This window comes from Astatotilapia calliptera, chromosome 4 (assembly GCF_900246225.1).
Source record: "Astatotilapia calliptera chromosome 4, fAstCal1.2, whole genome shotgun sequence".
Taxonomy (NCBI): domain Eukaryota; kingdom Metazoa; phylum Chordata; class Actinopteri; order Cichliformes; family Cichlidae; genus Astatotilapia; species Astatotilapia calliptera.
The window spans coordinates 19,121,247-19,189,520 of NC_039305.1; the positions used below are offsets into that span (position 1 = coordinate 19,121,247).

Sequence of the window (68,274 nt, forward strand, 5' to 3'; positions counted from 1 at the left end):
AGACGACCATGGATACACACACAACAAACGTGGAGGACGCAACAACTGGCAGGGAAAAACACAGGGCTTAAATACATACTGAGGTGATTAGGGAATGTGAAACAGGAAACAGGAGGAGAGCACAGCTGGGACTCATCAGACATGACAAGACAAGGGGAGGCAAAACTCAACACATTGACATAGTACACAGACTTTCAAAGTAAAACAGGAAACTGAACAGATGAGGACTAAACTAGGGGATACAGTGACAGAAATCAAACCCAAGAGAATCAAAACACATCATGAAAACAAAGATAACTAATACAAACAGAAAAACACTGAGTCCACAGACTCAGGACCGTGACATATATATAGAAGTAAAATACATCTGAATTAGTGTTGACCCCTCCCAGAAAAGATTCACTTGGAATGAACTTGTCAGATGTTTTTGCCTCTCATGTGTTTAGCCTGAATACTCCTTGAATATTTTTTGCTGTAAAGGAATTTTTAGTGTGAGTCAAATAAGTAATGCTCCTTGTCAGTGACAATGTGAACCAACAAAGAGTGGCTAATAAAGCTGGTTATCTTCAAACTCCCTCAGATATATTAACTTGACTAGAGTAAAGATTTAGTTTCATGATTTACTGAGTTCAAAATATTTTTCTTATTTACTATGAAGTGTTAACAACCAGACTTTGTAAGTGAAGCTTCAAGTTCAAATTTTATTCGCCACATGCAGTGGCAGGTTGCCCTGCAGTGGAATGAACCCGCCCCCCGACCTTACACACACAACACAGACATCACATGGGGATACAACTCAGAGAACGGTTGCATTACAGAAAAAAACACTGAAATGTACACCACAATGGGAAAGTACAAGAGGAAAAAAAGAGACCTCTACTCATGCTGGGCTCCTATGGGAGGGTAAGTAAACAGTCTACCAGCCAACCCAGGTGGCCTTGCATAGAGTGGGAAGAACAGTCTAAACACAGAATTATTATTATTATTAGGCAACAAGTGCAACTTAGAGATGTCACTGACATACAGGATGAAACTGATTACATGTCAGATGATATAAATCAGGGAGTTTTTGTTCGGCTCCAGCCTTGAGCCCACAGCTGGCGCCGAAGGGATAGCCGCAATAAAATGGTGTTTTTTCTTTTGTGCGAACAACTCATGAGAATTTCAAAGCTGCTCTTGAACATGGCGACACCGACACTGGTCTCTCAATCTCCCGTTGGAGAGCCGCGAGCTTCTCCATGATGTTATCAAACTTGCGCTCCGTGCGCCGATTCTGAGAACTCACGACTGCAGTGAGCTGCTCCAAGATGTGATCCAACTTTCGCTCAGAGATGTTATTCTGAGTGAACTTCTCCTTGATGTAATCCAACATACGCTCTGAGTATTCACAGCAGCTGCAAGCTTCTCCAAGATCTTAACCATGCTGCACTCAGTGAGCCCATTCTGAGAAGTTGCACCTCGTCCCACTGTTTCAATCCCAGCGGGCAGCCTTGGGGGGGTTTGAACAGCCGGTTCCACTTTCTTAATTCTCCGATAAGCCAAGGCCAAGCCAGCTCCAATCAGCAAGAACCCTATTATCATGGTTCTGAATAGGTAGATATCTTCAGCGTCCTCAATCGGCAGTCCCGCCAGGCACACGACCCTCCATGTCTGGTGTCAATAGTATTCAGAGACCAGTTGATCAAATCCATAATTCTCTTTTAGGTTTTAGAGAACAGACTGTGAGAGAGTGTACACGAGACAGGACAAGGACACAAGAGGCTAAGCAGGGAAGATAAGGGGAAGGAGGAGAGGAGAAAAAGTGCGACTGCCTTCGCCAAGAGCCAAAGAGAGAGTAGGGATTCTTATTTTAATAACTAAACATGTTCACTAAAATAAACACAGCTATAAAATGTTATACAAGATAAGTCAAATTTGTAATGTTGTAATAAGAAATAGAGGAAATATTTTTTGTATCACTCCTCTGGAACTCAACTCACTGTGTCTCTCCTGGCACAGTAATAAACTGCTGAGTCCTCGGTCTTCAGATTGTTCATCTGTAAGGCAAGGCAAGTTTATTTATATAGCACAATTCAACAACAAGGTGATTCAAGCTGCTTTACAGAGACATTAAAAACAAAAACAAATAAAAAGCATGATTAGAATTGATTAAAAAAAACAGTAGATAAAATCAGTAGTTAAAATTTAAGTTTTGAAATTTAAGCTTAAAAGTGTGGATTTGGTATTTTATTCAAATGCAGCTGAGAATAGGTGAGTCTTCAACCTGGATTTAAATAAACTGAGTGTTTCATCTGAGGCTTTCTGTGAGTTTGTTCCAGATATATGGAGCATAAAAGCTGAATGCAGCTTCTCCGTGTCTGGTTCTGACTCTGGGAACTGATAAAAAAACGGATCCAGATGACCTGAGGGATCTGGAAGGTTCATACTGGGTCAGGAGGTCACTGATGTATTTTGGTCCAGAGGTGGGACCAAGTCATTGTTTTGCAAGTCTCAAGTAAGTCTCAAGTCTTTATCCTCAAGTCTCAAGTCAAGTCTCAAGTAATGTCAGGCAAGTCAGAGTCGAGTCTCAAGTCACTGGTGTAAAAGTCCGAGTCAAGTCACAAGTCTGAAACTTTGAATTTCAAGTCCTTTCGAGTCTTTAAAAAAAAAAAAAGAAAAAATAATGTTGCAGTTATGCTAAATGTAAATATTAGACCATGTAATTTTAAAATCTGTGTTTTTCTCAACACATGACAAAATAGTGAACTTAGAAAATATACACAAATTGTGAAATTGCACCTCTTTAAAATGCAGCTCAATTAAACCTAGCTCCAAGAATAATTTTCACCGACAGTTCTGAGATAAGCTGCATGTTATTCTTGGATGCGGTTGTAGGACCGGCTTTAAAATCGCATGACAAAAATATCATACACATTAAAAAAAACTGTATCACCAACGTAGCCTGGACAACATTTGCTAGTTAGATGAAGTCAGCTATCTCATCGTAGCATATTTATATGCATATTTATAATCATACGGTTCTTGGAGTGAGTGCATACACTCATGAAGTTTAGTAACTTCAGGTCACTGCAACAAGCCCAGGTACAGTTTACCGACGGATGGGTGCAGGACCTTGAAACGCACCGTGTAGAACGAAAGACCATCGTACGTATCATAAGTTTACCAGTCTCACAAATCGTCGTCATAAATACACATTCGTTAACCGTTTATTAATAGGACCTTTGAGCTCAATGGTAATTAATTAGCAGTGGAAATCATTTCTGGTAGCATCACAGAAATGTAGCAGTGACAATAATACTGTATGCTGTAATCGCACTGGGCAATTAGTGATACAAAACAACAGTTTTATCCTGTGAATAAAAGTATATGTTTTTGTCAATGTACCATAATAACAGAGGAGAAACGCAATATTGTGTCAGGACAATTCACTATTTATGCACAATAAACAAAGGAGCATAGCGCAACAATTTCTGTTCAGCGCCAGACTTGCTTGTAACCTATATCAACAATTATGTTATGATAAAATACGTAATAACTACAACAGAAGACTGACCTTTGTGTAAATGCTTGGAGCAGACTAACCTGTGAGCTGGAGTGTTCTGGGACGTTATAATTGGTCTTTGAATGGCTGCAATCCAGTCGCCTCTTTGTTACTTCGGAAACATGGCTCGAACAATTTCTCTTCAACGACGTAATCCGATAACAACCGATCTCTTTACCCGTCGGCTTCCCGTGGCTGTCATGCGACCGGCTATTGCAGTTAATAATACAACAGCTTCTTGACATTTTTGTGTTTCTTTTTATCGCTGTATAACTGATTTTAATTGAAAGCCTGCGTGCGCTAGTACCGCTTGACCGCTTGCCACGAGTTCCCAGAATCCTTTGTGGTTCTACCCGTGAATGACGTCACATTTTCAATCTCTATATAATATGCATGTTAAATTTTATATTTGGGGTAAAATATCAAGTCTTTTCAAGTAAACCGGTTCAAGTCCAATTCAAGTCCCAAGTCATTGGTGTAAAAGTCCAAGTCAAGTCACAAGTCTTAGAACATTTTTTCAAGTCAAGTCTAAAGTCATAAAATTAATGACTCGAGTCTGACTCGAGTCCAAGTCATGTGACTCGAGTCCACACCTCTGTTTTGGTCCTAAACCATTCAGAGCTTTATAGACCAGCATCAGAACTTTAAAGTCTATCCTCTGACGGACATGCAGCCAGTGTAAAGACCTTAGAGCTGGACTGATGTGGATGTAGCAGTAAAGTCTATCTGTAGATAGACTTTACTGCTGGAGTCATCTCTGAAGATGGTGAATCTACCCTGGACTGACTGGGAGTAATACAGGGTGGGCTATTTATATGGATACACCGTAATAACATGGGAATGTTTGGTGATATTAAAGTCCTGTTTGTGGCACATTAGTATATGTGAGGGGGCAAACTCCTCAAGATGGGTGGTGACCATGGTGGCCATTTAGAAGTCGGCCATCTTGGATAGAACTTTTGTTTTTTCAATAGGAAGAGGGCCATGTGACACATCAAACTTATTGATAATGTCACAAGAAAAACAATGGTGTGCATGGTTTCAACATAACTTTATTCTTTCATGGGTTATTTACAAGATGACAGCCTCCTGAGTGGGTTTTTTTTTCATACCTTTGTGCTACTGAAAGCTAAAACTTCGTGACACCAAAAGTCAAAAATGCTTCAGTATTCAAATAGTGTTTTCAGTCACAGAAATACCAGGAAATACTGCACCACAGAAAGCAATAACTCAGGAAATGAAACACATGTGACTGAGTGCAAAAACATAAAAATAAAAATACTGCTTATGGTTCTGGCTCATTTAAAAAAAATGATATGAAACTGCTCTGCCTTTTTCTTTCAAGCTTATGATTTTATGTTTAAAAAAATACTAACTGACTTATTCTTTCAAGATTGCTTAATACTCTAATTTGCTCTTTGGATTTTGCAGAACTGAAACTGTTAAATTTGTTAATCTCACTTTTCTCCACTGCACCTGCAAAAACAGCTGCTATCTGCTGTCAACTCTGGAGGTGGAGCTGTTGAAGTGAATGACTGCTACTGAGAGTAATCTGCATGCCAAATATCCTTGGGCAAGATACTAACCCCAAATTGCCCTCCGATGCGTTCATCTGAGTGTGAATGTGTGTGTCAATGTTTATCAGTTGCACTTGAGTTTAGTAGTGCTTGTATGAGTGGATGAATGTGGCATGTTGTATAGATAGTATGTATAAGAATCAGTCATTTTACCATTCAGTCCATAGTGGCAATAAAGCCGCAAAAGAGACGGTGAGCAATTCAGACAGTCTCAAATGCCAACGAAAAAAAAGTCTGTTGCACATGTATTTATTATGGTTCATATTTGTTTTTTAAATCATTGTTATTTTGATGCGATAAAGATTTTTTTTCTATTAAAAAAAGAAAAAAAACCCCAGCATATTATACATTTCATTCTACTCTCCATTCTAATATAGGCTATTGCATCTTTGTAAATGTCACAGTCATTGTGGTTTAATAAACACCGGCTTTCTGAGCTACACTCACTGTTCTCTAAAGGGAGAAACTTGATATTGACTGCCCTCTAGTGGTTTTTTTTTGTTGTTTGATTGTTTGGTTGTTGTTGTTTTTTTCTCATACTGTACAAAAGATGTGTGTTTTTGTTTCCTTTTTCTTTTTGCCTCATCTTTCTGAGATTAAATATTGCCAGTTTCAATAAAACCCACATAATCAGCATTGATTTTGATGGGATTTGTATAGCTATTAAATTAGCTCCAGTCAATGTGGCTCTCAAATAAAATCCAAAGTACAAGTACAAGTACTACTACTGCTAATAATAATAATAATGAATAATATTGTATCATGATAACAAATAAACAGAATTGTAATCAGAAAATTTTATTGAATTGAATTGAATTTAGTACTACTCCCTAAGGAAATTATGTCAGATAGCAAAACGTATCCATTGTTGTTCAGACTAACAGTTTAATGACCGTCTGAGTTCTGTGCCATTATGCTTCTTAGAGGTGCGTCACTCTGGGATGTGTGTGAAAGTTTCAGTGAGAAGAATTCCATAAACCCTCTCTTTCAACATTAATACAGATGCAATGATAAGTCTGATGAGTGTGTTGCAGTTTTGTTTCTTTTCATTCGGGTGGAAAAGTTGTTACAGCTGGACCTGGAAAATCCATTTAAATAGCTTGAATGTCTAATGAGGCCTGAAATCTGAACAGATATGAAAAGTTTATTATTAACTGATCACCATGTTATATGAAGGATGGATACTGCTCATAATGAAATCATCTTCTTGATGGCATTGAAGGAGACAAGAATGAAGAGCACAGCTGAAAGAACTGAAAACTTTCCAGAACTTCTCAGACAAGTCCAAAAGAGACACCTCAGTAGTATTAGTAACAATAACATTATTTTTAGCAATATCCTCATTGCATTAAAATTAAGATGCAAAATAAATAAACTGTAATTAGAATTATGCAAAGATGTCCAAGCAGGTTCAGTCACTGTGGCTCAAGCACAGTAATGATCCAGTAGTCACTAAATGTGAATCCAGAGGCTGTACAAATCAGTCTGTGGGATTCTTCAGGCCTTTTAACTGCTGGTTCAGAATTAGTGAGGGTCCAACCATCAACACATATCAGACAAATTAAGAAAAAAAAAGCCAACAAAGAAAATGGAAATAACACAGTTAAAAAATAAGTTTTAAAGTTTTTCAAGACAAAATGTGGTGGGTTAGAAACGTAATTCCTTTCTGAGTAAAACCTTTTGTTCTTTATATCTAATAAAATAACTTCATTGTTGTTTTGACTGTGTTGCTGCAGGGAAAATGCAGTGGGAATCTGTGGCAAGAGTTTGGCCTTGGATGATTGTGAGTTGATCTATTGGTAATGCCTTTGGGCTCAAATGTGGGAATACGCACCCCTCTTCCCTCAGTCAATCTGTACAGACAAGTGAAGGTGAGAGCTGTGTTTCAGTGTCTTCATTCATCTTTCCTCAATATTTCCCCTGTTTAAGGGCACAACAAAACCACTAAATACTAGTGAAAACCTTCATCTGCCCAGCAGGGAGTGAAACATAGGAGTTATACAGTCCATCATATCAAAATGTGAAAACTGATCTGTCATTCTTTCTACAGTCAAATACATAGATGTGAAAGACAACTGAGTTTTGCATTAACTCCTAGTTTTACTAGTTGAAAATCACACTGTGATTAATAACATTCTCAGTTCTGTCACCTACGAGAAAACACAGCGCAGAAATTAAATCATTAAAAAGGTAAATGATAAAAGATTTGAAAGTTACTTTATTAGTTTTGGAGTTCTCTTAAAATTGAAGATGTACTTAACTGTACCTAACGTTTTTGCAATCACAGCTAAATTCACAGTCTGCTCATCTAGCTGTTATCTAAAGGGTGAGACTTCACACTGACTGTCCTCCAGCATTCCAAAAAGAATGACAATATTAGTTTTCAGTCTAAATCCTAAAGCATATTTTTGTTTATGGTAGTGAAACGTCAACAGTGATTTTAGAGTTCAAACAGTTTTACAACTCTGACTTGTGTGATTTGAGCAAGAGTCAGCTCTGTTAGGGTATGAGCAGGCTGGGTTATGTGTTATTGTTTTGTGTTTTGTTCCATAAGCAGGCGTTACCAGGTTGGAGCTGCCTCAGATGAGGACCTCTCCCAACTGTTCTAGATTGCCTTCATCAGGTCAGCGTTTCTCAAGAGGCAAATTCCACCACATTGTACTACTACCTCTGTGGTAACACTTGTCTCCTCAATCCGTTATGCACCGTCTTTATTCCAAGCCTCCTGTTAACCTATCTGTGTGTGATCTCCAGCGCCTGTTTTCCATCCTTTCACTGCCTCAGCTGTTTGGGTGATGTGCTGCGCTCGAGCCCTCAGATTAACCAGCTTCCTCCACTGTCATCCTGCCTGCCAGGCAGTTCTCCTGCTCAGTCGCTAGCCCCCCTCCCAGTCCCCATTTCAGATTTTCCCAGAGAAGTCTGTTTGTTTAAATACACTGCAACTGTATATAAAGACAGCATTCACTTCAAACTCGTGTTTGTGAATCCACACCCTGGGTCCAACCTTTGGCTTAACCTGATTAGAGCTGACAGAGTAATTGGTGTAATCACTGTCACATGTAACAACAAGCAGCATTCTTCCATCCAAGATTTACTGAATGTGAATCCATTGGCTGTGATTGTCAGTAGAATAGCAGCATTATAGTTCAGTCTTTTTTCAGGATAAAAGGAAAGAAATATATAAATATAAAAGGAAAGAAAACTAATTTGCTTGAAGTTGGAAACTATATGAAGACAAAAACAAGTTAAAAGCAACATTCCTGTGTTGTAGCACATATGGTTAGAATTAAGTTAAAAAATAAACAGTCCTGATATTGGCTGCAAAAGAGTAGTCATTATACAGATTCACAATTACAACATGTGTGTGGTGGTGTGTTGCATGTTGCTGATTATTTGTGCAGGTCTGTCAGTGGTTTGTATCACTGTAAGGTAACGTGCACAGTAATAAACAGCTGTGTCCTCAGGCTGCAGATTCTGTCCTGTTATTGTCACTGTTTGAGCAGAAGTGTCTCTGCTGATGCTGAACTTATTTTTTAAAGCATCATTTTGGTAAGTGCCTCCACTATACCATATGAAAAAAATCCAATCCAGTAGTTTTCCTTCACGTTGTCTGATCCAACCTGTTCCATAACCACTATCAGTCAGAGAATAACCAGAGACCTGGCAGGTGATAGTTAAAGATTGTCCAGGCTGTACAACCAGTGAGCTTGGCTGGATGTGATCAATGCTGTACACACCTGTGGAAACAGATATAACAATTAAATTATTAATTTAATCATCTAGTATTTCTGTTGTATTTAGTAGTGTGAATTGACCAAAGCTTCTTACATGAACCAGCAGCCAGCAGCAGTATCAAAGCAACAGAGAACATGGTTGATGATGAAGTTGAACTAAACTGATGCGAGCTCCTCTGCCCTCTCACTGATGCAGCAACACACCTCAAAGTTATAAGCAAGTGCTTTAAATTCATTTGAATAAACAGACTGTCCATTTACGCAAAGCTTCAGTGACTGATGACAAATATGAGATATTTGTCTTATTATGTCTTTTATAATGCATTTCATTTTGACTTGATCTCTAAACAGTATTTTTTAAATTAGTTTTCAGACTGTTCATCTGCAGATATGACTGTCGTCTGCTGTTGTGCAAATGTGCATAGTGTGTGTTAGCTAACCAGTACCAGAACCAATAACCTAGTAAAAAATACAAACACTAAAAATGCTCCCGGCAGCAAGAATGAGCATTATGTTAAGAAACTGAGGATATACTGTCCATTTACACTAGCTGTCTCTTATGCAGTAAGTGGTTTTTCATTATTTGGCTAGCTGCACTGAAACTGGAAAATCCACTGCTTACCTGTAATGTTTGGGTTCGTAAAACACTTTATAAATAAACTGTCTAGAGGAGAGTTCATTTGAATCAGATGACAGTTGATTCACCAGAGCTGGAGTCAGAAACTCATTCCTCCTCTGATCTGAGTGTGCACTGGATGTGAGTCCAAGTCCATTTTCCTCATTTTTTTAAGGACACAACTCACACAGGTTTTCAGCTAAAAGGTCGCTGGTAATCATGTTGTTGGTTCAACAGTTATTTTATGTGTCAAACTGTCATCAGTGGCATTCATCATAGAGTCAACAAATTAAATTTGCAGAAATGATGTTTTGACAATAAACTGCCCAATGGCACCATTTAAAGTTGTTTGTTTCTAACTTCCTGTTTTTGTATAGACACAACAAGGGTTTCCTTGTTGTCAGGAACAAGGACTGGACTCAAAATGAATGAAAACACAACCAGAGTCCAAAGAAAAACTTCCTGAAAACCAAATATAAAGAATTAAGAGGTGACTCAAGACTTTAAGACAGTATTGTAAATGTGAAATTGGAACTATAGTGCACACTGTACATAAATGTAAATAAAACGTTTTTTATCGTGAAATAAACATTTTTTATTGGTTTATTGTATCAGACACATAGTAAGCTGGCAGTGATAAAAACAGAAATCCAAAGATCATTTTTTTTCATTCTCATCTGGAAATCAAATTCCCTCACTTGAAATGACAATGGAGAGACTTGCTGCGCTGTCCGAATGGTTCATTATTGTCACTTGGTGACGTCATTCCAGGTTTTTCTTTTTAACATTTCTGTGTGTTTGAGAAAAAAAAGAGAACAGAGAATTTCCCATAAGCAGAAAAGTAGAGTATGTCTCATAAGCATTACATATTATGTCTGAAACCTGATATTATTTATTTACTTGTTTTTTTTAGATTGATTGGAACTCAGTGATGAAAAAATGCATGGAAGCCTTGTTTTTTATTAATTGTTTTTTTTCTGGGGGTGTGTTTGTGTGCGCTCATGCACTTTTTTCACTTTGTATCCTGTTAAAAAAAATATTTTGTTGTTCTGTTTCTTTTCATCAGGGCAACACACTGTTTCAGCTTGGACATTCATTAAATCAGCTGGAATCACCTGAAAAGACCTAAGAAAGATCTCCAGAAAAACTGGCTGTGACCATTTTAGCTGACCTCCATGTTTTATTAACTTTGATAATGGAATCACCTTATAGATGTCACTGAAGAAGGCACCAATGGAAAGTTTAGCAGAGTGAAATAAAATGAACTACAGACACTTTTCTTACAGTAATACTATTAATAGAACTATTGTTAGTAAAATTTTCATTATACTGCCGTTATCATTGAAGATAAATGTATCATAGTGAGGAGTGTAGGATTTTGTACAGCTGCTCAAACAACTTCAGTCACTGTGGATCCGAGCACAGTAATAAACAGAAGAGTCTTCAGTCTTCAGACTGTTCATCTGCAGATACACCTGCTGTTTGCTGTTGTCCTTGGAAATGGTAAAACGGCCTTGAACTGACTGAGAATAGGAAGTGCTGCCATCAAGCCAGTATATGTAAGCAATCCACTCCAGTCCTTTTCCAGGAGCCTGTCTGACCCAGACCAGGCTGCGGTCTCCAAAGTTATATCCAGATGCTGTACAGGTCAGTCTGTGGGATTCTCCTGGTCTTTTAATTGCTGGCTCAGATTGTGTCAGAGTCTGACCAACAACACCTGTCAACAGAAATAAAAAAGGACATCATAACAAAATAAAGTATCATCGTAAATTAAAGAAACAGAAGAACATCAGTGAAGAGTTTCACCTGTCCAGCAGACAGTTAAAAGTAGCAGTGCTGTCCAATAGTCCATCTTGTTTAACTACAACTGCCCACTGTCATGCTCTAAGCAGTCAGATAAGTATAAACGAAAAACATTAAAATATTTGCATTGACTCCTCCTTAAAACTAGGAAGAAGTGTTAAATCATAAATAATGTTGTTTTTTTTACATTAACTAACCATCATGTTTTCACTGATTCCTTCACAGAAACACATTTAGAAAGTTTAGAGGAAAAAAAAGTAAATTGTCAGCTGTATTCAGAAATAAGTTATTTGCAAATGGATTTTTGCATCAAACGATGTTGCATACTTTGATTGTCCTGATTGTACTGAGTACACACCGTGGTTAGTTTGAATTTCTCTTATTTATTTATTTATTTGTTTATTTATTTATTTGTTACTTATAATAAACAGTTTCTTTTAACTGGAATTTGTGTGCATTTTTTTGTTTTATTATGGTCATGTGGCCCAGTTTGTGACACGTGTTATTACTGATTTACTGACTGTGAATCCTGAAGCTATACAGTTCAGTCAGTGGCATTCTTTGGCTCATATTGTTCAGCACACAAAACTGAATAAAAGTTCTGATAAATGATATAGAAAAATATATAGTTGTGGTTCAATATGAAGATTTTTATTTCCTCAGGCATATTAATAGAATTTCCTTTAGCCAACTTCTGCACAGTAATACACAGTAGTTTATTTTACAAAGCTAACCACATAGAATAGAATAGAATAGAATTCAACTTTATTGTCATTGCACATGCACAGGTACAGGGCAACGTACCTTCACATATGAAGAAGCTATTTCTTATATAGCACTTTTTTACTTCATATGGCATTTCTCATTTACCCAAGCATGTTTTCTACATATAAGTGCTTTCTATTGAACATTCACAAACATTTATACTCCAATGAAAGGACTGGAATCAGCAAACTATCTGCTCTCTCTCCTGAGCTAAAGCTACCCTTTGCCATACGGTAAGCTCTCTGTCTCACACTGGTATTATTTCTATTCACAATTACAGCACAAGCATGGTTGCTGCTGAGTATTTGTGCAGGTCTGCCAGTGGTTTGCATTACATTGTGGTAACATATACAGTAATAAACAGCTGTGTCCTCAGGCTGCAGATTCTGTCCTGTTATTGTCAGTGTTTGAGCAGAAGTGTCTCTGCTGATGCTGAACTTGTTCTTTAAAGCATCATCTTGGTAAGTGCCTCCACTATACCATATGTAGAAAATCCATTCCAGTGGTTTTTCTTCACCTTGTCTGATCCAACCTGTTCCATAGCCACCATCAGTCAAAGAATAACCAGAGACTCGACAGGTGATAGTTAAAGCTTGTCCAGGCTGTACAACCAGTGAGCTGGGCTGGATATGATCAATGCTGTCCACGCCTGTGGAAACAGAAATCAGTGTTATCTATATGATTTATTTAATTATTTAGGATTTCTGTTGTATTCAGTAGTGTGAATTGACCAAAACGTCTCACGTGATGCAGAAGCCAGCAGCAGTTTCAGAACTACAGAGAACAGGGTTGATGATGAAGTTGAATTGAACCAATGTGAGCTCTTCTGTCCTCTTATACATCACAATTATGAGGAAATGCATTATGTCAGTTTGAATAAAGGGACTGTACGTCTGCAATTTAACAATTTAATAATGAAATCTACAAACTGAATACAAATTGGAAATATGTGAAATTTCTCTTTTTTGTATTCATAATATTCTCTGGTTTAAAACATTTATTCTTTTTTTCCCATAAACTCCTTAACTCCTATAAGCAAATTCATTTTGAAAAATCAATAAAGTTAAGAAGGAAATGGAAGAACATGTGGCTCCTATGAAGCAAAGCATGAATAAATAAGAACTATCTCAAGACCTTTGCAGAGCACTGTACTATACGGTCTACTGTACTGTACATAGATTACTGAAAATGTAATAATACTAAAATCCTGAGAAAATACCTTTAAACAGCTGGAATATCTGATGAGGCCTGAAATGATCTCCACACATATGAACAACTGCTTATTAACTCACCACCATCCAATCACCACACTGTCTGAACTGTGGGTACCTCTGATAATGAGATCGTTTACATGATGCCACTGGAGGAGACCATGTCTGAAAGTACTGTAAAGAAGCAATATGAACTTCTTGGTAGCATTAGTAAAATCCTCAATATTCTACAATTGCCATGCAAAATAAATTAGGCAGAATAATGACTGCATGATTTTGTACAGCTGCTCAAACAACTTCAGTCACTGTGACTCTCGAGCACAATAATAAACAGCAGAATCTTCAGTCCTCAGACTGTTCATCTGCAGATACAGCTGCTGTTTGCTGTTGTCTCTGGAGATGGTGAATCGTCCTTGGACTGACTGAGAGTAGTGGATGTTAGCACTGTTATAATGGCTTGCAACCCACTCCAGTCCTTTTCCAGGAGCCTGTCTGACCCAGGCCATCCAGTAGTCACTGAATGTGAATCCAGAGGCTGTACAGGTCAGTGTGTGGGATTCTCCAGGCCTTTTAACCACTGGTTCAGACTCAGTCAGAGTCTGACCATCAACACCTGTCAGTTGAATGAAAAAGAAAAATAATATAGTTACAACACAAGTTGTTATTTTTCAAGGCAAAACAACTAATTACGAGTGAAAATCTTCACCTGAAAGCAGTCCTGTCTTGTAGTCCATCATATCAAACTGTGACTCTACTGATGTGTCGTTCTCGCTACTGTGAGATAAGTAGAAGTAAAAAGCATCTGAGTTTGCATTAACTCCTCCTCACTGAATAGACTGAGCAGAAATTAACGTAGTCAACACTTTTAAGTGTTAAAATCACACTGAGCTCAATAACATCCTCAGTTCTGTCACCTATGAGAAAACAGCATAAAAATAAAAAAATAAAAAAGGTACATGAGATAACATTTGAATGCTTTTAAGTCAGACTTCCCTTAAACAGATCAGACATTGTTTGTGTTAACAAGTGTATTAACTAAAAATATCCTCAAGTGGCTCCCAAGCACAAAAGTAATTGTAATAAATAAAATAATTTCACACCGGTCATTTAAATCTGCTTTGGACTGACTGAGAGTAGTATTTGCTGCTACAGCTGTAACTGTCAAACCAGACAATCACATCTACTCATTTTCTGACAGCCTGTCTGATCCAGCTGATGAATGAGAATCTCAGAGCTCTGGTCTGTTTTATTCTTCAGGCCTTTTAACCAGTGGTTCCACCAGAAACTGGCCATCAACATCTGTCAAGTCGGTAACTTTTAAAAACTGTGTTTTTTTTTTCAGTTAATGAAAAAATAAATAAATAAACTCAATAATATTTTTCAGATATCACCAATAGTAATAGTATCAACTGTTGTTCAGACTAACAGTTTTAATGACAATCTCTAACTTCTATTATGTTACAGGTCTCCACTGGAGGGGCTTTTTTAAGAAGCACAGGGATCTGACTGTATCGTCACTGTTCACACAACCTAAAGCTGCTTTGTTAGTTTTACAGTATAATTTTAAATTGCACAATTGTTGAGGACATAAATGCAACAATAACATGATGTAACTATTTAATTTATAAATATTAAAGTAATTAATAAATGAATACATGCAGATCTATCTACAGATAAAGGACATAATATTCTCTTGCTGTCTTGACCTTTGACCTCGAGCTCCAGGGATGTACAGGACTGCTAATCTTTGTACAGGACAGTAGTTGAGAGTGAATAAGAAGACACCCAAAGAAGTTTCTCTTTGCTGCTGGAAACCAAATTCATTGCCCCCAAATGACAACCAACAGGAAGACACTCGATAATCTCGCCGTCCTAAAGGCTGATCTTGACACTGGACGCCCTCTAGTGTTCCAAAAAGAATGACAACATTAGTTTTCAGTCCACATCTAAACCATATGGCTACATCAGTTAGTGATACCAAAACAGTGATTTTAGGAACCAAATAGATTGACAAGCTCTGACTTGTGTCATGTTTGTGAGCAAGGGTTAGCGCTGAGAGAGTGTAATGAATGTAATCATGTGACAGCAGTAAGTGACTCCAGCTCTTTTTCAGGCACCTGACCCCAACCGTCCAGGATTTACTTGTGAATCCATTGGCTGTTATCTTTGATTAGGACAAAATCATCATATTTCAGTCTTTTTTCAGGAGTCTATCAGGCCCAGAAAATCCAGAGCTGACTGAGGGAATACAGAAGCAGTACAGCTTAATCTGTGGCCTTTTACAGGCTCTGACTCAGGGTCTGACTCTCAATATGAAAATGACAGTCCTGATCTACGCTGCAAAAATAGCCAACACTCTCCATAATATAAATATTTATTTGTTTACCATGAAGATGATTATTTCTCTTTCTATTCAGTGTGTGTGGTTCAGCAGGAAGACTTCTATTTCCTCAAGTTCATTAACAGAACTTCTTTTAGGCTAACCTTTACACAGTAATACATAGTTGTTAATTAAATATATTTAAATATGCTACAAGCATGTGCAAGTGTTTGATTGCCTGCTGCTGAATAGTGAGTATTTGTGCAGGTCTGTCAGTGTCCATTCCATGAATTTTTCCTTCACGTTGTCTGATCCAAGCTGCTGCATAGCCGCTATCAGTCAGAGAATAACCAGAGACGTGACAGGTGATGGTTTAAGGCTGTCCAGGCTGCACAACCAGTGAGTTTGGCTGAATGAGATCAATACTGTGGAAACACCTGTGGAAACACACCCGTGGAAACACACCTGTGGAAACAGAAATCAATATTACTTAACCCTCAGGGTCTGTTAAAAATCACCACCCTTTCAGCTTGTTAGTGGCCACAAGTGGCCACCTACAGATTAGGTCTGTAATTTTTTATTATTTTTGTTTTTTTGCCATTTTTTTTGCATAAAGCTTTTAAGTAACTTCAGTTCTTTCCATAAATATAAAATAATTATTACTTTTTTATTTTTTAACCCTTTAAACACCAGTTTGTTTGTCCACTGCACCAGCTGGACGACAACCTCAAATCTCGCAATTTTATATAATTGCATTGCTACTGAAATTTCTTGTATTATTAATAGTAGAGTCTGGGGCATGTAATTGATTCACATCAACATTGATTATAATGCATTGTTATTTTAGTGCAGAGAGAGCAAAAACATAAAAAAAACCTTTCAGACTGTTAGTGGCCAAAAGTGGCCACCCCTTGTTTACATTTACAAAATGCTATAAAATTATTATATATTAAGAAAAATGTCCAGTTTTTTTTACATGATTTTTTAGACTAGCATCAGGGCTGTTCATCAAAATCAAAATTTCATTAAAATTCTGAAATTTAACCCTTTAAATACCAGTTTGAACACATAATCATAACAACTCATAAATACAGAAAATCATAAAATCCCAGTTTTTTTTCTAAATAATACATGCCATCTGATTTATTTGCTAACCATGATGAAGGTTAGATGCATAGCAATAATTAACACCATCAATGACATTTATGCAACATTGTTTTTTTCTGCAGTGGCAGAAAAACATAAAAAACCCCTTTCAGACTGTTCGTGGCCAAAAGTGGCCACCCCTTGTTTACATTTACAAAATGCTATAAAATTATTATATATTAAGAAAAATGTCCAGTTTTTTTTACATGATTTTTTAGATTAGCATCAGGGCTGTTCATCAAAATCAAAATTTCATTAAAATTCTGAAATTTAACCCTTTAAATACCAGTTAGAGCACATAATCATAACAACTCATAAATAGAGAAAATCATAAAATCCCAGTTTTTTTTCTAAATAATACATGCCATCTGATTTATTTGCTAACCATAATGAAGGTTAGATGCATAGCAATAATTAACACCATCAATGACATTTATGCAACATTGTTTTTTTCTGCAGTGGCAGACAAACATAAAAAACCCCTTTCAGACTGTTCGTGGCCAAAAGTGGCCACCCCTTGTTTACATTTACAAAATGCTATAAATGTCCAGTTTTTTTTTACATGATTTTTTAGATTAGCATCAGGGTTGTTCATGAAAATCAAAATTTCAATCAAATTCATAATTTTAACCCTTTAAATGATCAATTTAAACTTTCCCATGTCTGTTGTCTTCAGTTGTGTTAATAACCCAAAGGTTCTCACATGATGCAGCAGCCAGCAGCAGTATCAGAGGTACAGAGAACATGGTTGATGATGAAGCTGAACTCATCTCTTCTGTCCTCTCACTTTTGCAGCCACAAACTTCACAGTTATGAGGAAGTGCATTATGTCCATTTGAATAAAAGGACTGTGCATTTGCACCTACTCCTTTTTGGTGTGACTCTTTTTCTCTGATTTGAAAGGGGTTATATTTTGTTTGCTTTTTTTTTTTCAATTTTACTTGATTGTAGTTTTTGCTGCAAATCAGTCCACTCAGTACTCAGAGGTTAAATAATAAATGTCAGTCTAGTGGCTGACAACAGGTGACTGGAGTGTTTATGCAGTTCTGTCACTTTAATCAATTGCTGACTTTGCCTTTATGTGTGTGTCTGGTATGAAATTCTTTTGTCTTTGTCTGTTTAACAAACAAAAACGATGATGATTCACAACTAATAATGCCTTTGATGATTCTCTAAAAACTAAAAACATTTCTGTTCCCATGACTAAAGGCACAAAAAGATTGGTTTTGTTTTTTTTACTTAGTCCCAACGTCTTTCGGGTTTTATTTCATATTTTCTGTTATTATGTCACCAAAATATGCACACGACTGCGGTGACATAACCGTGACGGCCGCTCTTTATTGATCTGTCAGTTATGAGTAGGTGTAAGTGTGTGTAGATAGACTGCATTTTTACATGACTCATTTCATGAGTTTAATTTTTTTTTTATATCTTTAAAGTTCACACCAAGGCTACCAAATTAATTTCAGATGTGTGGGATGAAAAAGCAAAAGTAAATGAGAAATAGTTTTGCTGATGGGGATGGACCTGGAGTTGAACTGCCAACCTGACTGCTCACAACCATCTTTATAGCCTCTGTAGCCTGTAGCTCCATGCAAAATGTACTTAAGTTTAACAGTAAGCAAATGAACTGGTATAAATGTAAGTCAGGACCACCTTATGAACTGTTAAACAACTTTAAACTAGCTTTGAAATAAAAATTTCAACCAGCATGTGGTGAGCACACATCCAAGCTTTTGACTTTGACATACTTTGTGCTGCTGGATGTGTAAAGTGTGGAGGAAATGGCTTTGAGAGGAAAACTTTCATCCTCCCAATCCAGAGTGTCCTCTGGCTCATTTCATAAACCCATGTGTTACATGGCACTGCCTCTGCAGGACGTTGGTTTTTTTATTTATTTTTAATCAGACTGGGCCAGTCTGATCTCATTCTAATTTCCTGTAAGCAAAAGCATTTTGAAAATTTTCCAAAGATTTAAATTATTAATTATTATTACTTATTGTGGACATTGACTAAAAAGGCTAAGCACAGATAATTTTATTAATTCTGTGCTGATGGTTTTGGCTCCTTTAGTATTTGCAGTTTTAGATTTTGTCATTTTAAACTCTAACAATAAAGAAGTGTAAGAAATAAACAATCAGTTAAATTACATATAACAAATAGCCTTGCTATTGCCCACTTCTCACCCTCTGGGGGATAGGCTCTAGGACCCCGGCTACACCGAAATGGACACAAGTAAGAAAATGGATGGATAGATGGGTGGAATAAAAAATAACATTTTAATTCAGCTAAATAATTTGAATTACTGAAAGTTACTGAAAGAACAGTGACAATTAAAACTGTTGGCCGAACTATTCTCATCTCCTGAGTAATTAGGCCTGAAATGATCATCAAAATAAATAAACAACTGCTTTATTAACTGTGAGTATAATGAGGTGACCTTCTTGGTGCCACTACTTCCACTCAGGCATGAATTTACAGAGAATTATTAAAAATATTCTGTAAAATGTGACATCCAAAGACACCAATTATGCAAAACACATGCAACAATCAGGAGCACAGTGTAGGATTTTGTACAGCTGCTGAAACATTTTGAGTCACTGTGACTCTCGAGCACAATAATAAACAGCAGAATCTTCAGTGCTCAGACTGTTCATCTGCAGATACAGCTGCTGTCTGCTGTTGTCTCTGGAGATGGTAAAATGACCTTGGACTGACTGAGAGTAGAAAGTTCTACTGCCATCAGTGTAAATGTGAGCAATCCACTCCAGTCCTTTTCCAGGAGCCTGTCTGACCCAGCTCATACCGTAGCTGCTGAATGTGAATCCAGAGCCGGTACAGGTCAGTCTGTGGGATTCTCCTGGCCTTTTAACCACAGGTTCAGATTGTGTCAGAGTCTGACCATCAACACCTGTCAATAAGAATAAAATGAATGAAGAAAAAAATGAATTATTTAGAAAGTAAAATAACATAAAAAAACATGAAATTAGTTTTAGTGGAAAGTTTTACCTGCAAAGTAGACAGTTAAAAGTAGCAGTGCTGTCCTACAGTCCATTTTGTTTCACTTTGCCTGTCTGTCCACTATTCTGTGCGTACTTACAGCAGACAGATAAGTAGGTGGAGGACGAGGAAGACGTCTGAATATTTGCATTGACTCCACCTCAAAAGAAGGAGAAAGCTGATATATTATCAAAGAGCTTTTAGTCACACAAATAAAAATTTCAGTTCTTTTAATTTGAAACCACAAAGGCATATTTACAAAATTTACTGACTGCTAGTGAATAAATTTTGTCAGTTGTATCTTGTAGTCAGGAACCTTTTGCCCTACAGTGTTTACAGGTACATTTTTTTGTTTAATTTTAACATCTAGCTCATTTTAAAGGAAAAGGTCTCGTAATTTGATTGGATTTTCTACCCACTGTCCCTTAAAGATTTACTGATAAATTTTATCAAACTATCTATACTATCTAAATTTATACATGTATTTCCAATGATAACAGTGTTGTCATTGAAAATAAATATAGGTGATTCATTTGCGATTATATTTCTCTATATTTATAATACCCGTGTCCTTTCTCATAGATTAGTTTATTTTGGTACATTTTTTTCTGACCAGTGGTAAGTGATGAATTATATATAATATTATCATATAAAATATAATTTAGCTTGGTGCTAATTTGAATAGATTTACTTTGATTAATTCAATTTAAATGTACAGTTAGTTTGTGTAGTCTTTGTAGATAGTCTGGACTGATGATTGAGTAGATTTAAAAATTTCTCTCTCTGTTTTTCTCCTTCTTTCCTGGTAAAATAGTTTTAATGATTGAGCAAATGTCAGGTAAACACTGTCTTCCACTCATGGTTGCTATTTGAACAAAGTCAGTGGAATAAAATAAACGTTAAATTTTATCTAAACAAGGACGTGAGAAGTGGTTCAATAATTTTTCACAGTACTTCACCCTTTCGTTGCCATTTTAGTAACAAACTCCACTACAGTGAATGTGGCACTGGACTGTGTGCACAATTATTTTATTTTATTTTAGTTAAACACTGTTTACTGAAGATGTAATGCTGCTGAAATCCTGGTTCTTAACAAATATATATGACAATGTGTGTCTGTTTTTTTTTTTTATTATTAGGGTAAAGAAATTGTTACACCATAACAGGGAAATCCATTTATACAGCTGGTATGTTTGATGAGCTCTAAAATAATCCCCAATCATATGAAAAAGACGGTTCTCGGACAAGTGCAACAGAAATGTCTTCGTTTTATCAGTATAATCAGAATCAGAATCAGAATCAGAATACTTTATTGATCCCTGGGGGAAATTATTTTTTGTTACAGTGCTCCATTTTAAACCAACATTAAGACAAGACAGACAATACGCTAACTAAGAATAGTACAATATATACATATATATACATACATACATACATAAGTCACTCATAAATAAATAGTTGGAAAAGAAACATGTGTAGTTGTAGCAGCAAACAGTGTGTTAAGTGGATGCGTTGTACAGGGAGATGGCCACAGGCAGGAATGATTTCCTGTGTCGTTCAGTGGTGCTTTTCGGTAATCTCAGTCTCTCACTGAACGAGCTCCTGTGACTGACCAACATGTCATGGAGTGGGTGGGAGGTGTTATCCAACATTGTCTTTATCTTGGACAGCATCCGCCTCTCCGACACCACCTTGAGGGAGTCCAGCTCCATCCCCACAACATTGCTGGCCTTACGGATCAGTTTATTAAGTCTGTTGGCATCTGCGACCCTCAGCCTGCTCCCCCAGCATGCAACAGCATAGAGGATCGCACTGGCCACCACAGACTCATAGAAAATCCTCAGCATTTTCTGGCAGATGTTGAAGGACCTCAGTCGCCTCAAAAAATAGAGACGACTCTGGCCCTTCCTGTAAAGTGCTGTGGTGTTTTTAGCCCAGTCCAGTTTATTGTCAATGTGTACTCCAAGGTATTTATAGTCCTCCACAATGTCAACACTGACCCCCTGGATTGAAACAGGGGTCAAGTGTTTCCTGGTCTTCCTGAAGTCCACGATCAGTTCCTTGGTCTTTGCCACGTTGAGCTGCAGATGATTCTGCTCACACCACGTGACAAAGGAGTCGACCACAGCCCGGTACTCTGTCTCATCATCCCTGCTGATGCATCCAACCACCGCAGAGTCATCAGAAAACTTCTGAAGATGGCAGGTCTCTGTGCAGTGGCTGAAGTCTGTGGTGTAGAGGGTGAAGAGGAAGGGGGAGAGGACAGTCCCCTGTGGTGCCCCTGTGTTGCTAATCACCTTGTCAGACACACACTGTGGGAGACGTACATATTGTGGTCTTCCTGTCAGGTAATCAACAATCCAGGACACCAGAGAAGCATCCACCTGCATCGCTGCTAACTTATCACCCAGGAGGGTCGGCCTGATGGTGTTGAAAGCACTGGAAAAGTCAAAAAACATGACCCTCACAGTGCTCGCCGGCTGGTCCAGATGGGTGTAGACACGATTGAGCAGGTAGATGATGGCGTCCTCTGTTCCGAGACGAGGCTGATAAGCGAACTGAAGGGGATCCAGATGTGGTCTTACTATGGGTCGCAGCTGGTCCAGGATGAGCCTTTCCAGGGTCTTCATGACGTGGGAGGTCAGTGCCACGGGCCTGTAATCCTGGGGGCCACTGGGACGAGGCGTCTTTGGTACAGGGACGAGGCATGATGTCTTCCACATCACCGGGACCCTCTGCAGACTCAGACTCAGCATAAACAGTTTATGAAAGACTCCACACAGCTGGGGGGCACAGGCCTTGAGGACAAGGGGACTCACTCCGTCTGGTCCAGCAGACTTGCCTGAGTGAAGTCTCCTCATTTGCATCTCAACCTGGTATTGAGTGAAGGTGATGGGTGGGGGAGGGGTGTCAGGAATCTCACAGGAGGCAACATGTGAAGAGAGAGGCTGGCACAGTGGTGTGGCTCTGGATTCCAGGCTGACTGCAGGTGAGGTTGTGGGGGTGGGAGCAGACACTGTGGTGTCGAATCTATTGAAAAACAGATTCAACTCGTCGGCTCTATTCTCACCTCCCTCAGCTCCCCTGCTGTTGGTTGGCCTGAATCCAGTGATGGTCTTCATGCCCCTCCACACCTCTCTCATGCTGTTCTGCTGGAGTTTCCACTCCAGCTTCCTCCTGATCTTGTCCTTTAGTAACACCTGGACCTTCCTCACCTCCTCTTTGTTGCCCCCTCTGAAAGCCCTCTTCTTCTTGTTGAGGAGGGCTTTGATGTCCTTAGTCACCCACGGCTTGTTATTTGGGTAACAATGAACAGTCTGAGCTGGAACAATGGAGTCGGTGCAGAAAGTTATGTAGTCTGTGATACACTCAGTAAGCCCATTGATGTCCTCGGCGTGAGGCTCACAGAGTGTTTCCCAGTCGGTCACCTCGAAACAGCCCTGTAGTTCCGCTATTGCCTCCTCTGACCACCTCCTAACAGTCCTGGTGGTCACAGGTTCCCTCCTCACAATTGGCACATAGTGGGGGGTGAGGTGAATCAGGTTATGATCTGACCTACCAAGTGGGGGGAGGGAGGAGGAGCTGTATGCATCCTTGACGTTAGCATACAGTAAGTCTAAAGTTTTCTCTCCCCTGGTGGGACAGTCCACATATTGTTTGAATGTTGGTAGTGTATTGTCCAGTGATACATGGTTGAAGTCACCCGAGATCACAATAAAGGCACTCGGGTGCTGAGTCTGTAGCCGAGCTATGGCAGAGTGGATAGTGTCACATGCAGCTGTGGGGTTAGCAGAGGGGGGAACATAAACAGCCACCAAGATGACGTGAGAGAATTCCCTGGGTAAATAATACGGCCTGAGTCCAACAGCACACAGTTCAGTGTCCGGGCAACAAATCCTTTCTTTGATTGTTATGTTGGCAGGGTTACACCACCGGTTGTTAACTAAAACAGCAAGCCCACCTCCTTTACGCTTACCGCTAGCGATGCTGTCCCTGTCCGCCCGAACAGTGTGGAAGCCTTCCACGGAAGCATTCTCATCGGGAATGACCTGGTGCAGCCATGATTCGGTGAAACACATCAGGCTACACTCTCGGTATTCCCTCTGACTCCGTACCAGTGCTGAGAGCTCGTCGATTTTACTTGCCAACGATCGCACATTTCCCATCACGATAGACGGCAGACACGGTTTAAACCTCCTCCTCGCTTCGAGCCTCCGCTGTCTCACCGTCACCTTTTTTCTTCTCTTCTGTCCTTGACCTCTGCATCCCCGATGTGTTTTCCTCCAAATTTCAGCTGGTACTTCTGCGGGCACTTCTGCGGGCCTGGCCAGCGAGCCGGCCGGCATCAGGGCGATCAGCTGATCTCTGGAGTAAACAGTCCGTGCATGTAGGAGATGTGCCGCGGTCCCGTTCCATGATAAAAGTAACAGTTCCACGGCCACCAGAAGAACAAAAACTCTCTCAATCCACATGATTGAGTAAGAGATAGAAAACGGAGGAAAATACAAGTCAGAAAAAAAAAGAATACGTAAGAAAAAAGAGCTAAACTAAGAGAAAAACAGGAGCGACTGTAACAGGCTGCACGCTGGTTGGCGCATGCGCACTTGATGTAAATAGTAGTAGTATTAGAAATATCCTTATTATACTACAATTGCCATATGATAAATGAAGAATAGTGACCACTGTTGGATATTGTACAGCTACTCAAAGAATTTCAGTCACTGTGGCTCTCGAGTACAATAATAAACAGCAGAATCTTCAGTGCTCAGACTGTTCATCTGCAGATACACCTGCTGTTTGCTGTTGTCTCTGGAGATGGTGAACCGGCCTCTGACTGACTGAGAATAATAGATGTAAGCACTGTTATAATGGCTTGCAAGCCACTCCAGTCCTTTTCCAGTAGCCTGTCTGACCCAGACTAAATAGTAGTCAGTGAATGTGAATCCAGAGGCTGTACAGGTCAGTGTGTGGGATTCTCCAGGCCTTTTAACCACTGGTTCAGACTCAGTCAGAGTCTGACTATCAACACCTGTCAAAATAAACCAAAAACAAACAAACAGTGTATCATTATAAGTAGCAATTTTATGAAGACAAATCAGTTAAAAAATAAGTGAAAACCTTCACCTGCCCAGCAGAGAGCTAAAAACAGCAGTCCTGTCTTACAGTCCATCATATCAAAATGTGACTCTACTGATCTGTCATTATCGCTACAGTCAGATAAGTAGAAGTAAAAGACATCTGAGTTTGCATTAACTCCTCCTCACTCAATAGACTGAGCAGAAATAAATGCAGCTATTACTTTCACACCTCATGTGTTGAATATCCTTACCTCTGTCATCTATAAGAAAACACAGCACACTGAGAAAAAAAGTCAAAAATTTTACTGAAAAAATTGAAACGTTACTTAAAGAGTTTTCTTATAGACTATTAACAAAAACCTAAAAAATAATAATGAGTCAGCAGATTAGTATCAACTGCCCCATCGTATGTTTTTTTTTAATAGGATGAATGGAGATTTAACTGTATCTTGAGTAATAATTTTTTTTTTTTAAAAAAAGGTAACCTTTTGTACTAATTAGGGCAGCAAAGCTATCAGATTTTCAGCATAAGATAAATGTGATACAGACAAAAAGTGCTAAGATCACTAACTCTCACCTTATACAGATACATCTAAAATACTCTTCATCTGCTAGAAATTAAAGTCATTGTCTGAAAATGACAGCCAGTAAGAAGCCATGTAATTCTTCCACATTTTCTTTGAAATTCAGGCTTGTGAACCACAGCTAAATGTCAGTCTTTGTTGATTTAGCAGTTATTTAAAGATGAGACTTGACACTGACTGCCCTCTAGTGTTCCAATAATTGGCAACAATAGTTTTCAGTCCAGCTCCCAAAGTGTGTGCTTATTTCTGATAGTTATAGATCAACAGTGATTTTAGCAGCCAAGCTGCTTTCAAGTACAGACTTGTATCACTTTTATAAGTGTCACCGTTGGGGAAGTAATGGATGTTAGTACGTCCTGTCACATGTGACAGCATTAAAGCACTGCAGTCATTTTTCCCATGCTGAAATATATCTTTCATCACTAAAATCACTGTGTATTATCATTTTTCTGTTCATTCATTTTGTTTCATGATGAGAGCTCGCATTTGTAATTTGAAGATTTTATGCAGTTGTTAAACTGGCTTCTACCACTGTAAGTTCTGAGTGCACTAATAAATACAATCTTCAGTCACCTGTTTATTTGCAAATAGATGGTAAACTAGCCCTGAAGTAACTGAAAGTGATAGCTGCTGTAATATTTTGATACTCCAACTCTCTCCCAGTCCCCAGGAGACTGGTCAATCTGTAGGATCCACCAGGTCTTGTAATAAAACTATGAAAAATGTACTTTGTTATAAGATGAAATTGAGCATTTTTAGCCTTTTACTTGTGCTGCAATTTGGTGTGTGTGTGTGTGACACTCTCACAAGAGTTTTATTTTGTCACTTTTGATTGTTTGAATCCAAAAATTACATAGTGTCACCTTTACAACTTGTGTGGCTGCTGGCTGTTGAGTATTTGTACACACTTATAGGAAAAAAAAAACATTTTAATTTAATCATCAACAAATTATTCATTTACTTTTCCAGCATTTCTGATGTATTAAGTAGTATAAATCAAACAAAGCTTCTCACAGGATCCAACTGTTAGCAGCAACATCAGAAATATGGAGAACATAATAGTAGTTTATGATGAGGCTGAACTGATATGAGCTCTACTGTCCTCTCACTATGCAGTCACTTATTTCAATTCAACTATGAGGAAGTGCTTGATGTTTATTTGGAGGAGATGGAGGAGCTCTATATAAATGTCCATTTGGGCTCATAAAAGCTAGGTCCCTTAACTTTTGGTACCTGTTGAAAGGATAAAGTTGTGGCATACCAATGGTCAGAAATACCATTATTACTTTAGTATTACTTTAACACAAAGTCAGGGCTTACCGGGGACTGTGAGGCACAGTGCGCAGCATAAAGGCCCTTTCACAACAGATGTGGCACGCGCTGCGCTAGCTAAGAGCGAAGGATCCAAAATTTGTTGCGCTGGCCGCTGCACTCTGCACTTTGCAGCCGGTCTATGTGTAGTAGATGCGCCTGCTCCTTGTGGATTCTCCAGACCCGTTATGCATATAATTACCAGCTTACAATTGTCACTTCCTGTAAGCTGGTAATTATATGCATAAAGCTGGCAATTATATGAAAGCAAACACAAACAAACAACCCCCCCCCCCCACCCCCAAAAAAAAGAAAAAAGAAAATCTGCACAGTTAAAGTTACGATACAAATACAAAACTTTCTATTACATTTATTTAATTCTATAAACAAAGACACTATTATTTGTTTCCATTTAATGTATGTGGTTCAGCAGGAAGAGTATTGTTTGCTCAGGTGCAAATTATTTTTGTTTTAACTTTATCGAATCAGACACAGTGGTTTGTGCAGGCTCCCTGTGTCTTAATTCCTTTGATAATATTCACATTTAGAGCACTTGTGGTTGTAGATTTAAATATGCTACAAGCGTGTGTGTGATGCTGTGTTGCTAATTACTGAGTATTTGCACGGGTCTGTCAGTGGTTTGTATCACTGTGTGGTAACCTTTTGCACAGTAATAAACAGCTGTGTCCTCAGGCTGCAGATTTTGTCCTGCTATTGTCACTGTTTCATGCTGAACTTGTTCTTTAAAGCACCATTTTTCTCAGTGCTCCCATCAGACCACATGCAGAAAATGCAGTCCATTTGTTTTCCTTCACGCTGTCTGATCCAACATGTTCCATAGCTACCATCAGTCAGAGAATAACCAGATACCTGATAGGTGATGGTCATAGACTGTCCAGGCTGCATAACTCTTGAGTCTGGCTGAATAAGATCAATACTGTACACTCCTGTGGAGACAGAATCAATATTTAAGCCATTATTCATTGAAGTATTTAGCATTTCTATTCTATTTAGTGGTATGAGTTCAGCAAAGCTTCTCACAGGATATAGCAGCTAGCAGTAATATCAGAGCTATGGAGAACATGGTTGATCTTGAAACTGAACTGATGTGAGCTCTTCTGTTGCAGCCACACACAGTTTTAAGGAAGTGCTTTATGTTCATTTGAATAAATGGACTGTGCATTTGCACAAAGGTTCAGTGACTGATGACAGATGACAGGCATATTAAATAACATTTTGTCAATTTCTTTTTGATTTGCTGCATTTTTTCTTAATATACGAAATGTGTTTTTTTTTGTTGTCCCTTTCAGTTTTCAGTCTGTTCATCTGCAGATACAGCAGCAGCTATGGATTATTATGCTTGCATCCCAATTGAGTTCTTTTTCAGGTGCCTGTCTGACCTAGGCCTGAGGCTGTAGAGGTCAATCTGTGGGACTCTCATGGGCTTTTGATCACTGATTCAGTTTCTGCCAGAAAAGAACTGACAGTGTCTCATAAATAATCCATAACATGTCTAAAACTTGACTTGTGTTTATCATTGCTTCAAAGTGCTGCACAGGAACAAAATGCAGCTTCTTCAGTGCTCTTTGTGTGCTTTCTTGTGTCTTCTGTTCCCTTATTGATGCAGTCACACACTCTGCTTCAATTCTGAGGAAGAGCTTGTTGCTAATTTGAATGTACAGTTGGTCTGTGTGTTAATTTTACTTTGATTTGATTGATGATTTAATAAATAATTGGCTTTACTCTCCGTTTTTCTCTCCTCGTAAAACAGTTTTAATGCTTGAACAGATGTCAGGCAAAGAATGTTTCCCATTCATGTTTGCTATTTGAACATAATCAATAGAATAAAATGAAGCTTCAGTTTTAGCTGAACAAAGATATTGAAATCTTGTGTTTACTAACAACTGTTATAATGATTTGGTCGCTTTCCATCATAGTTTAAATGCTATTAGAGCTTCCATTTGAATAGCTGGGATGTCTGGTTAGGCCTGAAAGTATCCTCACAAATATAGAGGAGCTGCTTGTGATCGTTTTAACTGACTGCCATGTTTTATTAATTCTGGATACCTTTGATAATGACATCACTTACATGATGGCACTAGAGGAGAAAAGAATGGAGAGCATAGCTGAAAGATGCATGAGAAATTAAGCATAATGAGGAGTGTAGGATATTGTACAGGAGCTCCAACAACTTAATTCACTGTGAGTCTCGAGCACAATAATAAACAGCAGAGTCTTCAGTCTTCAGACTGTTCATCTGCAGATACACCTGCTGTTTGCTGTTGTCTCTGGAGATGGTGAACCGGCCTTGGACTGACTGAGAATAGTAGATGTAAGCACTGTCATATCTGATATAGGCGATCCACTCCAGTCCTTTTCCAGGAGCCTGTCTGATCCAGTGCATGCTGTAGCCTCCAAAGTTAAATCCAGATGTTGTACAGGTCAGTCTGTGAGATTCTCCTGGTCTTTTAACTGCTGGTTCAGATTCTGTCAGAGTCTGACAATCTGCACCTGGAACCAGTCACAAACAGGAACATATTAAAAAATAAACATAAAGTATATTGATGAAAAATAAATAAATAAATAAATAAATAAATAAAAACAGAGAAAGAGTGTCACCTGCCCAACACACAGTTAAAAGTAGCAGTGCTGTCCAATAGTCCATGTTTAACTGTGTCGGCCCAATGTTGTGTCAGACTCTGTAAGCTGCCACATAAGTAGAGGTGGAAGACAATGTCACATTTGCATTTCCTAAAAGTAGGAGAGGACTAGCAAATCACAACAGTGACCTTTACTTATTCAACTGATCTCATGTTACCAAAACTTTAAAGTTATCACAGGTTTCTTCTCAAAAACACATTTACAAAAGTTTATATATATTTTTTTTTAAACCGCAGCTGTTTTTATAAATAATGTAAATAAGGTATGTGAAACTGTGGGATTCTCCAGGCCTTTTAATCACTGATTCATTCATTTTTAATCCTGCTGTAGATATTGCCATGTTAACCATTCCACATGCTCAAGCCTTTTTATTCAGTTGTGAAATTTTAGGAATATATTACTTTGCATTTGAATCAAGATGTAGACCTGTGTTTCAGAGCTTATGTAATGCTCACAGTACAGATACTATGATTTTATAGAATATGGTAGATTACAAATAATAAAAAGTGTTTAAAACAAGCTGAACCTTTGGTTGTTGACCCAGTGTTTTGAGTTAGTGTATTTTTAACTTTTTTTGTAATTTATTTCTAAGGATGGTTAATGTTATATTGGTTGATTCATTCCTTTGGTCAGATTTAGTCTTGTTCTTTTACTCTTTGTGTTTGTGTAATCTTCCCTCAGTGTTCCTCGTCTGTTCCCCGTGTTTGGTCAGTGTGTGTCTTAGTGTGTATTTCTCGTATTTCCTGTTTTATTCTGACAATCTATTGTCCTCCTGAGCTATGTCCCAATTTAGAGGCTGCATCCTTTGGAGGACCCGGCCTTCGTAGTCTACGTGGGCCGGGTCCTTCGAAGACCAAGAAGGCTGGAAGTGCGAGGTTGTGAAATGGGACAATCTAGACTTCAGATTTGCATCACCAGCTGTCCGGTGTCCTCGTTGGCTCTAGTGAGCCTTGACTCAGTCAGCTATGAGCTGATGCGTAACCGACGTCTCCGAAAACGTCGGAGCACTTTTGCAAATATGTGAAGTCTTGATAAACTGAGCAGATATTTGAAGTCTACACAGCTACATTCTTGCCTGAAAATATGTTAAAAGTTTATTGTGTAACCCAGAAAGAGTAATATTAAAACTAAGTAGCTGCCACCATTGTTGGAAACTGGAATTGGCTGGGCTGCACTATGAATTCTACACCTGACCCATCCTGTAAATCTGGGGAAATGAACGACGCATTTGTCAGCCGCATTTGGAGCAGCCTAAGAATTGGGAGAGCCTTCATCGCCTGGCTGTGATGTAATCGGCCTTCAAATGCAGCCCCTGAATTGTGACACTTGTGTGTCCATGTTCAGTTTTGCTTCCCCTGTATTGTTATGCCTGATTTATCCCTCCTGTGCTCCCATGTGTCACCACTCTCCCTAATCCCCCTTGTGTGTATATATATTGTGTGAGTTTCCACCTTATCCCTTGTTAGGTTGCCTGTTCTTCACCCCTTGTGTCTCTCAGGTGCCATGTTCTTTAATGTTTTCCCAGTTTAGGTTAGTTATTGCATTTTGGTTTTTTTTAATTTGTACTTCAAAGTTCTGCCCAATAAGCAGCTCGCCTTTTGTTACACCAGTTCCTATTTTCCTGTGTTGTCTGTGCCTGGGTGCTCTCTCTGCCTCATAAACGTCTGCAGCAGTAACAGTGGTCCATATAAGACTGAGGAAGGATGTTTTGCTCTAGTTTAAAAACTCGTAGTGACATGTTTTCATAGCATTTTATTGTTCGTTTTACTAAATGAATGATAGAAAAAAAATCATCCACCTTACAATGATTCTACAACCAGGAGGAATGTGCAGAATGTGACCCAGTTCATCTTGTTAGTTAGTTTTATTTTATTTATGTATGTATTTATTTTGTGTTTCGTTTTTGGAGTGGTATTGTGAGGTGGGAGCTTGTTGACTCTCCTTGCCTTTTTTGTAAATGCTACCACACACTGCTGGTTACATTTATAAATTTATGTGTGGTTCAGTAGGAAGAGGTTCACTATTAATATCCATATTTACAGAACATTGTATTGTTTTGTGTTGCTGCCTTTTGATTATTTGTGCAGGTCTGTCAGTGGTGTGTATCACTGTGTGCATACGTGCACAGTAATAAACAGCTGTGTCCTCAGGCTGCAGATTCTGTCCTGTTATTGTCACTGTTTGAGCAGAAGTGTCTCTGCTCATGCTGAACTTGTTCTTTAAAGCATCATTTTTGCTTGTGCTCCCATCATACCACATGGTAAAAATCCAATCCATTTGTTTTCCATCCCGCTGTCTGATCCAGTTTGTTGCATAGCTGCTGTCAGTCAAAGAATAACCAGAGACTCGACAGGTGATGGTCAAAGACTGTCCAGGCTGCACAATCACTGAATCTGGCTGTATGAGATTAATACCGTACACACCTGTGGAGACAGAAATCAGCATTTAAACCATTATTCATTTAACTGTTTAGCATTTCTATTGTATTTAGTTTTGTGAATTCAAGAAATCTTCTCACAGGATGCAGCAGCCAGCAGCAGGATCAGAGCCACTGAGAACATGGTTGATGATGAAGCTGAACTCATCTCTGCAGTCTCACTGGAGCAGTCACAGGCTTAATTATGAGGAAGTTCGTGGTGGTCATTTAAATAAAGGGGCTTTGCATTTACATTTGAAAAATTCAATGTGAAGATTCAGTGACTGGTGAAAAATTGGAAATATGTGTATGTTCTGTATTTTTTTGTTATTTTTTTATGTGATACATTTTCTCTTGTGTTTTTTAACTTGGCTTCTCATTTTCACTCTCATTAATTCTAAAAAAAGAGCACTGATGTTCTTGCAAATTTCAGATCCTTTTTTTTTTTTTTGCTACTTTGCATCAATAGGGTAAACTGAAGCTAAAATGTGAGCTTCTCCCTATCAAATATATAATAGTCTTTAAATCCTGAACCAGATTTAAAGTGATTCTATTTACAGTTACTTGCAATGCTTTTTCTTCAAGAATTTAACAGCATGAATTTCTAGAAAGATGTGGAGAAATTATTTCAAACTGTCAGTATTTCTGCATCATTCTTTCTCTCCTTCACCATCTGAGGAGTGAACCCCAAATGATTCCCACATAAGACAAACAAATTAATTATGCCACCACGGTGGTTTATTACGTGTGATGCTTACATGATCACCTTCATGATGACATTAGGTCAAACAAGAATGCAGGATATAGCTCAGGGAATAAGAACAAGTCACAAGAATTGCCAGAGACACACTAGACTGTGAACGTCCAAGTATTGGTTTCCATAAAAATAGGTACAAAAGTAAAGAGACTGTGTAGACACCTGACATAAAAGCTTTTGTTTCTTATATCAAAGCAAACATGGCAGTTTCAGGTGCTTCTTAAACATTGCCTGGACATCGTTAGACTTTTTAAAAAAGATTAGAAAACTAACAGTCTAATCCTTTATTAATGCTTTGTTCTTTATTCACAATTGCATAAATATAAAATTCTTCCATCATGTAAATGGCTAAAACATTCAACAGCAAGTACAACACGTTGCGTGATGTCTCAAGCAAAAAAGATTTCAAAGCACTGAGTAAAGCCTGTGTTTAACTTTTTTTCTTTTTTACTTAAAGGAAAATAAGCAAAACTAAATAAAGAAAAGTTCCTTGAGAAAGTAATATAGACCACTCAAATGATGAAAACACAAACTTTTGGATTCACTGCTAATCTAAAAAAGCCAATTGACAGCAGTATCAGTATCATTAAATATTATTAGTATTAGTATAAATAATATTAGTATTTATCATATCAGTGCAAACTATATAGCTCGTCTCATTAAGAGCAAACCTGTCTTGAACGCATCAGCAATAAGAAAGCTCCTACTGCCGTGGTGTTCTCATTGACCAGACTGTTTAGACTCTGAAAGGTTTTTGTACACATCTGTTGGTTTTCTGACTGTGTTTACCTGGTACAGTAATACACAGCAGTGTATTCATGCTGCAATTCACTGTGCTGCTGGAAGAATCAGATGCAGATTAAGAATAAATTGTAATCAAATAAAGTTCCCACATATCTTCAGAAAAGACAATTTCTGTAAAACACCTGTAAAACTGAAAATAACTTTGTCTTTTAAGACAAGCTCTAACTTTAGGAAGACATTTCTATTGTGTTAAGTAGTGTGAATCTGAACTGATGTCAGGTTTTCTGTGCTCTTAATGATGCAGTCACACACAAGGTACAACCTGTACAAGTCACTAACACACACATTATCAATTATCCCAATCCTGGAATACTGCAGCAGAACCCATGCTGGCACAGGGGGATCATGCAAACTCCACACATACGAGTCCAGGCTAATTAGCGTATTCTATATGCTGTATTTTACATGCCTTTATTCATTGTAATGTTACCACATGACAACAACCTTAATTCAAATCACTGAGATCAGATTGTTTTTGTCCTATTCCAGTGTTTGACAGTATTTATGTGACAATATTTGATACCCTGAATGAAAACATATTAGGAATGTTTTGGAAAATCATTCAGTATGAACACTGCAATCTTGGATGAAATTTATATGTGTCATTCAAAAACATAATAAAATATTAATATCTTGTTATATACCTAATATATAGTATGTTTTGTCTTGGGAAATGACAAAATTGCTGAAGTCTCATAAAATGTTGTACTCATATTTCAAAGGCCTTTACAACACATATAAATGTTTCTCAAATGGATAAGGTAGCTTATTTGAGTAGTTGTTGTACAGGTCTCCTAATGGTTTGTGTTATGATGGTTTGAATCTCGTCCATTGTTAATTGCCTTTTTTCCACCATTTTTGTCGCAACACATCATCATGAATAAAATAAACACCACAAAATAAATCAGTAGTATTTCACGAGTTACGTTATTATTGAACTTTGATTTTGATGTTATTTATCTTTTCTAGTCTTTTGGTTTCTTTGTTAGAGTTCTGGTTTCTGACTGTGCTACTTAGTTGCTCTGTCTCCGCTGTATCGCCTTGTCAAGTCTTCATCTCTGTGTTATGTTTCCTGTTTTACTTGGAAGTCTATGTCTCAGGTTATTGTATCAGGTTTTGCTTCCCCTGTCTCATTAGCCCTGATTTGCCCCAGCTGTGTTTCCCTTCTGTCTCTCATTCCCTGATTGCTCCCTCTGTGTATTTAAGCCCTGTGTTTTCCTTTGTCTGTGTCGTGATCTACTGTTTTATCCTGCTGTGTGTTCTGCCTGTCAGGCTGTTTTGTAGTTTTCTGTTTTGTTTTTTTGTTGTGTTTTACAATAAATGTCAGTCTGAGTTTACCTTCCACTTCCATGAGCCTGCACTTTGGGTCCTCTCTTGCCAGCACACGGCTTACATATAACAGGTAGTACAAATAAAAAGTTAAACTGAACCATATGAACGACTCAAAATAAGGACAATAATCGTGCAAGAAACCTGTAGTAATCAGGAGATAGTATTGGATTTTGTACAGCTGCTCAAAGAACTTGAGTCACTGTGGTTGTCGAGCACAATAATAAACAGCAGAGTCTTCAGACTGTTCATCTGCAGATACAGCTGCTGCCTGCTGTTGTCTCTGGAGATTGTAAAACGGCCTTGGACTGACTGAGAGTAGTAAGTAGTGCTACCACTGCCCCAGATGTGAGCAATCCACTCCAGTCCTTTTCCAGGAGCCTGTCTGATCCAGTTCATATCATAGCTGCTGAATGTGAATCCAGAGCCTGTACAGGTCAGTGTGTGGGAATCTCCTGGTCTTTTAACTGCAGGTTCAGATTGTGTCAGAGTCTGACCATCAACACCTGTCAACAGAAATAAACAGGACAATAAAAAAATAATTTATTTTTAAGCTAGAATATAATGAGAACATGTAATTAGTTTTTGAGTTCTACCTGCACAGCAGACAGTCAAAAGTAGCAATACTGTCCTACAGCCCATCTTGTTTAACTCTGTCTGTTCATTTTCAGCAGGCAGATAAGTAGAGGTGAAGACATCTAAACATTTGCATTGACTCCACCTACAAAGTAGGAGAACAGAAGTAGGAGAAGTGATTAATCATTAAAAAGCTTTTACTCAAATTCACGTGAATTCAAATTCCAAAAAAATAACACGTTTTATTCCCACATTTACAAAATTTATAAAATTTTAAGTGTGAACAGCTAATAGCTGTTTAGGAAAAATGTTGCAAAAATACTACTTCATACCTGTCAAGCTGTTATTTTTTGCATTTTTCAAAGATTTAACTAATGAAATTGCACAAATAATGTGTTTATGCAACAGACTGGTAGTAAGAAAGTGTCTAAAACCCTAAAAAGTTAATTCTGTTAGTCTGGATGTTGTGTTTTCAATGGGGGGAACTCGTCCAAGTGACTTCTTTAGTCTCAGCTGAGTGCAGGCTTTCCCAACCTTGTAAACAGTGCATTTGCACAATGGCTGAAACTAGCACCACTTATCAACAATGTGCTGAGAGGTTAATTCCATGTTTATTAACAAATTGTCATTAACGCTGATCACAAAGAGTTGGGGAGTGGCTTGAATCACAGCATTGTAAGATGCTGTGATTGCATAGATGGTCTTTCATGTTTTTACATAAATGGCTTCCCTGACTCCCCGCTCAAACCTGTCACGGTCGGACGGCCCTTTCCGGACGACCCTGCTTGTGTTTATGTTTTCTGTATGTGTTTGCTTCTCCCTCCCTGGTCCTCGGGGTTGTTTACGGAAGTGCGCGCCGTGGGAGAGGCGTGTCCTGGCGACTGTCGTCATTGGGAGTCCCCCTTCGCTGTTGCCAGCCCACCTGCAGCTGATTACCTGACCAGTGGTTGGTAATCATTCCTCCAGGCTAGAAAGGGGTATTTAACCTGGACTCACGGCGACAGTCGACGTGGGATTATTACTCCGAACTGGTACAGTCTGTGCGAGCAGTGTGAGTGTGTTATTCGGCTAGCGTGTGACTAACGCTGGATTTTCCTTCTTCCTCCAGGAGGGGCGAGCGGAGAAGCGAGTTGGGGAGCACACACACGAAGGGAGTTACTACACGGAACGCACTGGGAGCAAGGGACGAGCATGATTGGAAAATTGCACTTTTGAATGGATTGTTGGACTTGTCTGTTTCACTGTAAATAAACGCACTGTTTTTCTGTGAGCAAGAACCGCGCCTGGGTCCCTCTTTTCCGTGACAAAACCAGTGTTCCTTCTTGTCCAGGATGTGTGCATCCTCATCACTGAAAGAGTGACCACCGGCCTGTAGGTGTAAATAGGCTGGCCTGCCGAGTTAGCCCTTCTGTGTTGTGTCATCTTCTTGCTAGAGGTTGTTTGGTGTCCACAATCTGTAAATAATGGCAATTCTCCTGGCACTTAACAGCATATACTACATACAGTACAAACTGTATATAAACCATTTAAAATTGGTTTGTAACTAATTGTTGATAGTCTGTTTATCTATAGACAGAAAACTGGCTCCCGTGTGGGAGGATGCTTTTGATAAGTGGTGAATGATAATTGGCTGAACCAAAAAAAACCCAAAGAAAATCATCTGGAAATGGTTAGGTAAAGAACCACCTTAAGAAAGACTGGAAAACTATTGCTAAAGAGCACTTTAAAAAATACAAGAAAGTCTGACTCCCTGGAAAGAGGTGACTCAAGACTTTGCATAGTACTGTAAATGTATTTCTTTGATTAGAAATTTTTAATGTCAATGAGTCTTTTTAACTCGATAAATACAGGAGACTTGAAAGTCACTTTGCATGGTAAAAAATTGCAGCGACTTCCTTGTGACAGGAATATTTTTTGTGGCTTAAGAAGACTTGATATCATATATGACGAATACATTTGACATATATTTCACATATTATAGGCCAACAAATTATTTACAGCAGTTAGCAATAAGCAATAAGCATATTGTGACAGTCAGGTCGTGTCCAAATTCATGGGCTGCATCCTCCTGAGGCCGCATTTGTAGACCGATTACGTCACAGCGACGCGCCGAAGGCTGTCCAAATTCGTAGACTCCTCCGAATGCAGCCGACAAATGCGTCCTCCTTTTCCCCGAATTTGAAGGATGGGTCGGGTGTGTCCTTCGTGGCCTACCATATCCCAGAATTCATAGCGCGGCCCAGCCAAACTCCAGTTTCCAACAATGGCGGCCGCTACTAAGTTTTAAAATTACTCATACTAATCTTTCTGGGTCACAAAATAAACTTTTAACATATTTTCAGGCGAGAAAGTAGCTGTGTAAACATCAAATATCTGCTCGGTTTATCAAGATATCGCATATTTGCAAAAGTGCTTCGACGTTTTCGGAGACGTCTGCTACCCACCAGCTCGACAGCTAGCCGGGAGCTCGAGGGTTACTGATGCGGCCGAGAACGGCACAACTCCCAGCACATCATTTTCAGATCACCGCGGACTCTCGCTGCTCGGGTTAAACGTAATATATAAGTCACTTAGACAACCTAAAAATTTTATTGTTGGGCTTTTTTCAGTGTTTTGTTTGTTCGTGAGTAAATCGGTTTGGCTGAGATTAAAGTTATTAGATTAGATTAGATAAAATAAAACTTTATTAATCCCCCGGGTGGATTCCTCCTTGATTTTTACACAGCTGACTAAATGTCAAACAGAAAACTGATTAAACAGAAGTATGAGACAGTTGAGAATTTACGCCAGTGTCCTGTTATACTTTAAAATAGCAAGGATCAGACGGCTGAGTTTATTAAACTCCACCGAGACAGCGGTGACGCTAATCAGAAGGCTAGACCGTCCAATTTCACGGCCGTTTACTTCCGGCCTACCCGATCTTCTGAGGACCCGGCCCACGTAGACCGCGAAGGCCGCGTCCTCAGGAGGATGCAGCCCATGAATTTGGACACGACCTCAGTCTATTTTTATATACTGCTTATTAGGACACTCTTCTTTTCTTTTTAATTTAACATGCACTTGGGAGGATTTTGTACAGCTGTTTAACTAGTTCCTGTCAATGTGAGTCTCGAGCACAGTAATAAACAGCAGAGTCTTCAGTCTTCAGACTGTTCATCTGCAGATACACCTGCTGTTTGCTGTTGTCTCTGGAGATGGTGAACCGGCCTCGAAATGACTGAGAATAGTAGATGTTGCTACTGTCATAATGGCTTGCAATCCACTCCACTCCTTTTCCAGGAGCTTGTCTGACCCAGGCCATCCAGGTGCTGCTGAATGTGAATCCAGAGGCTGTACAGGTCAGTGTGTGGGATTCTCCAGGCCTTTTAATCACTGATTCAGACTCAGTCAGAGTCTGACCATCAACACCTGTAAAATCAAAAAGACAATAATCTTTTAAGACAGGCTTCGAAAGTTCTGACTGTATTAACACAAAAAAGTTTTTGACCTGCCCAGCAGAGAGTTAAAAGCAGCAACCCTGTCCTGCAGTCCATCATTCAAACTGTGAGTCCACTGATCTGTCATCGTCTCTACAGGCAGATAAGTAGAAGTGAAAGACACCTCAGTTTTGCATTGGCTCCTCCTCACTGCACGGACTGAGCTGAAATGAGTGTGTACATTGTGTTTGCAATGCATATGCTGAACAACTGTTTTCATAATATACTCATTTCTGTCAGGTACATGAAAAAAAAAAAAAACAGCAAACAGAAAAATCAAAAAGGCACTTAATATGCAATTGTTAGGTGTTGTAATGAGTGTCAGAGTTTTCCTATAAATTGAAATATTGGACTAGCAAGTGTATTAACAGAAATTAGAATAAAAATGATTTTAAAATAAGATGGAAAATATCTTCCTTGTTGAAGTCTACATAGTGACTTTTACACTGTACTAAAGCAAAAAAAAAAAATAATCAACAAAAAACCCCACATTGAGCAGCAATGAAACCTCTGTGTAGATAACTAATGAATGAATTCTTGGTCTTCGTCTTTTCTAATTACTGTAATTCTAGCAGCCAGCATCTTATCACAATTAAACTCCTCTGATTACTTCATGTCACTGGGAAAATTTATACAACATGTCAGTTATGTTTTAATAATAGGTGAGTTTTTAATCTCCTTGCCCAGAAGATTTTCGAAAGGCAGAGGCCATCTACTAATGAGACACATTTTGGCTTAGGAATGTTTGAATAAAGCATGTTCTATACGTGCACCCTACAGGCTCTAGCATTTATCATAACATGTGAGTTTTCTCTCAGTAACCACCTCAGCCAAATTACATTACAAAAAACCCCACAAAATATTGAATAAGTCATTTAGAAACTTGGTAACCTTTTTAATAAGTTGTGATATTTTATTAATATACTGAAAATATTTAGTTTTAGCTCAAGCTGCTGTGGTAATCACAGGACAGATACTACAAAGCTATGATTTTATAGAATATGGAGCATAACTGCAGATTTCAGACAATATAAAGTGCTTGAAACAAGCTCAACCTTAAACATCTGCAGCAGTAATAGTGATCGATATAAGACTGACAAAGGATATTTCTCTGCAGAATAAAAGAATTAATTTTTGACACATTAAGGTTTATGTGTAGTGAAGTGTTTTCTTAATACTTTAATGTTCCTTTTGCTAAACGAATGATTAAAAAAATGCCAATGATGGGTCGGAGGAATGAGGAGGGTCAGAGGAGGCATAAAGAGGCGGAGCAGCACATTTTAATGTGGCACAATTCTTATTGTTAATTATTTTTATTTTATTTTATATTGGTTGAGATTTATAGTGTGTGGTTCACTAGGAAGAGGTTTATTTGTTCAGATCAGTTTATAGTTTGAACCAAAGTTAGTTAAATATGTTTACATACTAATAATCACTAATAATCATATTTACAAAACACCTAATGTGGTGTGTTGCTGGTTGCTGAGTATTTGTGCAGGTCTGTCAGTGGTTTGTATCACTGTAAGGTAACGTGCACAGTAATAAACAGCTGTGTCCTCAGGCTGCAGATTCTGTCCTGTTATTGTCAGTGTTTGAGTAGAAGTGTCTCTGCTCATGCTGAACTTGTTCTTTAAAGCATCATTGTTGGCAGTGCTTCCACCAGACCACATGGTAAAAATCTAATCCATTTGTTTTCCTTCCCGCTGTCTGATCCAGCTTGTTGCATAGCTGCTGTCAGTCAAAGAATAACCAGAGACTCGACAGGTGATGGTCAAAGACTGTCCAGACTGCACAATCATTGAATCTGCCTGGATGAAATCAATACTGTACACACCTGTGGAGACAGAAATCAGCATTTAAACCATTATTCATTGAAGTATTTAGCATTTCTATTGTATTTAGTGTTGTGAATTCAGGAAATCATCTCACAGAATACAGCAGCCAGCAGCAGGATCAGAGCCACTGAGAACATGGTTGATGATAAAACTCTTCTGTCCTCTCATTGAAGCAGTCACAGGCTTCACAGTTGTGAGAAAGTTCATGATGGTTATTTAAATAAAAGGGCTTTGCATTTGCATTGCGAAAATTCAATGTGAAGTTTCAGTGGAATTGGAAAATTGTCTACTTTCCATATTTTTTTTTCAGTTCATTTTTTATATGCTACATTTTCTCTGGTGTAAAAAGTGTGATTTTTCTTTTTAAACTTGATCTCTCATTTTCAGTCTCATCAGTTCTGAAAACTAGATCAGACTATATAGATCTGTACAGATCTACACTTCATAGATCTAGAGAAATGAAAACATTACTATAGATCTCACGTCTCTTTTTGTTTGTGTGAGGAGAAATTTGTTAGAAGGCAAAGAAACTTACAACTCAGATATCTATTTTTTTTACATGCGCATGGGCGGTCACTGCTCAACAGATGTGACACAGAGAAACTGCCCAGGGCATTCAGAACATCCTTTATTTATACTTCATGCAAGTTTCCACAGCAGTAGGAGTGGCATGTATGGAACTGATAATATTTCCTTAAAAGGAGAAAACCTTTTGCTTATCTGCTGAAAAAGGAGGTAACTTGGTATGTATAGAAATTCAGACATTCCCATAAAAGGAGAGAAAGAGAGGGAGAGCGCCAGCTTGTCTGTTAAAACAGGAGGTAGTATCGTATGTCACCGCATTCCTCTACACATATGGCTTCAATCTCTCTTCCTGTGTTGGTTCCAATTCACAAGCTCTTCTTCCTTTAAATGAAGCTACAAATAAACATAACACAAAACCAAAAAATCTTATATCAGTTTGCTACTTTGCATCAATAGGATAAACTGAACGTGCATTTTGAGCTTCTCACTATCAAAAATGTAATTGTCTTTTTACAGCTATTTGCATTGCTCTTTCTTCAAGAATTTAACAGGATGAAAAAAAAGTTCTAGATAGATGTGGAGAAAATGATCAAAACTGTGGGCATCTCTGTGTCATTTTTTCATTGCTTTATTGTCACAGGCGTGAGCCCAAATGATTCCCACATAAGTAAAAAAAAAAAAAAAAAACGAATTACCATCAGCCTAAGTTTGCTCATGTGATCACCTTCAGCTCAGACAAATATGAAGAACTGCCAGAGACACACCGGACTATCAACATCCAAGTACTGGCCATTTATTTATTTATTAACCTTTATTTAACCAGGAAAATCCCATTGAGATTAAAAACCTCTTTTTCAAGGGAGACCTGGCCAAGATAGGCAGCAGCAGGTGTCTCACAGTTACAGAAATTACTCAAACACAGGCAGCAACAACACACATGCAACAATAAGTGAAAGAATACAAATAAAATAAACTAAAATTCAATAAAATTCAAATAAAAAAAAATCAATAAAAAAAAATCAGTTAAAAATCAGTTTAAACAAGTAAATGGATTGTGCAGACACCTCTGAAAATGTGGGTTTTTTACTTTGCTCACAGCAAACATTTTGACGTCAGATAACCATTGGCTGCTAGTCATGGTTGAAAAATAGTTTCAAAATGAAAGTTAAACCTATTTCCAGATGTTACTTAAATGTCACCTTGAGGTGCTTAGACTTTCTATCAAGACAAAGCTTCTGTTTAACAACTGGTTTCTTACTTAAAACAAAATAAACAAAACTAAATAAGAAAAGTGCCTTGAGAAAGCAATGAGAAGAAAAAAAAATATACCACTCGAGTGATGAAAACTCACAGTGTCACACTTTTGGATGCACTGCTAATCCCACTGAGCCAATTGATTCCACATTTATTTGACAGCATTCCTGTGTTTATGATGCTGAAGCAAGAATTGCATTAAGTTCACAATTTAGTTTAGTAGAAATATAAAATAATGGCAGTATATTTATGTGGAGGAAGCATATCACAATATTAAATGGTGCTTTTGTCCTCTATATGCATGTTGAAATTAACACTGCCATTGAGAAAGGCAAAGGAACTAATTTCTATCTGATGGAGGCTTTTAAAAACTTTACATCTGAAACTGTGTTAAATTTGGTTTCTCAGTACTATTCACTGAACTCTATAGTGGTCTGAGAGCACCTCCTCTGGTGACTCTATGCTACAAATGCCACAGTAACACACAGGCACTGTGTGTTACTGTGGCTGTGGGGTACAGTTATACACAGCAATGTCTGCAAGTTGCAGATTCTGCCCTTTTAATGTCAGTGTGTTGATAGTGTAGTCCATTTAAAAAAAGTAAAACCTTCAAGTAGCTGCTACGAAAAGTTTAAAAAGAGTTTAAAAAATAATTTACTGACATATTTTTGTAAAAGTTACATTAATAAAGAAGAAGAAAGAAGAGCTTCTGGTACTGTTAGTATAGGATATTTTTAGAGTCACACCCAGCTGCTAAGAACAGCTCAATTCCAGGGTTGATATTAGATTCTAAAAATTATTATGAGATACTAGTGGACCAGAATTACTACCAGCAGTGCCTTTTTCAACTTCTCCACCTGATTCACAACTTCAGGTAGCACCGCTGCAGACAGAGAGACATATGTGAGTCAGTTTTTTTTTATTTGTTATTTATTTTCTGTTGGTAAAAAACAGTGTTTGTATGCCTATTTAAATATAAATTTAATGTCGTTTTTGGAAATGGTAAACTGCCCTTTCAACAAACTCTTTATTCATATCCCCTTTACAGCACATGTATGGATGTGTGTTGTATGTTGTTGAGTATTTGTGATGGTCTGTCAGTGGTTTGTATCACTGTGTGCCTACGTGCACAGTAATAAACAGCTGTGTCCTCGGGCTGCAGATTCTGTCCTGTTATTGTCAGTGTTTGTGCAGAAGTGTCTCTGCTGACGCTGAACTTGTTTTTTAAAGCATCATTTTTGTCAATGCTCCCACCACCCCATATGATGAGAATCCACTCCAGTTGTTTTCCTTCACGCTGTCTGATCCACGCTGTTCCATAGCTAGTTAAAGAATAACCAGAGACCTGACAGGTGATGGTCAAAGACTGTCCAGGCTGAATAACCATTGAATCTGGCTGAACGAGATCAATACTGTACACACCTGTGGGGACAGAAATAAACTTTGTCTTCACTCATCTGATTATTCAGCATTTCCACTGTATATATATATTTTTTTGAGTGAATCCAACAAAGTTTCTTACAGGATCCAGCTGTTATCAGCAACATCAGCGATAAAGAGAACATGGTTGATCTTGAACTTGAACTGCTTCTCTCCCCTCAGTGATGCGGTCACACACTTGACTTCAATTATGAGGAAGTTCTTGATGTCTATTTGAATAAAGGGACTCCGCATTTGCATTTCATTACATAATTTTAATGTTTAATTTTTGTTCTTTGCCAATATGAATATGTTGACATCTCTTTGATGCTTGTACATATGCGAGCCATTCCATCCATGGCTGCAATTTGAATACAATTTGTCAGAAGGTTAAACTGCAGCTGCACTTAAAACTAATCAGACACCGCTCAAGATGAATGATTCTGAAAGTGTGCATATGTTTTGCATTTGTTGTTTGTTGTGCTCTTTCTACAAGAATTCACCCAATTAAAAAGTCGTTCTGGGCGGAAGAGTGAGAGGTATCCCAATTGTTTTCCTAGAGCCCTGAATATGATGAACACAAGATGAAGAACTGCTTATCATCAGTCTACCTGACCACAGGGTTTGGTTAAATATGAAGAAGAGGAGCTTGTTGCTGAGAATTTGTGCAGGTCTGTCAGTGGTGTCTTCAGGTTCCAGATTCTGTCCTGTTATTGTCACCGTTTGAGCAAAAGTGTCTCTGCTCATGCTGAACTTGTTCTTTAAAGCATCATTTTTGCTACTGCTCCCATCAGACCATATGCAGAAAATCTAGTCTATTTGCTTTCTGCTCTGCAGGTAATCTTCAACATGAGATGAACCATGTTAACTGTATCAGAGTCACTGTAGTGAGTTTTGGGCTTTTCTTGCTAATAATTGTATTATCAAGTGCGCAGAGTTTCACTGAATCACCTGAGTGAACATGAAATCTCACTCCAGTAATGTTAATTTTTGTATGATTTTGTACATCTGCTCAGCTGGCTTGAGTCACTGTGGATATCAAGCACAATAACACACAGCAGAATCATCATTTCTCAGATTGTCCATCTGCAGATACACCTGCTGTCTGTTGTTGTCTCTGGAGATGGTAAACCGACCTTGAACTGACTGAGAGTAATATTTTCTGGCACCAATACCATTGTCAACCGAGGCAACCCACTCCAGTCCTTTTCCAGGACCCTGCCTGATCCAGGCCATAGCGTAGCTGCTGAATGTGAATCCAGAAGCTGTGCAGGTCGGTCTGTGAGATTCTCTTTTAAGCATTGGATTCAGATTCTGTCAGAATCTGACCATCAACACCTATCAAGACAAAAAGTAACTGCTGTAAATTGATAGGTTTTTGAAAACAATTTTATTGCATCCTCACCTGCCCAGCATAGAGCTAAAAGCAGCAGCCCTGTCTTACAGTCCATCCTGATAAATTGAGTCCTCTGTTGTTACCTCTCTCTGCAGTCAGATAAGTAATGGTAGAAGACATCTGAGTTTTGCAAGGGCTCCTCTTTATTGTAGGATAAAGCTGTAATATCGACCATCTTTTTTACTCTGTATTATATACATTTTACATTTAGCTTGTGCAAACTTAAGTAATTTCATGAATAATGCAAAGGCTTTTTTATTTTTACTTCTTGACATAGTCAGAATTTTATAATTGTAGTTTTTTAAAATTTTTTAAGTTGTTAAAATTCTTTAGTGCTTAAACATCAACAATAAAAACAAACAACAACAACTTCAATACTACTACTAATAATAATAATAATAGCAAAAAGCAGTAGTTGTTTTAATGACATGCTCAGTTCTCTGTGTCACAATCTGCTACTGCAGAACAGAGTCGGACCCAAACGCAGACAATCAACAGGCTGGAACTTGGGTTTAACAGAAATGAGCCGTTTATTCAGAGGCTGCCTGAGAACAGAAACAAAAATGCAAATAGAGAAGAAACTAAACACAAAACACTAAGAATCTAAGACATGAAACACAACCATGAAAACTAGGAGCTAGGAGACCTGACACTACACACACACACATGCACACACATGCAAACACAGCTGGGATGAATAGACTAACAACACAGGGGAAGCAAAACTGAATACACTTAACATGGGAGGTAAGACTGTCAAAATAAAACAGGAAACAGGGGCCGGGAGGAAGGAAGACACAGGAAACTAGACGGGTGGGAAGAGACACAAAAGGGGGGAGAAAGAAAAAGTTAAGGAAGAGAAACAAATGAAGAGAGAGAGAGGGACACGAAAGGAGATGACAGGTTAGGGAGATAAAAAATAAATAAATAAATGCAAGACTAACTAAAGAAACTTAAGTTATGATAATAATAATACAGAAGGACTCAAAACTCAAAATGCTGGGTCCAAGACACAGAATCATGACATGCTGAGGCTCCTGGTAGGACAGACAGGACTGCTTCCCAGGCAAAAGAGCAGCTTGGGAACGCAAATTAAAAGACTGGTAATTTCAGTAAGCTAACTCTTTGTGTTGTTTAGGATTGTAAACAAAATATCCAGCTGTCATTAGAAGATTATTGTGGCCGAAAGAATCCACAGTTGGTGTCAACAAAGCTGATTTTTTCCTTTTTAAAGCACTCACATGTTATTTCAAATTTGTATGAGGCCTTAAACAACCAGGCTGAGATGTTATTCCAGTAGTCAGCCTATCCAATTGTCTGATCAGGAATTCTTAACTGTTCCATGCTCCAGAAGTGACCATGCTTTTGAGGTTATATATTAGTCCATCATGTTGGTTGAATCTGTGGTTTCTTTTAAACAACTGCTGAAAACTTATTTTTATAATTTAGCTTTTCTCCCATTATTTTTGGTCATAGTTCAGATCTAATATGTGTATTAAGGTGTCATGAGCTGTCTGTGTGGTGGGCAGAGTGAGGAACCCACACAAGAAGGAATTGGGGCACAAACGACACAACTGGGAATATTTTACAGCAACAACAACAATAATAATGATAATAATAGTAATGATGATAATGTTATTTAGCACTTTTCAAAGTCCTATACAGTTGAAAGCAAATAAACAAAAGAAAATAAAAGTTAAATGTTGATGCAGACATAAAGACACAGAAACAAGTAACACAGGGAGCAGACGGTGAGTCCAGCATAACATACTTCCAGTCACACAAATGATTTTAAACTATGGCCCAAAACATTAAAAGATTAAACACTTTTAACACTTTCCCATGAGCAGTCTTTTAAGTGTCTCGTTATGTTTCCTCTGAAAAAAATAATTTTCGCAACACCTTTTTATTTTTTTTATTTTATTTTTGTGATTATATGTGTCAGAGTAAAATTCCAATAAAATCAACATAATACGCATTCCTTCTAAATGATTTGTGCTGCTGTTAAACTGTAGCACTCGATAGCACTCAATAATAAACAGCAGAGTTTTCAGACTGTTCATCTGAGCAGCTGATGTCTGTTGTTGTCTCTGAAAATTATTTTTTTAAGGTCAAGATCAGGTTTTTTTTTGTTTGTTTGTTTGATTTTATAATCTAAGGTGTAATTTTATGATAACAAAACAACTAAATCTCAAAATGAAAGAGTTAAAAACAATAGTCTTGTCCTACAGTGTGAATGTTGGGCTGTCACTTTTGTTCATGACCTGACCTGAATGAAAATGAAATGTCATTCAGCAATTATAAGTATTAAAGGATTTTGTACAGTCACTCAACTGACTGAATTTGCTGGTGATATCAAGTACAGTAATAAACACCATTTTTTACTGTTCTCTCTGGAGATAGTAAACACCCTTGTACTGACTGAGAGTAGTATTTTCAATAATACTATAATTGTCAAGTCTATGTCTTGTGTGTTGCTGAGTATTTGTGCAGGTCTGTCAGTGGTTTGTATCACTGTGAGGTAACGTGCACAGTAATAAACAGCTGTGTCCTCAGGCTGCAGATTCTGTCCTGTTATTGTCACTGTTCTAGCAGAAGTGTCTCTGCTCACACTGAACTTGTTCTTTAAAGCATTATTGTTGGCAGTGCTCCCATCATACCACATGCAGTTAATCCAGTCCATTTGCTTTCCATCACGCTGTCTAACCCAACATGTTCCATAGCTGCTATCAGTCAAAGAATAACCAGAGACCTGACAGACGATGGTCAAAGGCTGTCCAGGCTGCAAAACCCTTGGATCTGGTTGGATGAGATCAATACTGTACACACCTGTGGAGACAGAAATCAACATTATCACCATCATTTATATGAATATTCAGTGTTTCTAATGTGTTTATTAGATTGTATCCAGCAAAAGCTCCTCACATGATCCAGCAGCCAGCAGCAGTATCAGAGCAAACATGATTGATGCTGAAGCTGAAATGGTGTGAGCTCATTGGTCCTCTCAGTGAAACACAGAATCACCAATCCCCTTTTCACCACTTTTTCATTTGCATATTTTTAAATAACTTATATTTACATATAATATTAGATGTTATTGTTGACCAGAGAAAGTGCTTTTATTTTAATGGCATGCTTGTGTTTTTATTTAATGTGACCATGTAAATGATTAGCTTAATAAACCTTTTTTTTTTCTTATCAATTATAAAGCTATGTGAAATAGAATGTAGTTTATTTTCATGGAAACTGAAAACAGAATATTTTAAGTTTTGCCACTAAATATATTATTTTATTATCAGCATAGACCAATGACTTTTGATAAATTGGTGTAACAAAATGTAAACAAAACAAAATCCAGGAAGACTAACAAATGCCAGCTCCTCTAGTGTTCTGGTTGTTTTGCTGAAATCTAACGAAATCTAAACCAATCAAATCGCCACTAAGTAATCTTTAAATTACAGCTTTTAGTTCGAAAGCTTTAATGTTATGAATACAATTTTTAAAATTCTCCATATTAACTTTTACTTTTAACCCTAGAACACTATCGCTGGGTGATTTACACCCAAGCAAATACATTTACATGATTTCTCTCTCCTGCAGCTGTTTGCGTGTCGAGGAGCCTGTGCCTTCACCAGGAAAGTCTCAAATGTCCCAGGAATGGGTGGACCAAAGACCAGCTTTCCAGAGTCATTAATTTGTTTTAGGAGGGTTTTTTTTTTCATTTTGTTAGACATGGCACAGTTGAAAGTAAAAGAAGACCACTCTAATTTGTCATGTGTTGTCATATTTTGATATATTTGATTACTTTTTATTGGTTATATTATATCGGGTAAAAATCACCCGGCATTAGTGATTGTGTTACTATTTATAGCGATAGTGTTCTAGGGTTAATGGGGACAGAAAGACATAATATTTTTAAATCTTTAAGGACAAAATATGCTCATGTTACCTTTATAATTTTGAAGTTTTTAAATTTAAAGAAACTTTAAGGAAACTGCTTAAGGGATTTTTAAAGCAATAAAACATTACCATGCAATTATTAGTTTAGGATTGTGCCATTTAAAATGATTACTGCATTTTGTAAAATATCCTAACAAATTCACTGTGAGTTTTGAACACAGCATTCAAACAGTCTTATTGTCTTTATAAAACAGTTGCTATCTGGTGTCGTGTCTTGAGACGACATGTCTATAAACCTGTCTTGAAACGTCTTCGCAATTAGTGAGAGTACCATCTGGTTTTACTACAGTCAGTAATCAGGAACGATTTACCAAAGTGTTTCAGTGTTTAGTCAAATACTGCTTGACAAATAGTAAATCTGGAAGAGATTGCCTTGAAAATGAACTTTTTTCGTCCCAGTCCAGAGTTTTCTGTGGGCTCATAAGTAAAACCACATTTGACACATGCCATTCACTGTCTCTGGAGAAAGACTATTTAAATCAGAAAGAACATTTACAAGTGAACCCAAGCAGAAACCTTCTTAGCATGAACACTGACTATAAAAACTCCAGTACGTACTACGGACATGTATTGTTTTTTTTATTTTTTATTTCATTTTTAAATTCATTTAAAAATACTAGATTTCCTAGGTCTATGAAGGAAAACTTGGCATAGCTCTTCTTCTTCTTCTTTTTGTGTTTTTTAAAATGAGATCCATATGAAGATTCTTTGACTGTAGAGGAAAATGTACAGTGTCCTAAAATAAAATGGTGGAACTAGATATTAGATTCCCTACTGAATTTGTAAGTTTGCTCACTTACAAGGAAATGAATCTATTTTTTTCTGATAGTTTCATTTTAATGGAGAAAGACAGAATATCAATGAAAAATTTATATATATAAAAAAAACACATTACGTAAAAGTTCTAGACTGATTTACATGTCACTGAGTGAAACAAGTATTTGACCCTCAAGCAAATCTTAAGTTAGCAGTTAGTGACGAAACCCTGTTGATAAGCAGGTTTGCACTCATCCCAGGAGGAATTTTGGACCACTCCTCTTAGTAGAACCTCTCGAAATCTTTTAGGTTTGTTGGTTGCTGCTGTGGAACTTTAAACCTCCTCCATAAATTTCCTATAGCTCTGAAAACTGACTTGGCCACTGCATGGCCTTTAAATGCTTCTTAAGCTATTGCTTTGTTACATCAGCACTATGAGTCAATGTCATGCTGAAAAACTCATCCACAACCAATCTTAGTGTTCTGGCTGAGGCAGTTCTCATCCAAGACCTTACAGTACATGGCCTCCATCCCTTGGCCCCTCAGTGTGGGGGGTGACTTGAGTGGCAAATAAATGATTGCTAGCAAATATTTGGAACGTGTGGAAAATCTTTAATAATACACAGTTACCATTGTATTTCTATTTTATTATGTCTCCAACAGACTCCTCTAATTCATACTGTAGTCATTCATATTCAAATTTATTGTGTGTAGTTGTGTGTCTCTGCTTGCTGAGTATTTGTGCAGGTCTCCACTGGTTTATATCACTGTGCGGTGACGTGCACAGTAATAAACAGCTGTGTCCTCAGGCTGCAGATTCTGTCCTGTTATCGTCACTGTTTGAGCAGAAGTGTCTCTGCTGATGCTGAACTTGTTTTTTAAAGCATTATTGTTGGCAGTGCCCCCACCACTCCAAATAGTGTTAATCCATTCCAGTGGGTTTCCTTCACTCTGTCTGACCCAAGCTGTTCCATAGCTAGTTACAGAATAACCAGAGACCTGACAGGTGATGGTCAAAGACTGTCCAGGCTGCACGATCCTTGAGTCTGGTTGGGTGAGATCAATACTGTACACACCTGTGGAGACAGAAATCAACATTATTACCATAATTTATCTGACTATTCAGTGTTTATTAGAGTGAATCCACTAAATGCTCCTCACAGGATCCTGCAGCCAGCAGCAGTATCAGAGTGAACATGATTGATGCTGAAGCTGAAATGATGTGAGCTCATTGGTCCTCTCACTGAAACACAGAAGCACCACTCCTTTTTAAGTAACTTTTTCATTTGCATATTTTTAAATCAATTAAATTTAAATCAATTTTTATTTATCTTTTTGACCAGACTGCATAGTAAAGTGTTTTTTGTCTTGTTTTATTTGTTTTCTTTAAGGACTTAATAATGAATTATTTACAGGTTCAAACTAAACATTTTTGACTGTTACTGAGTATTTGTGCAGGTCTGTCAGTGTTCAGCCTCTGACTGACAGCAGTTATCAGACTGATAAACCTGAAGTCCTGTTTTGTTTTAAATGAATTACAACCATGTCAAATCAAATTTGTGTTTATTTCCATATAAACTGAACACAGTATGATACAGAGCATTTTAAATAATATTTTACTACCACTGAATGTTTTTCAATATAGACAAAGAACTGAATTATGAAAAACATTCTTAACAAAAAATAAAATAAATATTTATTTCCGTACTAACACATCTACTGATTCTGACTCCAGTGAAGTAAGGATCTTTTCCAGAACAGCTAAAAACAGGCACAGAGTTTAGTTGATGGTGTATAAGCAGCATCCAAAGTTCAGTTTTGCTTCCTCCTCTGAAAACCAAATGTAGTTTCTTGAAATGACAAAAACATACAAACAATTTGCACTTTTGGACTTGAAGAATAGCAGCAATGCTAAAGGTACTAGTTGGTAGAATGGGTAGGACTGCCTATATTGATGTATCCAAATAAAGGATTGAGACTTAAACTGTTGTTTAGTCTTTCTTATTTTTAAGATGTTTGTATTTGTGAGAAAATGAAAATAAAGATTTAACATGAATAGCTAATAAATATCCCATAAAATGAACATTGAGTTAATTGCAAAGTCTCAGAAGCATAGAAAAGTAAAGTTAATCACTTTATCCTCTTAACTTTTTTAACTGAAGTTTACACGATGAACCACAACTCTGCTGATCTTGCCCTTTTCGAAAAGAAGATACTTGACAGCACCTGCCCTCTAGTGGTCTGATGGGAGCAGCAACTGTAATGTCTCTGTTCTAAAATATGCATATTTCTCTCAGTGATACTTTGACAGTAATAATAGCAAGAAAAATGTTTTACATGTAGTCACTGTCATATGTGATATTGTCATTAGTAACCCTCTACAGTCCTTTTTCAGGTGTCTGTTTGACTTAGACAAGAGGATTTACTGACTGTGAATCTGTTGGATTCTCTAGACCTTTTATTCACAAGTTCAAACTCGCAGTCTGACTGTCAGGACTTGTAAAATATAATAATTTACAATAAGTCGGTAATAAAAAGATCAGGCATAACATTGTAACCACTGACAAGTGAAGTGAATAAATATAATGTCACGAGTGCGTGGGACATTTTAGGGAGCAAGTAAACATTTTGATGCCAAATTTGATGTATTAGAAGCAGGAAAAATTGGGTTTGAGGATTTAAGTAAGTTTGATATGGACCAAAATGTGATGGTTCGACGAATTCTCTCCCCTGGTCTGGCTTCAGGGTTGGACACCTGTAACCCTGTCCCAGGCAGGGTACACTGGTCCTGAGATTTAATTTTATCCATAAAGGTTCAATATTACAGCTACTGGTATTCCCGCTCTGACTTGTTTCCAGCAAACTCCGCCAGTCCAAACCCCACTGTTGAACCACTTAAGTTGTACAGTGGGTGTTGAACACCTTTGGTCACAAACTAGTGACTGAAAGAATAAGATCGTGGATACAAACGGCAGAAATTAGTTTTGTTTGAAGAATGGCTGGACTTCAGTCGTTCGAAATGGGCTCAGAGTAGAGCTTCTGCTCCTCCATATTGAAAGGAACCAATTGAGGTGGTTTGGGCATCTGATTGGGCAGCCTCCTGGGTGAAGTGTTCCAGGCATGTCCCATTAGAAGGAGCCCCCTGGGACAGACCATTGACACATAGGATCATTACATCTCTCAGCTGGCCTAGGAACACCTCGATGTTCTCCCACATAAGCTAGAGGAGGCTGGGGAGAGGGAGGTCTGGACTTCTCTACTTAATGAGACAAGACCTTTGACAGGCAGAAGACAATTAATAGCTGAATTCATGGATGGAGGGATGGGTTAAGTTATTTTTTTTTAAATGAATCCCTTACTAACAAGAAAAAGAAAAGTTTAACAAAAAGTAAATGTTGCATTTGAATTTTTCTGTTGGGCAAACCTAACAAATGGGACTGATAGGATCTGACTGGCAAGGCTGCTCAGGTTTTCTTATCTTAACAATGTTAGCAGGGAAGACACCTGGAAGATTTCGAGGTAGTTAGTACTGGGCAAGTCCCCTCACCTACATCGGCTCCAGCTGACCTTTGTATACCTACTAGCTAACAGTCACAGGATAAGAGATTGGGACTTTTTGATCAGAGAGCCAAAACAGATTTCCTGTACAGAAATTGTGGGCCCTGCAGATTGACATACTGCATCAGTGAGAGGACAGGAGAGGTCACATCAGTTCAGCTTCAAGGTCAACCATGTTCTCTATATCGCTGATGTTGCTGTTAACTTCAGGATCCTGTAAAAAACCTTCTTGGATTCTCTCTAATAAACACAAGAGAAAAACGGATTAATCAAATGAGTAATAATGTTGATTTCTGTATTACATTGATCTCATCCAGCTAGATTCAAGTGTTGTGCAGCCTGGGCAGACTTTGACCATCACCTGTGAGGTCTCTAGGTATTTCTTGACTAGCTATGACTAGTGACAGGATGGATCAGGCAGGGTAAAGAAAAATAAATGGACTGGATTCACTGCATATGGTCTGATGGGAACACTGCCAATAATGATGCTTTAAAGAACAAGTTCAGCATCAGCAGAGACACTTCTGCTCAAACAGTGACAATAACAGGAAAGAATCTGCAGCCTGAGGACACAGCTGTTTATTACTGTGCATGTTTACCACACAGTGATACAAACCACTGACAGACCATCACAAATACTCAGCAACACATAATACACAACCACACACAAATAATAAATGTACAGAAACACAGACCCACACACACACACACACACACACACACACCTTCACACCTTTAACTAGCAACACACTGTGCAACAAACTGTAGACACAGTTTGTGTGTTTGCTGATGTTTGTTTAGCTGATAGAAACCTTGAATTTGAAATTGTCTGCTAAAAACACATTACTCCCTTTATGCTCCTTTTGCTTCTTGTTTGTAGCATACATCTGCACTCGTTTTAGTGTTGCCTCGAAAACAACAACAACAACAAAAAACAACATATCACTTTAACCCCTGACAATTGCATGCATGCAATTGTGCCTGTTTTATCTCTTTTTATGCCACATCCCCAAGTGATTAATACATGAACATGATTGCTTTCATGTGTTTCTGTTTGGGCTCAAATCAGTTTGATGTTTGAAGGTTTGCAGTGACATGAAACAAATATCTCGCCTCAAACATGTTAAACCAAAAGTAACAAGCCTGTTTTGAGTCAGAAGTACAGATATTTGTTTACAAATGTAGGAAGTAAAACTAAAAGGTTGTCAGAAAAATTGCAACTTAAGTAAAGTTCAGATACCTGAAAAAAAGAGAGCGCTTACAGGTACTATTCTCAGTCAGTTCAATGCTGGTTTATCTTCAGTGACAACAGCAAACAGCATTTCAAACAATTCATTGTCAGAGGTATCCACAGTGATCAGTTAAAGTGATCACAAACAACTATTGATGGACAGACAGTGTTTACCTGACATAAAAACAAGCATTAGAACTGTTTTACCAGGAAAGAAAGGCCGAGAAAATTCTCAATCAACTCAGTTATCAATCAATTAAAACACAAAACAACCTTAAATTTATTATTTATTTATTTTTATTTTTACAAAGGTCTTATGTCACCACTTCTTCATATCATTTCATGTCTATTTAAGCGCAATTTATGACACTATGTTTGCACTGAAGCACCGCAGCAATTTCCTAATGTTGTAAACCTACTCAACATTTGGCAATAAACCCCTTTCTGATTCTGATTCTGATTCTGATATCTTGCTTCAAAGTAATGAGTCTTTCTTGTCATTTTTTAAAGTGGTGTGAGCAATACTTCTTAAGGGTTTCTGTTCATATTTTTCATTTGGACACTGGCTGCTTTTTTCACTCCACACTTGTACCTGACCATTTTGAGAGGATTTTTTAAGCAACTTATCTCTCATCTATCAATCAATCAAATAAATAAACAGCTGTGTCCTCAGGCTGCACATTCTGTCCTGTTATTGTCACTGTTTGAGCAGAAGTGTCTCTGCTGACACTGAACTTGTTTTTTAAAGCATCATTTTTGTCAGTGCTCCCATCAGCCCGTATCATGAGAATCCACTCCATTTGCTTTGTTTCATGCTGTCTGATCCAAGCTGTTGCGCTAGTTACAGGATAACCGGAGACCTGACAGATGATGGTCAAAGACTGCCCAGAGCCCTGTCTCCTCCCTGTAGTCTTTGCAAACACACTGAACATATAGGTGTGAATGTGAGTGCGAATGGTTGTCTGTTTCTGTGTCTCAGCCCTGCAACAGACTGGCGACCTGTCCAGGGTGTACCCTGCCTCTCACCCTATGACAACTGGGATAGGTCCCGGCGTCCCCCGTGACCCTGAAAAGGATAAGCGGAAGCGAATGGATGGATGGAGTTAATATTTTTATCCAAATGTAAAATGTTTTCTTTTAAAAATGACAAATCTTGATGAGCCCCAAGCCCCCGATGCTGGGGGCAAAGGGGTTGAACTGCAGTTTAACCCTCCATGAGTCAAGTCTTTTATGCAAATATCGTAATCAGAATCTCTGCTAAAAGTTCATATAAACCATATACAACCACCAAACAAACGAGGATTAAAGGATCAGTTACTTAATTGTGCTAAGGTCCACTTAACATAAACAATGGAGCCAAGAACTCAGCCGACTTCATGTAACCACAAAAGGTATATCTAGCAGAGATCTCACAGATTCTCAAACACCGAGTTTTACCATGCTTCAACCAAAATTCCCTGCTGCAAAAGAAGACCACAAAAATGCAAGCTTTCCAAATAGCAACAAAGCTTCACTTACTGGGCCAGTTTCCTCCGTTGTTCTCCGCCGGTAGCTGATAGCCACTGGAGCTACTGATAAAGGCGACACTAACACAAGGCATCAGAGCCACTCCATTTCAGAAGCATAAATCTTTGCACAGATTATGTTTACATATTGATTACTAATTTTCTGGATTTAAATGTGAGCCAAAACATATTTTCAAACTGGTTGAAGGCTACAAAATAAAAAAAAATAAAAAATCTACTTCCTTTTTCTGTGTATTAGCCTTGGTAACTTTGACACAGTAACATCTGCTGCAATAATTACACCTCCAGTGAAATGTTATAAGTGTTAGCTTTATTTTGATACCAAGATTGTTTACCCAGAGTTTGTAATTGCAGAGAAATACTCCATTCATTTTGGGGATGTCATTTTCGAGCAGGAACCTGGGGGTATTACAGTTTTTTTCTGAATGCTTAAGCACATTTTTTGTAACTATTGGCTAATTTTGCAAAACTCTTCACACAAATAAGAAAACCTGTCACCCAATAATCAAAACATTGTAGTTCTCTTGCAAAAGCAAACACAGCTAGATTAACTCTTCACACCTTCGTAAAAATGGTGTTTCCGTATCAAACAGTACACACAAGCCATCATCTACTAAGCACACAATGCGCCAACTGCACACTGATGGTATGAATACAAAATACATCTGGCTTTTGCTTTCTCTGTGCACAAGGTAGGCTATGTCAGTTTGAGCTCATACTTCTGTCATAGATCCATAAGCATGGAGGGATCCAAACTTCAAGTACTGGTGTTTATTCAAACACATAAAAACAAACACAAGTGTTTATTTCCAAGTATAGGATTATTTGCAATCGCCATAATGACTATATGGGTTACTTGGTCTGCAGTGAACATGCTTCCTCTGCCCCCAGCATCTGGTCATCTAGCAATTCTGTAAAGTAACAATTTCAGTATTTTTACATCAATGGTATTGGTGTGCTTCTCATTGGCATATGGCAGTGCTACAAATCTTTGTGCGAAGTGACTGTACTAACCGATTCTCATTTCAAAATGTCCTTATGATGCTTGCTACAGTGTAGCGGCTCGAGTTAGGCTGGACCCGTTGGCCAGCTACCCTCAGGGTCATTCCACGGTTGATTACATGGTCCACTATTGTAGCTCTGATGTCATCAGCAATTCTATTTCTTACTCTTCCTACCCTTCCTCTCCCCCCTCCTCATCTTCCTCTCCCCCCTCCTCGTCTTCCTCTTGCTCCTCCTTGTCCTTGTCGTCCTCTTCATCCTACTTCTTCACCTCCACGTCCTCTTCCTCGGCCTCCTCTACTTCTCACTCTTTCTGCTCCCTCCATTGTACTCCGCACATACAGCTTACCTGTATTATAGTGCTTAGGCTGATTGCAAAGTGAACTAATTATCTTAAAAAGTTTTCACATGTGAAAGTGTGCCAGACAGTTGGCAAATTAGTGTTAATGATAGCCATACATGTGTATACTTTTGCTAGGAGTGTGTTGGAAATTTGGTAATTGAGTGTTGTGCAGTGAATTGTGCCTACAGTTTTGCAAAGTGTGTATTACAAAATTGCAAACTGAGTGCAAAGCAGTTTTTGTGCTTTTAGTTTTGCAAACTCAGTGAGTGGTTTTGCTATAAGTCTGAATAGTTTTAGAGATTGTGCTACAGGAATCACAGTTAGGGTTTAAGCATTCAGAAAAAACTGTAAATACAGTAGGAATGTCTCTGGAACTCTGCTGGAGGGGTGAACGCCATAATATCAAAACATATTCCCAGATTTAGTGTCTTCTGTTTATCTTGTTCAATATTAGTAGTGATGTGGAAGAACAACAAAGTAGCTATCATTATGATATCTCATTGGCATTACTGTATTACAGTTTTTACCGAATGCCTAAACACTAACTGTGAATCCTGTAGCACAATTTCTAAAACTAGCTTTTATAGCAGAGTAACAGAGGAAGTCAGCGAGTTTGCATATAAATGCACAAAGCATTCAAAAGGATGACGTTTACATAGAAACTCGCATGGACAACATGAAAACATGCTAGGGAAATTCACATATTTTAATTTGGTGACTTTAGTATAAATACACTGTATTGTGGTAAAAGAGGAATATCAGTTCTATTAATCCCATACGGAAAATATATATATAAATCTTATAAAGTTTGTATCTGTCTTGTGTGAAACTTGTATGAAAAGCATACAAGAGTGAAAACAGATATAAGATCCCTTTAAAATTATATAAATGAAACTTTTATGTTTTGGATACTTACTAAAACAATATATGAAAGTAATGAGAAAGTGGCCACTTTCATGAGTAAATCATATAAGCCTTATATGATTCACTATATGAAGCAAGCTAAAGCTGATGCAAGTCTTTTATAAGTTTTTCCTATTTCTTTTCCATATGGGATGTTATGCTAGATTGCGGTTTTGCAAACACTTGTTAAAACATTAATGAGATGGGGCAATTATTGAAATTATTGAAATAAATATATTTACTGATCTTTATACTGGGATACTTGCTTTGCTTTACTTTACTTGCAAAGGGGCGAGCGTGGCTCAGGGGGTTGGGAAGCGTATCTGTAACCGGAAGGTCGCTGGTTCGATCCCCGGGCTCTCTGTCCTGGTCGTTGTGTCCTTGGACAAGACACTTTACCCTACCGCCTACTGGTGATGGCACGATATGGCAGCCTCGCTTCTGTCAGTCTGCCCCAGGGCAGCTGTGGCTACAACCGTAGCTTGCCTCCACCAGTGTGTGAATGTGAGAGTGAATGAATAGTGGCATTGTAAAGTGCTTTGGGTGCCTTGAAAAGCGCTATATAAATGCAATCCATTATTATTATTATTATTATTATTATTACCTAAGCGTTGCACAAATAAATATAAAATTGTGACTCTATTGGTGTGATTTAAACAATGTAAACTCTCAAGCTTGTTGTAACTAATATGACAAAATCCTGGAAGAACAGTTTAAAAAACATGACAAGTTTGGTATATACTTTACTTCAACTTTTATAACAAAAGTATTTATAAAAGGGGAAGAATAAGTAAGAATGTGGAAAGTAAATGCCGGATGTCTGAGTCAACCTTTAAAGAAGTCCAGGGTCAATGCCATTTCATTAAGATCAATATTAATGGCACTTTAAGTATCATTATAGTGACCAAAAATAAACAAGGATGAAACAGTCTACTGTCTGACATATTTGAAATTTTGCTTAGATAATACTTTAACTGCCCTTTAAATACTGTATATCTATGTTATTTACCTTTTACATGCCTTTCTGTATCCGCTACTTCATACCTACCTCTGCCCTGTACACTGCCTCAACTCAGTCAAGAGATGAGACCAAAAACAATGGTGTCAGCAGCATGTGTGACAATGACATTGTCATGTACAGTTGTATATGTACAGGGTGTACAGCAGACGACTTTGAAAGCAACTGTCTGGGGAACCAGTGCTGAGTGACAGTGGGGAAGAGGTGGGGGCTGAGTCTAACTGACTGAGGTTGGTTGGAGAGGAAATATTTGATCCAAGAGCAGGTGGCAGGGGGGATCTGAAGGTGGTCCAGTTTGGTGGTTCTCCAGATGGCTCCAGATGGCTCAGCCCCTTCTGAGGGCTGATAGTGATGGCACCCTCCATGGACCATTTTGCTCTTTAAGCAAACTAGTAATGTCACGGTCTGGCTAGGGCAGACCGTATGTTGCAGGGAAGGACTCAAGCGCAGACTGAAATGAGATGTGAATAACAAAACAAGCCGTTTATTAAGGCAAGAAACGAGGGTACAAAATAATAGGGAATCGATGAAAACTAAACAATGACCTAAACTGGGTGAACTAAAACGAAACATACAAAACTCTAAACATAACGAACTGACAGGGATACCTGGAGCGGAGACCTAGGAAACAACGGAGCAGTACAACGGACAAGTACAACAGACGACCTGACAAAGAATGACTGAGAGCACACAGACTAAATGGACACAGGAGGATAATGAGGGAAGTGGCAACACATGGGGACCCAGCTGATACATGAACATAATTACGTCACAGGGGGAGAGTAACTGAATATGATGAACACAGACACGCCAGACCTCTTCACAATAAAACAGGAAACACAGTGAGATATTGACATGACAATCTGAACTTGACAACATAAGCCACAGACATGAAATACATGAAAAGCAGGGGAGACTTAACATAGTGGGAACACGAGGGGTAAATAACTAGAAACACCTAGGCATGATAACGATGAACTTAGGAAACCTGAAGGCTACATAAACTAAACACAAAACGCTGAGTCAGCAGACCCAGGATCATAACAGAGCCCCCCCTTCAAGGGCGGATTCCAGACGCCCAAAACCCCGAAAAGACAAAACCAAAAGGCAACCCACCAAGGGCGGGCGGCGGGGGCCCAGGACGGAGGGCCAGAAACAAGGCCACAAAACAAAACGTTCATCAAGAGCACAGGAAACAGTCCGCAACTCCTCAGGGGGCCGACCCGGAGGGTGACGGCCCAGAAGTCCATAGTTGACTTGAGCAGGGGGCCGGCCCGGCGGCAGACGGCACAGGAGAACAATAGTCAAACAGTTCCGGGGGCCGGCCGTGCGGGCGGCAATGGCGGTGACACAGGTGACGGCGATCCGGGGGCCGACCGTGCAGAAGGCAGCGGCGGCGACGAAGGAGACCACGGAGCAGTCCAGGGGGCCGACCGCGCGGAAGGCAGCGGCGACAACGGAGGAGACCACGGAGCAGGTCAGGGGGCCGACCGCGCGGAAGGCAGCAGCGGCACTCCAGCGGTAGGCGTGCTGGCCATGGCCCGGTGGGCACAGGACCAGACGAGGCAGGACCAGACGAGGCAGGACCAGACGGTGGCGATGCGGGGGCCGGACCAGGCGTCGCTGCAGAGGCTGAGGCTGGACCAGGCGACGGCGAAGCAGGAGCTGAGGCTGAGGCCGGACTGGGCGAAGCAGAGGCCGAAGCAGGACCAGGCGGAGCAGAAGCAGAGGCCGACGCCGGACCGGGCGACGTTGAAGGCGATGCAGAGGCCGGACCAGGCAAGGGCGACGACGGGGCCGGACCAGGCGATGACGGGGCCGGACCAGGCGATGACGGGGCCGGACCAGGTGAAGCACAGGCTGAAGCTGGACCAGGAGGAGCAGAAGCCAAAGTCGAAGCTGGGCCAGACGAGGACGAAGACTCGGACGAAGCTGGACCAGGTGAAGCACAGGCAGAAGCAGAGGCCGGACCAGGCGTAGCAGAAGCAGACTCTGATGAAGACTCGGATGAGGCTGGACCAGGCGTAGCAGAGGCAGAGGCTGGACCAGCCGATGACGAGGCGGCCGCAGGTGGCGGCTGAACGGGCTCCTCGGGCCCTCCAGCTGACGTGGCTTGAGGCCGGATGTGCTCCTCGGGCCCTCCAGCTGACGTGGCTTGAGGCCGGACGGGCTCCTCGGGCCCTCCAGCTGACGTGGCTTGAGGCCGGACGGGCTCCTCGGGCCCTCCAGCTGACGTGGCTTGAGGCCGGATGGGCTCCTCGGGCCCTCCAGCTGACGTGGAAGGAAGCTGAACGGGCTCCTCGGGCCCTCCAGCTGACGTGGAAGGTTGCTGAACGGGCTCCTCGGGCCCTCCAGCTGACGTGGCTTGAGGCCGGATGGGCTCCTCGGGCCCTCCAGCTGACGTGGAAGGAAGCTGAACGGGCTCCTCGGGCCCTCCAGCTGACGTGGCTTGAGGCCGGACGGGCTCCTCGGGCCCTCCAGCTGACGTGGCTTGAGGCTGAACGGGCCCCTCGGACCCTCCAGCGGAGACAGGAGGCTGAACGGGCCCCTCGGACCCTCCAGCGGAGACAGGCGGCTGAACGGGCCCCTCGGACCCTCCAGCGGAGACAGGAGGCTGAACGGGCACCTCGGACCCTCCAGCGGAGACAGGAGGCTGAACGGGCCCCTCTGACCCTCCAGCTGTCGAGGCATGACCTGCAGGTGTAGAGACCACCGGCTGGACAGAAGGCTGAGCAGGTGATGGAGCAAATGACTGAGCTGCACAGTGGGTTAAGGGCTGGGCTAACGGAAGCACAGGAATGTCAGCTACGGACCGGGCTGCTAACAGAGCTAACGACTGAACTACTGACTGAAAGGTATGCAGTAGCGATGGCAGTGTCTATTGCAGGCCGAATTCTCCTGAGCCCTCAGTAGAGACAGGGACGGGTGCAGGAGCATGCCGGACACTAGCCACTCCCACCCGAGGAGCAGGTACGGGTGCGGAGACGGGCTGTATCCTGGCTGCCCTCACTCTGGGGACCAGAACAGGTACCGGCAACGGCTGGGCAACTGCCCTTCCCACCCGAGGAGCAAGTACGGGTGCAGAAAGGGTCAGAGCCTCAGCCGGCCTGGAAACCAGAGCGGGAGCCAACTGGGCCTCAGTCTCCCCCACCCGAGGAACAGACAAGGGTGCAGAGGTACGCTGGGCCCGAGCTGCCCCGGGAGGAGAAACACGAGCAGGAACGGGAGTAGGCTCAGAAAAAACAGTCGCAGAAACGGCAGGCTCAGGGTCAACATATACAGGGTCGACAAAAACGGATCTATCAAAAATGAACCCGCCGTCCACTTCATGCTTAGCAGTCTTAGCATTTGCAGTCCTAGGTTTAACAGCTTTCGAAATCCGTGGGTTAGTGGTAGCAAAGCGGGTTGACTCGGGTATAACTGAAACGGACCTGACAGAACCTGAACAGACGGAAGCGGAACCGAGTGTGTTTGTCCTGGTAGCGTAATTAACAGTCTTTCCTTTAACCGTATGTGCAGGCTTAGGCGAGCGGGAATTGTCTTTCATCCCTCCCTGTGTAGAGGGGGTAAAACAAAACGGATCCTCCCAGTCCACGTCGTCATCCATAAGGGAAATTTCCCATGGATCGGAAGTGAGCTGATTGTTGTTAGCATCAGACAGGACGTGAGGGTAATAGTCATTGTTACTCACCACCGTGAGCTCGGCATTGTCCAGTTTATGGCGACGGGCGCGCCACTTCCTTCGAGCGGAGGAAGCCGGCGGAGCGAGCGACTGAGCCCCCGGCGCACAACACGGCGACAACGAGGCTGGAGCGTGAGCGCCTGTAGCCACGCGAAAAACTCCCACTTGAAGCGGACGAGGCTTGGAAACAGGCGGGGACTTACGGCAGCTCTTGGGACCTCCGTGAGCCAGCCGAGTCCCGTGGAAAATCCGCTCATAGTCGGGGGCGCGCCACGGCTTCCAGCGGAGCTCCTCCTCCAGCTGGGCGAAGGCTGCCTCCCGACGCTCGTAAAGCTCGCGGTCTGCTGAGTCCATAGTGGTCAGGTCGTACTGTCACGGTCTGGCTAGGGCAGACCGTATGTTGCAGGGAAGGACTCAAGCGCAGACCGAAATGAGATGTGAATAACAAAACAAGCCGTTTATTAAGGCAAGAAACGAGGGTACAAAATAATAGGGAATCGATGAAAACTAAACAATGACCTAAACTGGGTGAACTAAAACGAAACATACAAAACTCTAAACATAACGAACTGATAGGGATACCTGGAGCGGAGACCTAGGAAACAACGGAGCAGTACAACGGACGACCTGACAAAGAATGACTGAGAGCACACAGACTAAATGGACACAGGAGGATAATGAGGGAAGTGGCAACACATGGGGACCCAGCTGATACATGAACATAATTACGTCACAGGGGGAGAGTAACTGAATATGATGAACACAGACACGCCAGACCTCTTCACAATAAAACAGGAAACACAGTGAGATATTGACATGACAATCTGAACTTGACAACATAAGCCACAGACATGAAATACATGAAAAGCAGGGGAGACTTAACATAGTGGAAACACGAGGGGAAAATAACTAGAAACACCTAGGCATGATAGGCTTAACATAGTGGGAACACGAGGGGTAAATAACTAGAAACACCTAGGCATGATAACGATGAACTTAGGAAACCTGAAGGCTACATAAACTAAACACAAAACGCTGGGTCAGCAGACCCAGGATCATGACAAGTAAACTATTTGCTCGAAAACTTCATAAGTACAGATGGGAAGGCTATACATAGGTCTGTAGTTGATGAGGCTGTCTATTTATCTATTTATCTATTCTGAGTTATTTCTATGTTGTCCTTCATAAATGTTTGACTACTTTCTCCTAACGATCATTTTGAATATTTTGTGTTTATATTTGATTTTAATTTGCCTTCTATTTTCATTTTATTTTTCTTCACTGTGCAGCCAGTATCCCATATCTACTGTTGCTTTACATATAACGCCTCTTGAATACAGTATTGATGTCTGTGGAACTTTGATGTAGGGGTGAAAACCATAAAAACACCATAAAAACATATTGTATGTATCTTTTCAGTATTAATATTGATGTCTTCTTTTTAGAAACAACAAAGTGTGAAGTAGATAAGTCGTGGTATCTCATTGGTATTACTGTATTAAGTAAGGAGAGATTATTTCAAAAGAATGAAGCAAAGAACTAATGTAGCAGAGCTGAGGCCCAACAGTCAAAGGAAGTAAAACAGAACCTGCAGAGTCTATACGCTAGTGACAGTGAAAGTAAAGCAGATGAAGACTTGAATAAGGCTCTTTGAATGACCAGGATGAGTTTAAAATGGGGAAGGAAAGGGTCACAGAAACTAGACTCCAGGAAGAGAGAATGACAGAATATACTGAGATTTAAAGTAAATGAAGGCAGACTGACATGGACCAGAGTGTTGACAATTGAATTGAGTTTGACTGACTGGGAAACCTCTAGTGAAATAGATAAGCAGCTTAAACACTCAGGGTTACAGACCAGAAGAACTTTCTAATTTAAGTTTGACTGAAGTTCAATAAATGCACTTTCTTTGTAAAATGTTTGGCACAGACTGCCTCTCCCTTCATAAGTGGTCTAGGGGCTCCTCCTCTGGTGGGGCTCTGAGGGGTTTATGTACCGGTCTGCTGACTGTTTGTGTTACTGTGGGTCTCTGGCACAGTAATACACAGCTGTGTCTTCAGGCTGCACATTCTGTCCTGTTAAAGTAACTGTTTTGCTGGAAGAGTCTGTGGAAATACTGAACTTGCTTTTAAGTGAATCTTTGTATTGTGTTGTAGATCCAGTTGATGCGCTTCCAATCCACTCCAGTCCTTTCCCTGCAGGCTGTCTGATCCAAGCTGTCCAATAGCCACTAACAGAATAGGAGACCTGACAGGTGATGGTCAGACGTTGACCTGGCTGCACAATCACAGAGGCTGGCTGATTCAACTGTTCACACTTCACACCTGTTAAAGAAGAAAATGTTTCGTGATAAACTGCAGGTTATATGAAAAAGCAAAATCTGCTGAATGTTACCCAACTTAAGAGACTCACATGAAGTGGCTAAGAACAGTAAGAGAGCAACAGAAAACATGTTTTTTGATGAACGTGACATAGAACCACACGCCACAGTCTGCCACAGCTTTTATAGCTGAGTAACAGAGGAAGTCAGTAAGTTTGCATATGAATGCATAAAGCGTTCATTAGGGTCTAACTGTTGCCCGTTGAAGAATCTGCTGCTTAAAGACAATATATATTTAAAAAAAAAAACCTCAAAGGTAAGACATAAATAAAAAAAGCTGACTTCTGGTCACTGTTGGTTACATTGAGTTACATTTAAATTATAAGTCAAACAATGAGGTAAAAAGGACTGCTAGTGTCACTTCTGTTAATGGTATATTATATTGCATTAAAGAGACATGGTATTCAGCATATGGCCAGATTATTAAATTATTATTAATATATACTTGTGTACTGTATCTAATCACTCAACAAATAAATATACAATTTTGACTCAGTTTATACTCTGCATCATTTTTTTTTAAAAATAAAAACTCAATTCTTTGTGGGAAGTATAAGTAAGGATGTAAAAAGTAAATATTGCATGTTTAAATCAACTTTTAAATGAGTCCAGGGTCAGTGCCATTTAATCAAGATCAGTGTTTATTACTTTGTTTGACATTATAGTGACTTAATAGAAACGAGGATGAAACAGTCTGTGTGACATATTTGACATTTTACATAGATAATGCTGTAACTGCCCTTTAAGTATGTTTGTTTCTGCTACTTCATACCTATAGAGGAACAATTTAGAAATAGACTCTTGTGATGTCTTTAACTGTATTACTAAGATGATGATATTGTTAGATGATGTGTGAGATAGTGTGATGTGTCAAATTTTGCAAAGACCTCTCACAGAAGTGAAAGAATAGAAATTGATTTATTTTGAGACTTTTAATTGATTAATTTATTATGTATTCAGGTTGGAATTCAAACATTATTTCTTTTTGAATACATGGTTGCTTTAAATAGTGTGCATGCCTGTTTATGTCTACAAGCAGTGGTAAATGGACTGGTTCTTATTTAGCACTTTTCTACTCTACTTGAACACTCAAAGCACTGTAGACGCCCTGTCTCACGCACTCTCCTTTTTGAAATGTCTAAGACCTTTGTACCTAATATTTATACTCCAATGAACACACCAGGAACAACTCAGGCTTCAGTATCTTTATTTTCCTTTTTTAAAATATGTATGAAAGTTTTTTTTCAGCAGGAGAATCCAGAAATCATCAAGATCATATGTGATATTAGTATATGGTGAGGTTTTTGGTGCAGCTGCTCCAGTGTCTTACATCATTGTACTTTGTCAAGTACAGAAGTAAACAGCAGAATCTTCTGCTGTCAAGCTGTTGATGTCAAGGTACTGTCTTCTGCTGGAGTCTTCTTCAGTCATGATGAAACGACTTTGAAAAGAACTGCCATAGCTAGGAGAATTATAGCCTGTGCTCATATACCCAATCCATTCCAGAGCTCTTCCTGGTCTCTGTCGTATCCAGTGAATATCATTTTCTGTCAGGGTATAACCAGAAAGGGCACATGACATTTTCACTCTCTCTCCAAATCCTTTCACCTCAGAGGGAGACTGTTCCAGTTTGATCTCACTCCAAACTTCTGTGAGCAAAATAATCAAAAACAGAAAAAAACAACATGATCATCATGAATCAGACTTTTTCACCGTTTTAAAGAATGAATCTCTTTCTTACCTTTGAGAAAAACAATAAAGAATAATTTAAAGTAAATCATATATCCCATAATCTTGAAAACTTTATAATCAATATGTGTAAATTGGTAAAAAAGTTCTTAAGATTTTCTTTCATGAATTAAATGAGAATTGGCAACAACATGTTTATAAGGAAGGAAAACTTTGCATAGACCCCCCTCTACAGGAGGAATTTGGTATTCAAAAACTCAGTTACACAACTTCTTACTGCTAGCTATTTGGACACTACTCACAAATTAAGACACCGACTCTATTACATGGCAAACAAAGATACAGCCACCATAGAGTACCTAATTTGGATTGTGGCAGGAAGCCAAAGTACCTGGAGAGAGCTCAGACAAGCACAGCAACAACATGAAAACTCGACACAGAAAGGCTCCAGTCAGCTGATGTATTCAAACAGTCTTGTCCAGCTCAGTAGCAGAGACTTGGTCAGTTAACTGTTCTTGGCAGTTGTGTCTTCTGGGTTTTCCAATAGTCTGTTTATGGATGTGACCTGTCTTTAGCCTAAAACTTTGGAATGTGGATTATATGCTACTACATGGTGTTACGTATTTGGGTCCTTATGACAGATGTCATTTTTCAGTGTGTGAGTTAATGTTTTAAAGGACTCCATTTGAGCATAAGTTTGATATGTTTCAAACCAAAAGGGGTTAGCTGCGTAAAACCAGCAAGTAAAAGTGAAAAACTGTCACCACACAGACATCCACCTAAAAGGGAAAATTTATTAAGCCGGAAGCAATATTGCAGAATTCTTGAGACTGGAATGACATGCAGCATCTGTTAGAAGAAAAGTATTTGCTGTCCTGAAAGTGAACACAATTAGTGTTATATCATCGGGATATATATTTAGTTATATTTAGTGTAAACTGTGAACTGAGAAAGATGTAGTATTTTTATCCCAATGCAAAGTGTTTTCTTTTTGAAAATGATGAAGCTTAAGACATTTACAGTACATATATGTGGCACAATTAACATTTAAAGGTATTAAAACAAATAATTATAAAAAAGTGATCTTTTTGT

At 39.2% G+C, this 68,274-nt stretch overlaps 1 pseudogene and 2 gene segments (V, D, J or C); all 3 read right to left on the reverse strand.

The window, feature by feature from the left end:
* Nucleotides 1–13,549: 13,549 nt before the first annotated feature.
* Nucleotides 13,550–19,773, reverse strand: LOC113021547 (Ig heavy chain V region 914-like). The segment is given in 2 exon segments: nt 13,550–13,860; nt 19,723–19,773. Coding segments are annotated over 2 exon segments (357 nt in total).
* An 8,652-nt stretch (nt 19,774–28,425) lies between these two features.
* LOC113021548 (immunoglobulin heavy variable 3-30-3-like) lies at nt 28,426–29,361 on the reverse strand. The segment is given in 3 exon segments: nt 28,426–28,465; nt 28,888–29,197; nt 29,306–29,361. Coding segments are annotated over 3 exon segments (396 nt in total).
* Nucleotides 29,362–34,852: 5,491 nt separating this feature from the next.
* Nucleotides 34,853–36,255, reverse strand: LOC113021549 (immunoglobulin heavy variable 3-23-like; annotated as a pseudogene).
* Nucleotides 36,256–68,274: the final 32,019 nt, after the last annotated feature.